We start from the raw sequence: 71931 nt of genomic DNA, 5'->3' as shown, positions 1-71931 counted from the left end.
CTTTGACTCGGGGAAAATGATTTTTGGAACCAAATTTCCCCATGCAAAAGTAACAAATGAGCACATGGTTATCACTTATAAATGCCCCATTACACCCAATAAGATATTATCTCATCGTGCATCATGTTATCACTTTGCTTAGAGAAAGTTGTTCATTCTAATTATGGTCTTATATTTTACTCACAAAAGCTACATAGAAAATTTAATTTAATTTATTTATGACAGTTTTTGAATACACGTTCAATTGCCTAATTTTTATCAATAGTTTGAGCTAAACTATATTTCAAAGTTGAAAATTAACTTTCAATCTAATTATCTAGTTTTTTTTTTTTTGTGACCTAGGAACCGCTGTACAACCGGTAACCGGCGGCGTAAACCTGGAACAACCCACCTCCCCCGGACTGCGTGTGAGTCACACAAACGACCGCGGGGATTCTTCCGGAAGAGGGATTGAGCGCAAACCACATGACCATCAATGGAGTGGGTTCTAATTATCTAGTTGATATTGATAAAAAAATGAAAAAAAAAAAAATAATGGATCAAAATATGGAAAATGTTAATATGTTAGAAACATGATCAAATGTTAAACATGTTTATATTTGGATCATATCTAGATATTAACAACAGATAAACGCAAAAAGGGAAAAAAAAGAGGGAACTTCTTATTGTACTTCTACCATGAAAAAGATAATTAATGTCAATTATTGATTTATTCTCACAGAAAGTGGATCAAAACTTTAAAATATGATTAAAAATTTCCTCTAAAAAATTTGTGAATTTGAAAATGAAAGAGATGTAACTAGATTTTCAATCCACAACTTGCAATTTCAATTAAAATGTGAAAAGTTAAAGAAATTACAAAATAACCAATATTAACTTTAAAAACGTACAAAATTAATAAGGAAAAATGCTCATAAGATCAAGATCGGCTAGATATAGATTGGAATTCAATTTTCAGCATTGAAGTATAGATTAGCTCAAACTATTTGAATTAAAAAAATAAGCAATTGATTGTGAATTCATGGGCTGTCATAAATAGAAATTTATAATCTTCTATATAGATTTAGCGATAAAAAATATGAGGTCATAAATTAAAATTAACAACCTTCTATAAGCAAAATGATAACAAAATGCAGGATAAGATGACATCTTGCTAGGTATAATGGAGTATTTATATTGTGAAACGAATGAAAGAAAAGATAGAAATAAAGTCAGTTCTATTGATTAGCCTAATAAAAAATAAATAATTTGGGGGGGAGGGTGGAGGGTGGAGGGAGTATTACGGTCAATTAACTAAATTAATAAGTGTCCTAGCCAAAATGGAGGTGGAAATGACATCGCCTCTGTCACATTGTGTAAATATTCAAAATACATATCAGTTTTCTCCACAACACTAATATAATTCCATTAAGCATTTTTTTTTTATCAAAAATTGATTTAGAAACTGTTCTTTTAAAAATTAGTTACTCTGATATGATTTTATATAAAGTTTATTCACATGTGATCACTAGGGTGGCAATTCGTGTCATTTGATCATTTTTTCCCTTCACGACATCTATTCGAATCAATAATCCCATAATTGCTTAAACAAGAGTCATTTAATTATTTCCATATATGGGCAGATATCCTGTTTGTCTTAATTTATAGGTAACTACATAAACATAAACCATAGTTTCCATAATTGTACCCGACGGTAAAGTTCCGATTCCAATGACCGTGGACGGTACAATAATTCTTTATGCTATATGAGAAGATTAGATTGACATTAAGGAAGAAAAGAAAAGTTAATCAAGTGGTTATTGATTGTTAAAGTTAATTATCTAATGATGTAATCGTGATATAAATAATGAGATAAAGGATATGTTCTCTGTAGTACACGATTGCACGAACTAACAAAACCAGAATAGACATTGTGAATATGCTTTACAAAGAGAGAATATTTCCTCTTCTGAGCATGAGGTTTGAGAATTTGATCGCTTCCTTAGAAAATGACCGAACGTATTATGATAAAGTCAAATCAATCGTTTGAGCTTATAGCGCTGACTCTTTAGATACAAATGCTTGAAAATTCAATTATAGTTAAGTATTCACAAGTAGAAGGCCTATAAAAATTCATTTTATCTATAAAAGTCTCAAACTCAGTCATATATTACTCTTTAGACAAAATTAAGTCAAAATTAATCAGCAATTGACTTTGTGCATGTCTCATAGTTTACACTTTGACAAAATAAAGTCAAAATCTATCAGGAAATAAAACCATTGTAAAGCGATTGACTTTATGCATGTCTTGTGCTTTGAGGGAATTAAAATGCTAATTAAACAGGCTAAAATTTTTTTTTTTTTTTTAAAAGGCTCATAATTTTGTGATCCATGGTATGGTGGGATTTGTCCTATTCTTGTGAAGGAGTATTCAAGAGAAACTGATTTTGATATTCTGGCTCTAGAAAGTCTCATAGGATCATTTGAAGAATATCCCAATACCGATTCAAGACACTTTTGCAGAGTATAGTCTTTGAATGACATCCTCTTTTTAGATTAAACACACTTCGTATGTATGCTATGCACGCAAGAACATGACCATGATGTAATATCCAGGTGGAAGTGACAGAAAAATAACTGCATCCATGGGTTCTTAATACTGAGATCGAGCAATTCAAGACTTGCAGAGATTGTGAAAAAGAATGCTTGTGAAAGAGGAATAGATATGGCCCACTTTACCAATATATGTTGTAACAGTCCTGGATGTCCTTTCGAAGTTCATGATGTTCATAGATGTGTCGAGATGCATCTTCTCTGTTTGTTCATGTTTGCGAATGCATTCAATCTAGATAACTTGTGAAAATGAAAGGCCACTGAAGCTGGTGGCTTCTGAAATCATGCTTCGTGCTTAACCAGAAGACTTGCAGAGATAGGGAAAAAGAATGCTTGTGAAAGAGGAGGAGTAGAGATGACCTTTTTTACCAATAATGCTGTAACAGTCCTGGATGTCCTTTCAAAGTTCATGGTGTTCACAGATGTGTCAAGATGCATCTATTATATTTTTGTTCATGTCTGCAAATGCATGCAATCTAGATAACTTGTGAAAATGGAGGACTACTGAAGCGGGTGGCTTCTGAAATCATGCTTCGTGGTTAGCCAGAATATAAAATCATCATTTTGTACTTTCACAGACAATACAAAGCAGTTCCATGCATTTATTGGCAGCTACTTCGCAAAATGTTTACAGTTTACAGCATTTGGTTACTTTTCCTAAACGCTTCGAGAATCGAGATGGTTTCTGAATCTCATTATGAGGAAAGAATCAATGATTGTCATGAGGATGTGCTTTCACTTGAAAACTTTTCAGTTTTCATTTAAGCACCCTTCAGTACACAAAGTGGTGGCTGTCAATTATCATGAGGATGTGCTGTCACTTGAAAACTTTTCAGTTTTCCTTCAAGCACCCTTCAATACACAAAGTGGTGGCGGTCGACATCGGTGGTTACAGAAGTTGTTGAACTTTGGCAGATGCCTTGATGATTAAATAAAGCTGTTCAAGGGAGAAAAACTACTTCATATGCAACTTTTCCTGTCACTGTGAGTCTGGTAAGAAGAGAGCTATTAATACAGATTGACACCGTGAGAGATCTTCAAGCTATCTATATGGACCTACTTTTTCTCATATTATTAGCTGAAAAATGTTGGAGACACTAATTAAATTTTCAATTCACGAACCAGGAAACTAGAAAACGGATAAAAATTGCAGAGCTTAAAAATTACTCAAGATCTTGGCTGTGGGTGAGATTGAACACTAAAATTGAATGGTTTCTCAACCATGCAAATGAACCCAAATTATAGTGTAAAATATGCAACATTGTCATGCAAATCGACACCAAGAAAAAACAGTAGAATTCTTTTATCCCAGCAGATTTGGAGAATTTAATAATCTCACCTTAATTTCATGTTGAGCTAATTCTGCATCAACAGCTTCCACCTAGGGTACTTATCACCATTCAAATAAATAAAAACAAATGTGTTACTAGGATCAGAGCTCGAAGAAGGAAAGAAAGGCGAATTTGGATGAACTAAAATGCCAGAAGCTCACCTTTTGCAAACATGGGATGAGTTGCTTCTTTTGTTTTCAAAGCCATTAGAAAGGTTGAATTAGAAGATAAAGCGAAGATGGAGACTCGTTGTTACTTGTTAGGCTAGAAAAGGATGATTTTAGGGAGTTTGAACCACCTTGGATCTCCGACAGAAAAAAAAAAAAAAAAAAAAAAAAAAACAAAAGACGATGCAGCTCCGATCCAATGGGAAATTTGAGAAAGTATATATAAGGAAACAAAAGACGTACTAGTTTCTTGTTTACACTCCAAGTTTTCAAGTCATCTACTAAGTGGAATGGAAATTGTTTTTACTCGAACCTTGAGTAGTCAAACCCTTATTTTAGATATGACAGATGACGTGCACATTGGTTATCCATTGGTGAAAAGTTATTGAATGAACTTGTGGATGGACCGATCTCCGTGATTTGTAGGGCTATGTCAAATCCAAGGTTCAGACATCAAACTATTAAAAAAGAAAGAATTTCTGTTATTGATATGTGATTTCATGACATAACAAATTGCTTGAGCTGAAGAATTAACTATCCAGCAATCGTAGTATCCATGTGTTCGAATGTGATCTGTGTTTTATACAGGTAAAATTCATCGATGGAAAAAACCAGAAGGAGTGCCTTTTCCTTCAACGTCTATCATTGAAAAGAAGGAAAAAAAAGAAACAAAACCCAATTGACATTGCACTCACCCTAACTTGGTCCAGAATTACTAACAACTTTGTTTATGTGTTGACTTGATTTAGCAAGCAAAATAGGCATAGAAAGCATAATATAATATGTAGTCTGCTGTTTTTTTCACAAAAGTTGTAAGCAGTTCCAAAAACTCACTTGGAGTACTGTACTCCAGAAGATGGTGGGAAGCTTGTTGGCCATGGAAGTATTGTTGAGGAAGCTGTAAACTTCTATAAGAAGCTTTTGGGATCTGCTGAGCCGGTCAACTTCGAGATGGCTGAGTTGCAGCAATTGCTTGATTTGAGGCTTAGAAAGGTGAATCCCCTAGTTATATTGGATTTCTTCCAATGATCTAAGCTGCCTAGAGTGTTACACTGGTGCCTGTAATCTTAAATGCCTCCATGATGACTCAATTTAGGCCAATTCCTGCTAGAACCTTACCTTATAAACTAGCAAAGATGCCCGTGTGTTGCATGGGTTTAAGACTATGTTTGCTAAGTTATTCCAAATGTTGTTATTGACGTTAATTTTCACAAGAAAAGAAATATGCAGAAATTATTCCTAAATAAAAATACACATCAATCAAATTCTCAACTAGAATTTGAGTAAAGCCTTATTTAGAGTGAATCCAAATCCCATCATGTTGGCGCATTCTCCAATGGGGAATTTTGGATCTTGTGGTGAATGGTATAATAATATTTATATTATACGAGAAGAATAGATCAATGATAGGCAAAGAAAGACAAATTGATGAAGTGGTTCTTGATTGTTTTAGATAGGGATGTCATTGTAATATTATAGTTTAAAGATAGAAGATTAGTTATCTGCAATACAGGAGAGCATGAACGAACAAAACTAGGGTTGTCACTTTCAATAAAGTGATGGTACTGCTCTGACCACACATCTCCAATTTAATTGATGACAAAATCTACTATTAGACCATACAAAATCTATTGCTTGACAACACACTTGAGAATGTGTGGTGAGGAGAGTATTGCCACTTTCCATAAGCATTTTTCTATTGTGAATATTTTCTTTACGAAAAGAAAAGGGTTTCCTCTTTTGAGCAGGAGGTTGAAGAATTTGATCACTTAATTAGATAATGCTTATCGCACTTATTCTTTCCAGGAAAAATGCTTGAAAAAGCAGCTATAATTTAAGTATGTACGATAAAATTTTCAAACTTACTAATATTTATCACTTTGGTGAAATTAAGTCAAATTTAATTAGGAAAAGGAATCGTTGTAGAGCGGAGATGTTAATTTTTAAAAGTACGTGACTATATGCATGGCATTTGCAATGAGAGAATTAAATTAAATGCTAATAAAACTGATAATATAGGAGGAAAAGGTCACAATATTTGGTTTATTGGTTTGGTGAGATTTGCCCTATTCTTTTGAAGTAGTATTCAAGAGAATCTGATTTCAACATTATATTTTAAGAAAGTCCTCTAGGATCATTTGTGGAATATCCGATTTAGGGTTTGCTCTATTCAACAATAATATTGGTCATTTAGGGTTTTATTTAATATTATAGGATCATTGAGTTGCCCTATTCTCTTTCATCACATATTAGTGATGAATAGTGTTGTTTGACCCCCCAAAAAGAAACAGAAAGGTGGAGTCATTGGTGAAAGTTTAGCTTTAGAATTTGGTCAATGTCAAGAAGAGTCTACAATAAGAGGGCCAATCTGCTGAAAGTTGTAGTTAGAATGGCATGAATTGGCCTCACTCACCATGATTTTCCTTTTCATGAAACTTGATCACTGGCGAAAAGAGAATGAGATTCCGCTAGACGATCTAATGTGTGAGATCAAGCCATGAAACATACATTTCAAGCTTGCTTAGTGCATTAATACAGTGTAATATGGGGGGCTACTTAGCGAAATGTTTTTAGGTTACAACTATTGCCTACTTTCGCTAAACACTTTCATACTTGAAAAAGTTGTTGAATCTCATTATAAGTAAAGATTCAATGATTGTCATGAGCATGTGCTTACACATGCGTAGTAAGTGTAACTGCACAATTTATCAAGTCCTTAGGCTCTTTTTTATTGCTTGAAAGCTTTTCAGTTTTCCCTCAAGTATGACCCTTCAGTCCAGAATGTGGTTGCAGATGAAATCGGTGATTAGAGCGGTTGTCGAACTCTGGCAGATGGGGAAATTGACATTTCTGGTGATGACCAAAGAAAAGCTGCTCAAGGGAGAAAAACTACTTCATATACAACTTTTCCCGTCACCTGTGAGTCTGAAGTGAAGATAGCTGTCAATGCAACTTGATACTACGAGAGATATTGAAGCCACTTATATCGTACCAACTTTTGCTCATACTTTCTGCTGAAAAATGTTGGAGAAACTGCTGAAATTTTAATTCATGAATCAAGAAACTGTAATAGTGCACAGAAGCTGCAAAGCTCAATAATTGCTCAAGATCGTGACAATGGGTGAGATCTAGCACCAAAGATCAACCAGTTTCTTAACGAAGTTGATGGTTGCGAAGTGGAAGTACTTGCCCTCCGAAAGATGATCATGCAGATGAACCCAAAGTACACGGGTTAAATTGACAGCTATAGCATTCAACTACCAAGAAACAACAGTAGAATTATTTTGCTCCATGCAGAAAAAATTTGGAGGATTCATACATCTCATCTTAATTTTGCGTTGAATCCACTCTGTATCAACAGCTAAAGAAAAACAACAAATAAGCGATTAGGATCAAAGCTCATAAGGAGGAAGGAAAGGCGAGCTTGGATGAACTACAATCCCAGAGTCTCACCTTTTGCAGACATGGGGTGGATTAATTGAGTTGATTCAATTGTGTTCAAAGCCAAAATAGAGGTTAAATTAGAAAATATGAAGACGGCGACTAGCTGTTGGGCTAGGAAAGGATGATTTTAGGAATTTGACGAAGCTCCAGGATGATGTGAAATTGAGAAATGTCTAATTTTCTCATAGAATGAACCACTATTACATATTACAAAATTTTTTACCACAAAATTGAGGCTAAACTATACAAAAAGGAAAAGATGTACAAATTTCCTATATGCTCTCTAATTACATTTTCTAGTGGTATACTAGGTGGAACGGGGAAATTGTCTTTGCTCAAAGATTGGGTGGTCAAACCCTTCGTACAGAAACGACAGATTACGTGCACGTTGACCCCCTCTTCGATGAAGTCTTCACGGACTGATCTCCGTGCTTTGCAGGACTTTGTCAAATTCAAGGTTCAGACACTCAAATTATTGAACAAGAAGGAATTTGTGTCATGGCTAGTTGATTCAATTACATAAAATATCGCTTGAGCTGAAGATTTGCCTATCTGGCTTTTCTAGCAGCTATATGTTTGAATGGGATCTAGGTTTTATATTGGTACGATTTATCAATGAATATAAAACCAGAAGGAGAAAAGGCGTCTATCATTGAAACGAAGGAAAAAAGAAACCCAATTGACATTGCACTCACCCTAACTAGAGCAACTGTTACTAGCAAAGTTTGTTCATTTGCTGACTTGATTTAGGAAAATCTAATATAGTATCAGGGAAAAATTTACGGAAAAAATAAGAAGCATAATATATAATATGTAGTCTGCAATTCCAAGAACTCACTGAGAATACTACTCCAAAGATGTTAGGAAGCTTGTTGGCAACAAAAGCATAGTTGAGGAAGCTTTGAACTTGTGTAAGAAGCTTTTGGGATCTGCTGAGCATGTTAATTCTGAGATGGCTGAGGTGCAGCAATTGCTTGATTTCAGGCTTACTGAAGAGAAGAGACGTGCCTTGGTTAAACCAGTTAATGCTCAGGAGATTAAAGCGAGGTCTTGTGGTCCATGGATGGAGATAAATCCCCGGGTCCAGATGGCTTTAGTTCAGGGTTTCAAAGGGCTACTTGGACTCCGGTGGGAGAGGATTTATCCAATGTCATTTTGCATATCTTTTAATCATCTAAGCTTCTTCGGAAAATCCAATACCCTGGTGCCTAAAGTTTAAAATTACCAAAATAATCCTAAATATGTTGTATTTGTGCAAATTTAATCTTAACTCTTTCAATTGTGCAAATTCAATCCTAAACTTTTTGAAAGTTTGCTAATATAATCCTTTTTGCCAATTTTGACCGAGAAACACTAATGTGGCAGTGCGGTCAATACCATTCATCCTATATGGTGTAGCGGTGTTAACGTAGATGATTTTTTTAATTTTTTTTCCTTTTCTTTTTGCTAGTGGCCAGCCCTAGGTGATGGCAAACCACGGCAAATTGCTAAAGAGGGCTGTGTGAGGGTAACCCTTGCCCTACTTTACCCAGCCCTATTTGAGCATTGTTGGTGGCTGGTCATCGCTTGAGACTAGCCATCAGCAAAAAAAGGAAAGAAAAATATAGAAAAAGGAAAAAAAAAATAATAATAATAATTTTTTTTTTAAAAAAAATTATCTACATCAATACCATAATGTCACATAGGACAACCAATAATTGAACCATCATATCAGCATTTTCTGATTAAAATTGATCGGAATGACTATATCAAATTATTAAAAGATTTAGAATTGAATTGACACAATGCAATCAACTTACGACTTTCTACAATTTTCCCTAAAAATCTAAAATGCCTCAATGATGACTCAATTTATCCCAATTTCTTGCCATGACATAACCGTATATACTAGTAAGATGCCCATGTATTGCACAGGTCGAAGACTATATTTTCGTAGCCGCCGAGATATGCGGCTACTTGTGAATTTATTTATTTATTTATATTCTTTTGTTAATTTTATATAAGACCCATCTTGTGTAATATTTATTAAAAGTATCGCGTCGCACGTACGTGGGGACCCTAAGCAGACACCATTGAAGGGTCGGTCCAGGGGAAAAAAAGAAAAAAGATGCAATTTTCTATTTCCTCTCATGGTTGGCCGAAAAAGGTTATTTTTCTCAAGGTTCTCCCAAAAGAAAATTCATAGTGTCTTGTGCAGGGAGGCCGACAACGTTGGAACGCGTTAAGGAATAATTGCTGAGTTAAAAACAGGAACATTTTATTCCATTTGTGAAATTAAGTTCAAAGGACTTACGAAACGATTTGGTATTCTGCTTTTGTACTTGATTGGGATGTTGCTGATTTGTTTGTCATTGCAGTCACCTGAAAGATTGAGGAGTTGTAAAGCAATAGTCAATGGGATCTCTAGTGCAGTTAGCATCGGAATCGACCTTTGAATTGATTTATCTTGTAGCGGCATGAAGAGTCCTTTCCAACTCGAGGGAATGGTCTAGTCTCAACGGGGACTTATCTACTAGCCAAATCTGATCAGGATATTATGGTTGGTTTCTTTTGAAGTGTCATTGCATAAGAATAATCAGAATTATTTCAAGGTATTGAGGGATCGATTTAGGGCCAAAAAAGTCAGCAAGCTAGTGAAGCTAGAAAAATCTAGATGAGGTAAACTTCTTGAAAAGTCGGGAGGGAACCGAGTGATCCAGCGATGACCAAACTCGCCACCACCATCACCTAAGGATGGCAAAAACATGCGATGACCGGTTGATCGCCGTCCTCGATTTAAGGGTGCTAGACCATCAAGAAAGGCTGAGGACCTAACCGATGATCAAGAAGGTAAACATACCCTTGACTAAGATATCAGCATCCATACATATCAGGACTGATCGGTTTTCGATCCGAGACTGAGAGGACTGATTCTCGGATTTTCGGATCGAGAACTAAATTAATCGATTAATCTGGTCTGGTATGATGAAATCGATAATTTGCTGTTTCGGGTCAAAAATAAACTAAAAAATGTTACAGCTAATCAATTGGAGTTTGAGAGGGGCGTGAGCTCTTCAGGCTCTCTCCATGCACGTTGTGCTTCTTGTATTTCCAATTTGATTTGCAGCTCCCTCTGTCGATATTTATGGCGAAAGATGGAAGAAAGGACGTTTCTTTGTCTGATCTGTCGGTTCATTTAATGGGTTGATCATTGATAGCAGTGACGCTACATGGGGTGGTGAACCCTCTTGAGCTTCACATCATATCACTGCTCAAAATGAAGTTTGCACCCTGTGTTCTTAAGTTGTTTGATCGTTACAGAGCATGCATTCCTTTCTTTGATATGAGTTTGAGGAAAGCTTGAGTCTTGACCAATGGCTCCTTGGGATGTTTTGCCAAAAACCCTATATTTCTTGCTCAAGTAAATTGTATATATATATATAAAATCAACGTTGATTGGTCCGGTTTGGTCGGTCCTATTCCCATCTTGGACCCGGGAACTAGACCGATCGGGCATCAATTTTAAGAATGGGAACTAGGAATCAAACCACCCTCTCTAAGAATCCACTTGTAATTGGTCAATTTGGTTTGACAATTTTCGATTTGGTCAGTTTGGTCCGGTCCAAGTGGTTTCGATTCGGACAGTTCTCTTTACACACCCATAATAGAAATAATGACACCTCATCCTACCCCCATTGCCCACCCGCCCCCACACACACGCGCACAAACGGCCTTAATCAATATCATGACATTTGTGCATAGCCTCGATCGGTACCTAATTACTTGACAGGGTCCCATGTATATGTGTATGCATAGTTTGATCTTTAATATACTTTTTATTTCCCCCTCTCTTTTTTTATTTGCAATATGTTGACGAGAATAATGAATATTTAAATATATTTTCCTTTTCAGTTGATGTCCCTTCCTGATTCTAGAAAGACTCAAGCATGCAGTGCTGCCAATGTCGCTCTTGCTGCACCAACCAATGAGGAAGCAGTCCAAACCTAAGATTCTGCCGGTTTTCTCGCTTCTCTCTTTCCGCGTAAAACTAAAACTAAAATTTTTCCCAAAGAAAATTCAAAATATAAATTATATATACATAAATATATATATATTTGGCCATTTCGCACGTATGACCATCATTCTCTAATGCAAGCAAGAACAAAATCTTCTCATTCTCAGCCTACGCATTTGTTGTAATATTTCTTTATACCAACTATGGCATGATTCGATAATTTGATACAAGAAAAATGATCCAAATCTTTGTGGATATCATCGATTAGTAGGAAGCTCGGTCGATGAGAGCAAAAATCATCAATGAACAAAACAATCAACAGACTCTAAGTTTGTGGACAGTGCAGGATGTCTATGCAGTAAGATGTTGATATAAATACTGAGTCTATTGATGAAATTCTTCACCAATCGACAACTTGAAGCAAATTAATTGACAAAATCATCGACACAGATTTTAACTCTATGTTAAAGCCCTCTTTAAATAAATAAATAAATAAACGACATAGATTTGTCAACACATCAGTCTAATATGCAAACAGTAGATAAAGATGAGCACATGATTCCGAGATGGTTATGCTTAGAATCTTGAGAACTGTAAACTTTATCATTGCAACACCTTTATTGTTCCGTGACCTTTAAATTACTAGAAGTTGCACTTCATTACCTATAACTACATTCATTCACTTTTTTTTTTCTTTTTTCTTTTTTTGTATAAAATCAACGACAAAAAAAAAAAACCATTTCCACAATATTAGTCGAGTTCAATTCTCGACATTCTCATAAGGATCGATTTCCATATCTTTGGTGAAACAACTATTCATTCCTTCAAATTAATGGCGCATAAAGTCATGCACCTTAAAAAAAAAATTACATGGCAAGAATATGCTATAGATACTATGAGAATAATAAGTGTCTTTCTGCTTCTTTTTCTTTTCATTTTTATATTATTTTTTCCATGCTGGTACTTGGCCGGCCTGCACGATCAAGATGTCCAAATGTTTTCACAAATAATTTCTCATGAAAGAGCTGGCACTAGTAGTTGACTTAAAGCAAAAGGCCTGTTTTGTCCATCAAGAGAAGCCATACAAGCAGCTTTCACTTTCAATGCCTTGGCTTGCATTTCATTTTCTCTTTCTTAAATGATTAGGGCTTTATAGCAACCATTACAGGACCAGTTTGGGAACTTGACCATCTGAGCATCTGAATCCCTGCTTTTTGTTTATTCTTTATTTGAAATATCACTTTAGAATTTATTTTCTTTATCTAAATGGAAATGACATAAAAACATTTTAATACTCCGTTTATGTACGTTTGGTAGTCGGGATAAAATTTAGGATATGATATAATTTATCATATTCTACGTTTGGCACTTCGCTCGGGACGAATAAAATCGGATATAAGGGGGATATAGACGGGATAAAATTATCTCATGGGGAGATTTGATAAATGTGGATAGGATTTCTAATGTCCATAATAGAAAAGTTATTTTTCTTGAATAAAAAATTATTAAATTAACAAAATTGAAATTATGTTTCAATATAAATAATATTTGAATTATAATTTAAGAAATTAAAAATAAAAAATAAAAAAATAATTTTTAATTAATCTTATTTTAATTTATATGTCCAACTTTAATTCTATCTTATAATAAACATTCAATTTATAAATTAAATATTTATATTTATTATATATTTTAGGTATTTTTATATTTTAGATATGTTAGTATAGTTTACTATTTGATAAAATTTTATTAAAGAATGATGAAAGGTAAAAAAAATAATAATAATGAAAATGATATAAAAAAAGAAGAAAATAAATAATATAATATAATATAATATAATATAATATGTATTTTTTGTTGGTCTTACTCTACTCCTATTCTAACTCTCACTATCAAACTTTTACCTTACCTCATTGCGGGGTGTAAGAGTCGAAACCCACTCCCGAAACGAATTCGTCACCACCCCAATCCTTCCGAGAATGTGGGGATTCCAACCCCCTACTTCCCCCTTCCATATTGGAAGGGTAGCCATTAAGGTAAACCCCAGTGGTTAAATAAAAATAAATTAAGGAATAGTGTTACGAGACATTTTCACCATCTCCATTTATAAACATTTAGATTCATTTATAATGATATGCCATTTATATATATATATATAAACCTGTACATAATATGATGTGAACATATCCGACTTAAATACTGCGATTCACCAAACAATTGACAGGATATAAAAAAATCCCAAGATTTCATATCCTATCCTATCCAGTCTTATTCTGATTAGAAATCCGGATGACCAAACGTAGCATTAAGTCTTAAGATCTATGTATAACTTTGATGTTCTTGTGTCCTTCAGGTAACTCCATAAGTTTTGGGAAAATGCTCCGAAAATTCTAAATCTTTAGGTGAAATACAATATAATCATAAACCTTTGATTAAATTAATGCAGTCTTAACCATTTGTAAGAAAAGATCAAGTACTCCGAGTCAATTTTACTGGGTTTTTCTTATGTGGTGGTTAAGTCACAGCAACTTGGGGAAATGTTCGCCATTTAATTGAATGAGACTAAGTTTTTCCACTGTTTGCCGTTTGTTAATAAAAGTTGAGGGTATTGCGGCGATGAAAACCTCAACTTTTGAAGTGGGGGTCTTAGCCGGGCTAGCCTCCCTTGAGGGATGACCTAGCTTTCGGTAACATCAGATTTGGGCTCGCAAGCTCAGATCCGACGTTGGGAGACCAAACTCGAGGCCAAATAGAATTTAAAACTCAAACAAATTAATTCTACTACCAATATCCATATCATCATTTCAAATTATTTGATTATGTATTTTTCGATAAATTTAATCTACTCAAATCCCTCCATATCAACACGGACTACTGTCGATTTATTGTTTCAAATTATTGTTTATTCAATGTTGCAGTTCAAAATAGTGAATGTACTTCTTTATCTAGTTCTCATTCTATGATGTTTTGGTATTCACATGCTATGTTAGAAATTCAAATTACGTTGTGTTAGGTTTTAATTAATTCAAGAAAGCCTTTTTTATTTAAATATTTCTCAGTTTTTTTAAAGAAGCTTAATTTAAATTTATCATATACAAAGAAAAGAATAATGCAAGGGGGTATGCAAGGGCCGCGACCCTCGCAGAAAAGCAAATAAAATAAAATAAAATAGTCAGAAAATTTGAAAAAAATAAATTGCAAATTTTTTTTATGTCAGCACTAGGCATGCAGTGTAGGATAATTGGCATTCATGTCAATGATTTCTAACCAATTTTAATTAGGATGACTAAATTGGTAAATTATTAAAAAATTTATAATTAATTTACACAATTAAAAAAGTTAGAGTTGAATCGGCTACCAACAATAAGTTTAAACTTTTATGACTATTTTCCCTAGTAAAAATGGCCCATCTACATCCTCTTTTTTTCATTTCCTTCTTTTCTTCAAATTCTTTTTCTGGCACATTGCTTCATAGTGATTCAATATACATCTTACATAGTTTTGTTGCTTTTGTTGTCATAGCATATGCTTCGAGATCCCAGTTGAATCTTCTCCAACTTAACCAAACCGCCTCTCTAGGTTATGTTCACCATGCTTATTATCTAAGTAACACCAACACCGACATGTGACATGTAACACGACACGACACGACATAGCATGCCGACATGTCGTTTTCAAAAAATAGAAAATTCCGACATATTGAGACACATTGTATATTTTTAACATATATTTTTATATATACATGATAAATGATCATTTTATGATTTTTTAATCAAATTAATTTGATTCAAATTCATAAATAAATAAATAAATAATAAAAGAGCTTAAATGAATTTATATTAAAAAAAATAATCATTTATTGTTTAAATTTGACGAATTCAAATTCAGTAATAATCCATAAAACTTGGAGGAAAAAAAAAAGCAATTCATATTATGGACTTGCATGTCAAAGCATGTTAAAAGAGAAGAGAAAAAAAAATAAACTTAGCGGGTAAATTGTATGTAATGGGAAGTGAGAGTCAGAAGATAATAAAAGGTTAGATGTTTCTTCTTTCCCCATTTATTATGTTTGTTATTTTTTTCTTAAATATTTATATTTTGATCCTTCATTTATTGATTTTTTTAAAAAAAAAAATTGACCCGTGCATATCAAAATACATGTCGAAATTCCAAACTCATATGTACTTGTGTGTCGAAGAGTGTCATGAGAGTTAACCAAGGGTTAGATTTTCTGTCACGTGTTCATTGAGTGTTGGAGAGTATCGAAGAATGTTGGAAAGTGTCGAACACATGTCTGAACGTTTGACACGACATGAAGGTCCTCAAAAGTGTTGATGCTTCCTAGCTTATTATTGGAAGAGTATTGGTTTTATGTTCTTTTTATTTTTCATTATTTGGTAAGATTTTTCTTTTTGTGCCAATTAATAAACAGTTTATATCACCAAAATCTCAAATAGTTATGCTTGTGACAAATATATCATTAACTAATTTTTTTACCATAAAAAACCCCAAATTGGTATACTTATGACAAATTTATTTTTTTATTAATTTTTTTCATTAAATTTTACTGTTAAAGTTTATTTAGTTTTCGTCTGGTATTATTGTCAATTACTCGAAGTTATATATAAAGTATTTTAATATATAGTCCCAAGCGAATGTTCGTTCAAAAATTGATTCCATCCGATACAAAAAGAGCAGTAACAATGATAATTTCAGTTTCATGGTTAGTACAGTATTTACAATGACTGTAATTTTTTTCTTTTTTTCTTTTGGATAAAAGGTTGAAAACTGCCTTCAGCATCATCTCTTCTTGCAAAGTGAGATGCTATGAGAAACAACACTTGAAAGATTATTGGAGAAGTTTGTATTTTGATCCTTGAAAATCTTTAACCTGTATTCATTTTGCTATCGAGTGTGATTCGCGTCAAATTGCTACCCGAAGCCTCATTTCGTGTTTTGAAATCACCTTATCGGTACTCCTTGATAAGCCAATTATTCGAAATGAAATTTAAAGTATTTGATTGTTCTATTTGTAAGAAAGTTTGAGACTATTCTAGCACTCAATTAATATTACTTGATGTACAAGACCCCTCGTTCTTCATGCGCATATAGAGACCCATGCAATGTTGCAGTAATTAGTTTGTTGTTGTTGCATTTTGAAATGTGAGGGAAAATGTCACATACATCATTGAAATAGGTGAAATTCAACCTCATGATTCGATGTGCGTAAAAATGGGGATTGCAATGGCTAAAAAAAAGTTTTTATGGAGTCTTGACACCACTAAATTTTTATTTGATGAACTGTAATAAAAATTCAGAAATCTAAAGTCTCAAGCTCAACAAGAAAAAAAAGATATATAGATGATAAAACCCAATTAGTCCTTGAACAATTATTTTTTGTGATTATAGTATCTAACTCTCATATTGATATCCTTATTTTTCCGAGTGATGCGAATTTTAAACATACTTTAAACAACTTTTAGATTATGTCAAGCTATATTACTGGATTAGGATGCAATTTAGTTACGTGCAAGAACTAGGACCTAAATTTGTGTGTGCCTACACTTTTGTGGCACTAATTTGCATTTAGTTTGAGTGCTTAAAATCATCACAAAAGTTCTAATTTTTCCTAGGATATCTTTCAAAAAGTGACCCACAAAACATGTATCTCTATTGGAAGTGATAGTTTTCGACGCTTTGAGATTAAGTTGGTCATAAAAAGGAAAAAATGTAGTCCATGTTCAAAGCAAGCCACAATTATGGATCGAAATCAACAAGTACGGTTTGAACTTCAAATGTTTGAAGATCAGTGGTTCGTTTAGAGAGTTGAGAAGCAAAGCGTGACTATACATGTCAACCAAAATGCACAAAGTTGAGCCTTTTAACTACAGAACAAAATTAATTTGAACTCCACTGCTGTCCCCGTTTTTATTTTGGCCTTCTGGACTCAGCTTACCACATAATTGAGAGGGGAGTAGGATTTCAAGTCATGAACAGGACATTCTCCCCATTACCACCTGGCTGCAGGCTCAAACCCTAGTTAGAGTTAAAAGGGTACATTGGAGGAGACAAGAATCCATCAAGCTGACAGCTTGTCTGGTTCTGAGCAGTTTAAAACACTTTCTTGAAGAATGTCAGAACTCAGAAATCATTTGGTGCTGTCCTTTTTGGAAAAAAATCTCCACTATCTCATTCCCACGTCATTTTTCTATAGTTTTTTAAGGACAGATCATTTAATATCTCAACCCTGACAGAAGAAGACCTCCCACGTCTTTGTGATCATCTGCCAGGTTAGATTCTTCCCCCTAACGAATCTCTCTCTCTCTCTCTCCTCCAAATCTGCTTAATCTTGATTAATGGACCCAGTTCTTGAAATTAACAAGTCTTAAACCAAATAATTGCAGTTATGTCGTTATCAGTTATCCCTGGTTTTGCCCATTTCTGCTGCTTGAAGGACCCTGAAACTCACATTGCTCTCCTCCCTAATTCCGTCTATGTTCGGGGCCTTTTAAGGGCTCCGAGGGGTTGAACTTTGTTTTATTTGCTGTCGTTGAACTATTAAACCAAGTCCCCAGCTGAGTTGTACCCGCCTCACGCGCAACTCGTGTGGATTGGGTTGAGAGGAGAATAGAGACTTCGCTTGAATTATCTAATTGGATGATTAAAAATTTTGGGATCTCAGGTATTACAAAATGTAGGTCAGATCTTGCAAAAACGGCCCAACCTGTTGCCTGCATGTATAAATACGTGTGCTGAAACTTGTTCCTGTTCAGGCATTTCAATAAGCTAACCCCCACCAAGCTTTCCTTCTTCTCCCTCTCCGGTTAACGCTAGAGGCTTCCAGAAAATCTTTCCCATTTTTGTAGTTGGAGAGGAAAAGAGAACCGAGTATGGAGCCTCTAGGGACTGTTTCTGAGGGAGAATGGAGCTCTTTGAGCGGGGTTTACACCACCGAGGAGGCCGATTTCATGGCCCAATTGCTTAACGATTGGCCTCTCCATGCCAATGCCAAGGGCGGGTCTAAGGTCAGTGCACAGCACGGGCATTGGCCGAGTCATGAGTCGAGCATTGATCTGCCGGGGGTTGAGGGGAGCTCATTTTGTTCCACTGATGTTGCTAATAATTCCAGTTTGCAATTTTTCCCGCAAGCGATTAGCTGTAACTGCGGCAGCTCTAGCATAGTTTTCCCTCCTTCAGGTCACGAGAACTACTATTTGAGTCATCCTAATGAAATTCTGGCGAATAGTACCGAACTGATGAATCCCGGATCGTTTAGCTTAGGATGGAGTAATGGGTTAAACCAAGAAATGAGTGATTGCAATGTAGAAGAGTCAGGAGGAGGAGCTCCGGCGGATGGTTCTCTCAAAATCAGCATTCAGCCGAAAGGAGAATCAGAAATTTCGAACGAGAGGTGGCTGAAGAAGAGAACAATCGTGACACCATCGCAAATGCGAGGAAAAGATCTCGGACGACCAGCAATGTAAGTTCAGAAAAAACATAAATAGAATTTTGATTTTCCTATTCGGTTTGCCAACTTATTGATGCTGAATGTCACATCTTTCTCCATATAAACATTTTAAAGGTCTGATGATTTCATTGGCTTGTGCAGGTTCAAAAGGTGAAGAGGAATGTCAAGTCAAAGAAGAGCGTGAATCTTGATCTTCCAGGCCAGGATGAAGAAGACGGCGATGCTCAAGGCAACAATCAGAGCTCAAGCACCTGCTGCTCGGAGGAGGAATCCAGTACTTCTCAAGAGCAGAATGTAGCGGCTGCGAATGCAAGCTCGAAGGAGCCGGCTGCAGTCAACCTCAGCAGCAAAACCCGAGCCAGCCGAGGTTCAGCCACCGATCCTCAGAGCCTTTACGCTAGAGTAAGAGCGAAAGCCACCTCATTGTACTGTTCTTTATCTGAATCATATTCAATTGCGTTGAATGACAGAACTTCTTTGTGTTGATCTACAGAAACGAAGAGAGAGGATTAACGAACGTTTGAGGACTCTGCAGACACTCATCCCGAATGGAACCAAGGTAGATACCTTCGTCAAATGACGCGCGATCGTTTTTTTTTTTTTTTTTTTTTTTTTAATCGATTAAAACACGGGTTTTACCAGTGAGAAACTGCTTCTCACAGCGAGTTGTGTTCTGTTTGGTAGGTTGACATCAGCACGATGCTTGAGGAAGCTGTTCAATATGTCAAGTTTTTGCAGCTCCAAATCAAGGTAAGATCTAAGCGACAGTCTCTCCAAAGACTAAAATCATGGTACCAAACCACGGCATGAACCTAAATCAGATTGTTTCTGATGTTGTCCAGCTCTTGAGCTCGGACGATCTGTGGATGTACGCGCCGATCGCTTACAACGGAATGGACATCGGACTCGACCTGAAGCTCAACATCTCGAGGTGATTGTTGCTGAGACGACAGGAAGAGCAATCGGAGAAGGGGTGGTTTTTTCATATCATAAATAGACATTAAAATGTTAAATCTCATCTGCATTCCTTGACAGATGACTTTATGAGGAATAATTGATCCTGAATCATCAGGTCAATCGGATGCTTCTTGAATGGGATTCTTCTAAATTTGCCAGCCATTTTGTTACTTTGAAGAGTTCTATTCTCAACAGGGAAATTGATTCTCGGTTCCATTGTCCCTTCGGTGGTCCTCCATTTTAGATTTGGCCAAAATAATGATATAATGCTTCCAGAACGAGCACAATGTTTCCTGAATATCGAAATCTTTTGAAGTCTATAAAAAAAACAATAATTTATTTTACCAACACGCTTTAGATCCAAGAAGTGAAGATCTACCTAATCTTGTTCATCCTACATCCAGTGTAGCTGGACACGAGCTGTTTTTTCTAAAAGACATCATGGTAAGATCGGAAATTGGACTTGCAAAGCGCCATGCAAGACGAGACACAATTTGCAAAGATGATGCAGATTTATCATGACCTGAGAAAGCCAGTACACTATAAAAGACCCGATGAATGTGAATTTAAGAATTGTATAAGAGCAACACGATAGAAAAATCCATACATCGATTAAAAGGAATGTCTATAGATCAAACTCATGACATTTGGTTCTAAGATCATCTTAGAGTTGAATACTAAACTCTACTTAAAGCCAGTACAAAATAATATTTTAATCTTATGAAACATTTGAAAGTAGACAATTTCCATGTTGTATTGTGGATGATCCATCCTTTACATCCTAGTAATGTTCCTGATCAAAATTTCACAATCCACGAGAACCGCTTCAATTGTTAATTCTTGTAGAACCTGCTCCAAGTAGTTAATACATTTTGTCCACAGAGACCCTCTTACTTTTGATTTTCTCTTTTGTTGTTCATCAAAAGTTACTGATAAAATCTTTTGCACACGAAATCACACCCTATTCCATGCATAGTTTGATATGCAGCAATTTTACTCCCTGAAAAGAGAATTGAGAGCTTGTGTTCCTTGCCCTGTTTTGCCTATGCCTCTCACCAAGAACTAAATTACCTCCACTATCTTCTCTACCTCTTTCCAATTATTAAATTCTTTCTCATCTATCTAGTCTCAATTCCACCTCCTTCCAGGATCTCAGGTTAATTTGATAATGCAAATCCATACGAATATCTCAGGTTAACTTGATATATGCACTTCCGTGCTACATCGACCAATTATGCAACTCTAGTTTAGATCAATATAAGGCAAGTTTGCAGGTTACTTCTTTCAGAAATTCATGTACAGACTACTTTTTATTTATCACCTAATGTAATCACTGAGAGTTTTCTAACCAGGAACCTAATCTCCATGAACCGATGTAACAATCCTAACCACCATGTTCTCCCTAGGACCTACTCACTCCATTTTTTTCCTTGTATCCATTTTAACCAGGGCAAGTTTCTCTTAAGCTACACAAGATGGAACACAACTAAAATAAGGTCACGTTGAGTACTCCACTCAAAATGCAAATACTAAAAAGCCAATTATGCATCAAGCAAAAGGAAGAATCCATTTCAGGCAAGAACCAAAACGTTGTCCTAAAACAAAGACAGTACGCAGCGAAGCACTTTAAACATATAGAATGTGGGAGCTCATTCTCGATGTAAATCAGAAAAACAATCTAATGAAAACTGAGAAAAGAGTCCTAGAAGCTACTGTCTCTAAGTCATATACACCCCATTCCTCATGAAGACTTTTTAATCTAGCACAAGATCAGGAAGCACTCTGAAATAATCCAATTGTTAAAATTATGTGACCTGTGACCCATTACTTTGTGCCACACCATAATTTACAGTGACACAATTCACGTTTAAAATATGTGAATGGATAAATTAAGGGCAGTCCGCTCAAACCAAATCCTTTTTGTCGCCTGCAACCTTCAAGAGACCAAACCGTGCATGGCCCCTCTCTCTCTATGCATGAACCTCGTTGACATGATTTGGGACTTCGGCTTGGCTATCGAGAGGCATATACTGTGCCATTATAGCCCTGATCTCTGAATCCATGTATGACTGCAATGATGACAACAGAAAAAAGGAGTATCAGCAAGTTCCCTCAACTAGCACTCATACAAAGCAGAGGCTGACAGTGAATTCCATGTCTACGTGTGAAAATAGATTATTACGAGAGAACCTGACTGCCAAAGTCAGCAATCATACATTCACTCGAGTATACTAAAACTACTATTCGCTATCATGGCAACTTTCACATTTTTTGGGGGGGTGGGTCATGGGCATCCTCATGCACATTTGGAAGATATACATGTTTCCCCGTATTCGTGTCTGTTTTAGCATGTTCTAGTAACTTTGAACATGTGTGGGCTTGTGCAGAATCCGTGCACGTGCACTGGCATGCATGAGCGCAGATGTGCATGTACATGCATGCACAGATATGCAATAAGTACACCACACCACAAGGACTGTAATTCTCCCCATAAATAGAGCAATATCTACCAATGGAAAGGTAAAAGTCCAAATAAAAAATTAAATCCCATTAACATGCAAGAGGTGTATACATCAGCTATTCTCAATTGCAAAACTAACAGGTTTCTAATGAAAAATATCAACCACTCAGAAAAATGCTAGACAGATTAGGAAATCAGAACAGTCAGAGATGGTAGCAACATCATTCAATTCTTAGGTGAAAAATAACTACAAAATTTTAATGCTAGACAAGTTGGTTTGATCCAATATCTCCCATTGAAGGAACTTAGTCAAAATGTAATTCATCATAGGCATTTAAAAGCCCATTTTCACCACCAAAGTCAATTCTAACAGTACTTGACTACGAAGTCACATATAACACAATAATATTCCAGTGCTACTTAATTATTTTAAACCTTGAAGACTCCGCTGACAGAAAGGATGAAAAGTCAAACAATGCCAGTACTCACGTTGAGGGGAAAGAGACAAACTAAACCTCTTTGTCTTTTCTTTCTTTTCCTTTTTTTTTTTTTTTTTTTTTTTTTGGGGGGGTTGCACTGTGATGCGGGTTTGTGGGGTGGTGGGGGAGAGAGGATACACAACTCAAGAATAAGAAGTATACCCTCAGTCTATATTTGTAGACAAGATATCCGCCGCCACCAGCCATGGCTAAACCTATCACAATGACCCAAACAGCAGCCCAGGCAGATTTTGTCTCTGTACTGCTCTTACCTGCAAACAACCAAAGCCAGCAGGCATGTATGCTTAACGTGCATCGTATATGAATCCACAGAGCAATCACATGAGAACCAAAAATAGAGGAAAAGCAAAAGAGCAAACAAAAGGTAGACACGCTTGTGAGCAAGATCAGCTGGGCTTACTTATGCAGGTGTCATGATCCCTAATGTACAGAAGATCTCCACTACATGTGCACTCATAACTTCCCCAGGTATTCTTACAGCTACATTCAGGGCATTGACAGGCTTTCTTCTCTTTGCATTCATCAATATCTGTGAAGAAGAAACATAACAGAAGGGAAAGTCATTTATAGTTAATCTGCACAGATCCAGGCAATAATAGGCCTTACTCTTGGATTCGTCAATTTCTAGGTAAAAGGAAAAAGTATGAAGGACCAAAACCCATGTAACAGATGTTTGTGATAAAAGTCCAAAGTGGCGGAGTGATCACAATCAGCCATTACTAACACAATTATAGAGGGGAGGAATTTAGTAGTCAGTCTAGGGGGCCAGTTCGAGATTTGTCACAGTATCAGACATAAACAAAATGGTAATGTTCCAAGCATCCAAGTATGCATTCACCATCACTGCCATTAACTTGAGTGCAAGAGAGCAATATAACCACTGAAATTAGATTAGTAACCGTGCAAAACATTGAGAAATGCATTTTGAAAATAGTTAAAGGAGGTAATATAGAAATTGGCACAGCTGGCATCAGTTAACAGGCTTATCTAGAAGGCTAGCATAGTGTTTCCAGAAGGCACTGAAGAAAACTGAGGACGCCAATATTAATTTTATGCTGAAGTTCAATGGACCAGATTACTTCATTTGAGTGGTAAAAAAATCCTTATATAGATTCTGGGAATAATAGAGTAAAACATGAGTGCATAACATCAATATTACCTTCACAAGTTTTGACACCGTCACCTTTAAACCCACGCGGACACTGGCATTTGCTGTTCCCGAAATCCTATTGAAAATCAAAAAAGTGATTAAACCTTCATTGCTTTCTTGCTTAAGTTACTATAAAAGATGTCTAGAAGATTCAGAAAGGAGACCCAGGAGAAAGCTTAAAAATCACTCACCAAACAAGCAGAGTATGACTGCCCATTCTGAGAATCATTCCAACAACCTCCATTGTTAATCTTGCACCTCCCAGGTCCGCTTGCTGCACATAAAATATGAGATGCATTAGACGCATAGAAAGATATTCAACAATTCACTGAATCAGAAAGTTGTGGTCAAAAAGTTGATTATCATGGTAAATGGTACTGAAAATTTTGGTACAGAGCCATTTCCAGAGCATTTTAATGAAGTTGCTCTCTTTTTATATCTGTCTGAGAAGGGGTAAAATATAGCTATTTGCTCAGGGAAGAGTACAGTCCCATTAAGAATGTCATTGTATACCCAACCCACAATTATACAACTAACCATGGTCTCGTCTGGACCTGAGTATGTCCTTAAACTGCTCTCATCCTCTTTAGGGGTTTCCGCCCGGCAGAGGATGGGAAACCTTCATTCTGGGGTGCGAAGCAAAATAAACCCCAGAAATTGGGCTAGGGGAGAGGGAGGCACACCCTCATTAATGAAAGGCTGCTCTGTACTTCCCAGGGAAAAATACCCTGGCAGAGGCAGGGGCAGAGGCAGGAGGGAGCAGTCAATTTATTCACAGTGCACATTTCAAGATCACTCATCTTTGCGCAGTCAAAACTAATGAGCTTATTTAATTGTCTCTGGCTGATTCAGATAATTTGGTACATATAGCAATGATCCCTACAAGTGCTGTCACATTCAAGTTCTTGAAAGCTTTCAAATTGCAGAGCCCTCCTGTTTTCTTTCAAAACCTACACTAGCCCCTTGTACAAAAGTTAGTTGATCAACCATTCATTTCCATGTTTGTATAGGTTGCCCACTACGATGAGGCAACATGTTCAAATTTGTCCAAGTCAACAGTAACAGAAACAAAGTACTACCTCCATATCCGTAACTATAGGTTATGAAGGGTTGTTTCTACATGAACTATCTATATGAACTAGCCCATAATCAGAAGGCTAGGTTACTGCCCTATAAAATTTCTAAGCTTAAGATTAAAATCTATGGATCTTAGAAATTCACCATGCACTCAAAAGGTTTTATTATACCAAGTCAAAAAGATAACCAATCAGCAAGCTAATCCTTCAATAAAATTAAAAAAGCACCAACCTTGCTATTTGAAAGGACCCCGGTGCAAAACTATCAACAGGAGAACTTCGAAAACACATTTATCAGTAAAGAGGAAAACTTATTCAAGAATAAAAAGCAACTTAGCACTTGCGACTCCAAGGAGTTAGCACCGCAGATGAATACTTCAGAATATTCTAAAGATGATTATTTTACACATCAGATTTTCAACCAAAACACCACTAAATATTTATCAGTTATTCAATGGAAAATCGTTGTGCACTCACATTGCACTCACATTAGGTGCAATTTATTTTCTCCTTGTGATCATTCAGAAACGAACTACAATGATTGCATACAAATGCACATGCCAGTTTTTATGGTACTCATGCAAACAAATGCAAAAAATATGAAAACGGAAAGACAAGGTCAGGTAGATATACATCCTCTATCCTGCTCCACATACACTTACTATGAGTTAGAGTCAGTTATGAATACTCTGATACCCATCCTGAAACTTATTAGGAAACCCCCACCATCCATGACACAAGCATTTTAGATAGAAATGCATTTCATCATGACTACATTACTAAATGCAAGTACATTTAATTTGAAAGAATCACATATGGAGTTTGCGGAAGCGAAAGAGGCCCCTAGAGACGTTCAGGAGCAGAAAAAGCTTTTTCTTTATCTCATTCGCCAAACAAAATATTCAAAACTAACCCATAGGACATGAACTTTTCAATAAAAAAGCAAACTATGTGCTCTATGTACCTTCACAGGTGGTGTAGCCATCTCCTTTGAATTGCACCCCATCAACCAAGGGGCACTCACACACCCTCCCACGAAATGTATCCTGAACAATGATAAGAGCATGGTCAATTGCAATGTACACAATCAATGAAATGCATAGGCAGTACACCTAGTACATACCTTGCAGGCAGTGACAGTGACGTTAGCTGTTTTGTCCTGCCAGCAGCCACCATTATTATCCAAGCACTCATTTGTCTCCACATCTGCCACAACGGATATCCCACCTTACTACTTAATATCCTCAAAGAAAATATATGAGAAAGATATGTGAAGAAAACCTACCATCACTTAGACAGACAGAAGGCTCAGTAGTTTCCTCAAAACCAGCACAAATTGCCTTTAAAACAGCACCTTTTGCCAGCTTACCTGGATGATGTTCCAGAAAATGTAACTAAAGCTTTTTCTGAGAAAAATTAGGACAAATAGGCAAGGAAAGGGTGAAACCTCGATATTGTCTATTATTGACAACAAGAGTTGGCAAGATGGTAACATCCCCTCTGGATCCTTTTCCAACCTACAAATATATGCTCTATGGTTAAACCACTGAAACATAATTTGCTTTAGAGGATCCTCTCAATGAGTTGAAGAAATATGCTGAAGAGCTCCTGTAATTATCAAGAAGCAAGGTACACATACTTGGGCATTTTGCTCTTCCTTCAAAACAGGATTATCAGAATCAGCATTTGGGTCTCCCATGCATTTCTCAATCTTTTTAAGGTCAAGGCCTGCAGAGAGTGAGTACTATAGGTTTATTCTTGATTGAAGGAATCACTAGGTATTAGACCAAATGTTTGAAATGTACTAATTTCTTTACCAAGAGATCTAATAACGCCGTCAGCACATTCCTGGTTGTATTTCTTTTGCTTCATGGGACATCTAATCTGGAAATCAGTAACGTAGTCCCACCACAGCCACGGCTTTTTAGATTCATTAGCCACTCGGAACAAACATAGTTGCCTTAAGTTTTCAAGCACAACATCCTTCCCATCATAACCAGAGCTGAAATCCTGCTCTGGATCAGGAGCACAATATCTTCCATGATTTATGCATTGGGATTTACACTGCTTGCTTAAGGTAAATGCCTGAGGACAATACCAAGTAATATAATGGGGGGTGAACAGAGTGTATCCGCCCTTCTCGAGTATCTGTGCCGCACCCTTAAAATCTTTCACAAACTCCATCAACATGTCACATTTAACTCCACATTCATCATTGCTGTTGGTCCATAGCTCATACTCAACACGATCATCAGGGTGGGGAACCGCTTCTCTCCAATCAAGATTCACATTGACCATATCTCCACTACTTATTGCTTTCTTTAATGTTTCACCAAAACTTTTCTCAATAAGTGCAGAAGGTATAGTAATATTTTCAATGTATTTTGCAGTCGAACCATCCTCTTCAGGAGAATCCATAGTTATTAATCTTTCCTCGATGTCATCCGCAACAAGTACTGCCGAAGCACCAGCTTTCTGGGCATTCCAAACCTTTAAAGCAAAGAAGCAATCTGGGAAACAGAAAAGACAGCTATTAAGCTCAAAAAGGGCAGATATCAAGAGAACTTATCGTCACAAACCATGTAGATTACAAATTTGTCTGGGTTACATATCAAGAAAAACAAGCAATCTTTTTTGCACATAAAACATCAAGATGCAAAAAAACCAAGTCTGACAGTATTCAAACTTCCAACACGGGATAAGGACTCTTGTCAATCTCAGAACAAAAACACAAAAGTCACTGTATATCAGCCACAATGAAATTTATATAATCTAGTTAAGCAAAGAACTTGACGTACCTATCTAATAAGGCATAGTAGAAGCATACCGAATCAAACTTACCAAAAGAGCACTTCCCTAATAAACGATAAGCATTTATTGTATCTCAAACTGTCTTTCAATTGCTCTGAGCTAAAATGAAATAAGTACAGCTGAAACGCAATACATGAGACCCCAAACAGCCAAGAGAACAGACAAAGCCTCACCACCTACCTTGAAAAATACTGACTGCAGCCATACAACAATCAAGCCCCTCCACGGAAAACTTGATTTATGAATGAACTCTAAGGGAAGTTATCATCACAAACCATGTAGATTTACAAGTTTGTCTGTGCTATTTATCAAGAATAACAAGCAACCTTTTCGCAACATAAAAGGTCAAGATGCTTACAAAACAAGTCCAACAGTATTCAAACTTCCAACCAAAGGGCAAGGACTCTTTGGCAATCTCAGAAAGAAAATGAAAAACTCACTGTACGTCAACCACAACGAAAGCAATATCATAAGGCTTGACGTACCTGTCTAATAAGACATAGTAGAAGTATACCGTATCAAAACTACCCAAAGAGCACGCTCATAATAAATAATGAGCATTTATCGTATCTCAAACCGACTCTCTCTTTCATCCGCTCTGAGCTAAAAAGAAATACCAACAGCTGAAACGCCATGCATTTGACCCAAACCAGCCAAGAGAACAGACAAAGTCTCAACATCTACCTCAGAAAATACTCACACTACCATAAAACAATCAAGCCCCCCACAAAAAAACTTGATTTAGGGGGAAAATCTATTAAGACAAGCATCTTTCCGATGGCAGCAAGCAATAAACCCAATCAGATCAACCCAAATTAACACAACCTCACTCTCCCCCAAAACAACCCGCTCAAACCTTAAAATTCACGAACGAGCAAAACTCGCACATGAGGGTTCCTAATTGCACTCGTCAAGAAACAGCTGAAAATAGGCCGATTGCTCAGAATCAAGAAAAGGGCACGACCGAAATCGACCAAGAGACAGAGAGGGTTACCTCCGCGATCAACCAAGACGAACTTGGGCAGCATGCCGGGCTTGGACTTGAACGAAATGTCGAACTCGCTGAACTCCTTGCACCCCTTCTGGTTCTTCTCCGGGTACGTGACCGCCCCGGCCATGCTCCCCCCGTACTGCGGGATCCCGAAGTTCCCGATCGCGCTGTCGTAATTGCCCTTGATCTTGTCCGGCGACGTCACCGCCAGGCTGTTCTTCTCCACCACGAACCTCGCCGCGGACGGCGGCGCCAGCGACGACACCACCACCAACAGCAGTACGAACCCTAGCAAGAACCTCGGCGGCTGCGGCGGCGGCGGCGGCGGCGCCGATCTCGGGAGCCCCATTTTCGCAAGGGACAGGCCAAGGAGCCAAGAAATCCAAAAGGGTCTAATGGGCAGTCCCCGGAAATCGATGGCGGATCGAGGATTTGTGGAAGAGGGAAGATTCGTCTCCAGTGGAAAGGCTGCAGCAGCGGAAAGTTCCGGGTCTTTTGATTCGCCTGGTGGGTTTCTTGCGGGGGGGGAGAGAACGACGGGGGTAAAAGGCGCGATCTCTTTCGGGTAAAAATCTCCCGAACCAAAGGGGGAGAGAGAGCAGATTGGAGAATGGTCAAGAACGGGAGTCGAAGGATGTTGTCGTGCGTGTCGGGCGTTGCTTGTCGTGTGAAGCCGGTGAATTTACTCGCGTCGCGTCTCGTCTGTCACGCAGAGAGAGAGAGAGAGAGGAGAGGGATTGGAGTCTCTGTAGAATATCTTTCTTGAATAAATTATTCATTGAATAGGTTGATTGATGTGTGGTGAAGAAGAAGAGCTTGATGTGCTTTGTTTTTTTTTTTCCTTTTACTTATTTAGATTGATTTTCATGGGAGAAAGATGAATTAGGTTTGGTTTCGAATTAGATGTGTTTTTATGGAACAAGGATCAGATGAGAGGGAGTGAATTGTCTCGCGATTTAAAGTCGAGGATTTCGAATCGGTTATATTTAGATCATCGTGTGTGATGTCATTAGATCATATCTCAAATGGATAAATGTGCCGTAATAGGGAAGTTACTTAAAATGAGATGATTTCATCGGATTTGGAGTATCTATCTTTCTTTCAAACTCAAAAAACGATATGAGATAATTAAAGATTTCTTTTATATTATTTTCGCTAAGTAGGAAACATTTTCTATGTACGCTTTTTTAATGTCAAAATAAAAGGGTTTCATCGGAAACAGATTCCAAACGTCCTGATGATCATCGGATAAAAGATAAAAAGCAAAGCAAATCTTATCCATTAATTGTAAAGTATTTAAGTTTTCGCGTGTCATTATATTTTTATATGAGAATTACCAAAAAACACGTTAGAAATTGTGACCGGGGTCCGAGCACATTTTACAATTGATTAGACTTTCAATAAAATAAAATTCAGCACAAGTCTTTCTTTCCCTTTTCAGTATTTGCTATATTATAATAAAAGGACCAAAGACTCTCAAGCCATCTGCCTAACTTTCTAGTTTTTTTTTCTCACCTAAATAGCGCAGCACTTGACGGTTGCCCTAGACCGAGCCCAACCGCACCATCTGTCGAATTCGTTACCACATTCCTAAAGGCACGTGCACATCATGCGTCATGCTTTCCATATGATTTTCCTTTGCCTTGTGTCCTTTTCCCCTTTTATCCAATTTCCCTTCTCGTTTCTTTTGGATCCAGTTCCGAGTCCGTCCTACAAGATATCTACTATCTACCATGCGAATATCAAACAACTTTTCAATATTATGTTGTAATGTTGTGTGATACGCTCGGTATATCATAAAAGTGTCCTTTTTAAATAACAATTTGAATAGTATACGTATAATCCAAATGTGTGTTAGCTTACACTATAACACACTTGAATTGAAAAAATTACTGAATTGGTCTTAAACATATTATACATATCTCAATTCAGTTTCAAACCTTTGATTTTTGCCAATTAGTCTTATATCTTTAGTCGAGATTTCAATATAATTTTTCCAACTAATTTTCATCAAAATTTTTGACTTGATTGTTTAGTCATATCTAGTTGTCCCATTAGCATATGGTTACATCAATAATTTCCGATGAAAAATTTATCAGAAAGACTATATTGAAATTCCATGCAAATAATTAAGACTGAAATTGAAAATTTTTAAATATTATGATTGAATTGGAATTTGTACAATAAATTTAAAATTTGATTGGACGATTCCCTTCGAATGTAATGCGAAAAGTCTCTTACTTTAAGCCAAAGATGGTGCAAAAGATTCTAGGAAAAAAAGAAAAGAAATAAGGGCTCCTTGAGAATGAGCACATATGATTGCTGCTCTTTCTTTAAACAAGGAGAATATTTTTCTTTTTTTCCAAATCCAAACGCGACTAGTACGGACACGAAGGATCCATTGATATAAAAACAAATCGAGAGCTAGGAAGACCTAGAAATAAAACAATGGGTTCCGAGGCCCAAAAGGCCCAATAAACAGGCCAACGGGGGAATATGATTAAGTGGGTATAATCACTATACCTTGACGCGGCTATTCAAAAAACCCCTTTCACTCAAAAGTATTTATATTTTTGCAAATACATTTCTCAAAAGCCGAACTAAACGGGCCCATTCTCTCCCTAAATCCTTGGTGGGGCAGTAGTGACAAGCTTGCTCATAACGAGCAACAACCATGGCTCAAATTGAATGTTTTTGTCGTGGGTATGGAACATCTGTGGTAGTGCTCGGGAGGAGTCGCCGATGTTGGTCGCCCATCCCCACCATTTTATGGATTGAAAAGCTAATACTGTAATAAAAGATGGAATTCCCACAAATAGAGTGTGCGATGGAGAAAATTAAATGAGGAGAGATAGGTGTGAGAAACACGACAATATACGCCCTGTTTTGCAAAAGAAATTGGTTTGAAATGTTTACAAAGATGGGTTTCAATACCTCGCATCCTGCAATGATACTTTTGTAAAGATTTCCGCCCTTTTCTAACGAATTATCTAAAGGATGATGCAAATTGCTAGTTCGTTATTTAAAAAAAAAAAAAAAAAAGCCACAAGATGAAAAGGAGTAAATTAGAACACGTAAATAGAGCAAATATGTGTCTATATACATATGTATGCAAATATATAACGTAGGACACGATTGCATAAATGTGCATGCTTATTGTCGAACAATATTAGGCTTCCGGCCGCATCGTGGTTCTAGTGATTTTGTCAGCGGTTAGCGTAGGGTTGTGCCCGGACCGCCGAAGCCCGATTTCCAGGCCCTTTTTCAGCCCCTGAACGGGCTGCACGTCTACCGTGCAGACCGCTTTCTTGATCCAATATATTCTAAAGCACGAGCAAACCTAATCATGTCGTTCACCTTTCTATCTCCTATTGGATTTACATGTCGGTTGAACATTTAATTTCAGCTATTCTGTCTCGTTACGAAATTGGCAAGCATTCATGCGCACCTGCTTCACTGGGAAAGAGCGTTATCTTCAGCCGGACTTTGTTAAGTAAAGTGTTTTGGATCCTTCCAACGTGAAGAGTAGACAAGCCGAATTGACTATTGAAAACCAACTATATTGGGAAGATCTGATGCGTGGCACTGAAGTGATTAGCTACCTACTCAATATTAATATTTACAAACCTTTATAGATTTGATTATTTTATTTTAGTGATGGTGTCCAAATTACTTTTCCTTTTATAAATATTATGGGCGTGCATGGGTCCATCATATCATTTAAACATCTTCAAGAGAGCCCCTAAAAACTTCACTGACCATCCATCTAATTATGGCGTCCATCTGGGTCGCATGCTTTCTCCAATACAGCAATCAACTGGTGGTCCACCAAGTTCTCACGTCAAAAGGCAACTTCGTCATGTTCCTTTTCATGTTGCTTGTAGAGCAACTCTATATGACGTTGTGATGATTCATCCATAGAGATTATATCAATTACTTAGAGAATAGTACCCAAAAAGTCCTAAACCTATTATATTGGCACTAAATTCAATCATAAACCACTCAATTAGATCAATTTAATTCCAAACATTTTTATATTGATACAAATTTAGTCCAATAAAATGCAATCATCGGTGGTAAATGCCATGGATCTCATAATCCACTTATAATATAGGTTAAGAAACATGGGTTACTGCAATTGTTGAGTAGTGGTATGAGGGGGTGATGCTGGCTAGAGAATAGCCATCGAGTAATGGGTGTGTCTAGGTGTTAGTTAACCAATTGTAAATATTATTGGTTGAATTTTAGGAGTCATATAAAATGCAATTGTGTTCTTTTTGACCATTATTAATCGTCAATAGTAGTTATGAATACTAGAATTACAATTTAAGCAAAAAACTACTAGTCAATCAATGGACACCAATTGTTCAATTTTACTTCCAGTTTATCTTTACGTTTCAATACCATTTTACATGGATGGACACAATTGTCTCTTGTCTTAGTACTATTCTTTTTTTTTGTCGATTGTGTTTCTTATCCAAGAATCAGCAAGTGACCCTACACATTTTTTTTGTTGATTTCCACATCAATCCATATTTAGAAAGGCATTTCGTCACTTTTTGACAAAACAATTCACAATGTAACCCCATTTTAAAAGTTATTTTCATAAATTGAGACGGGCATTTCGTTGGCACGCATATAGTTCTTTCCTGAGTTGGCAACTCATGTGGAAACTAGTCTATCTAGGTGAAGCCGTTAAGAGTTTCTAATGCATCGACTCGAGAATTTGACCGAAGCGACCTTTCGACCAAGCTAGTCCGCAAGGGTCATTACGGCACAATTAAAATCGATTAGAGATTAGAGATAGGTCGACTCGACAAAGGCTTGTAATCAGTGTGGGTGATTCCACCAGATTGCACAATTCTTGTCGATCGGCACTGGACCAACTTTTCTATCGATTGGGTACCCGTGTTCGTATTTGAAACCTTGAGATTATGCCGACAACCGAAAGTCGCCAATGTTTCAAAGATGTACATTGTGGCTTGAGATGATCAACCACAGTCAAATGCATGAAAGCTTCTAAAGGCTACCCTAGAGGTTGAGCCGCGCTAGTATCGTGCCAAAGTGAAATTAACCGTGGAATTGAGATCGAATTCGAAATTGGAAGTCCGGGTGTGTCACAAATCATTTCAAGATCATTGAATCATCTTTGGAAGAATTTTCATGCAAGCGAGCTTTTTAGCAAAATAATCAAGAAATTGCTAATTTGGCTCGAGAAATTAGTATGCCGATTTTGGTCGCGCTTTTGGGACTTAAGTTGGTTCTATGGACAAGTGAAAATGTAAATTGAAGTGTGGTGACATTGGGTTAATTTTATGGACTTCAATTGGACTCAATTGGGAGAGAATTGATTGGAATTGAAGAAATTGGATGTACAAGAATTGGACCGGCGGAAAAATAAAATGGACCCATTGGAGAAAGGTTATGGAAGATTTGGGATAGTGGAGTATGACGTCATGTGATGTCATGGTGGTTGGGCCATATTGAAGGAGAGCTTGACAAGTGGCAAATGCTAATTGGTCCTCAAAAAGTGAGGAGGTCCCACCACTTCATCTTCAACCTTGGGAAGAAAGAGAGAGAGAGAAAGAAAGGGGAAGGAAGGGAGCTGCTCGTGCGTGGCCAGCAACCCGCACGCCCCCTTTGCCGGCTCGACGCCGCTTCTCGCCGCCGTCGTGCTCACCGAAGCCGGAGGCCGTCGCTCGTTCAACCCGCACGCCTCCGTCTCCCGTCTCCCTTTTCCCGTCGCGCCTTTCTCCCCCCACCTCCTTGTTGCTCAAGGACCCAAAGAAATAAACCGAGAAGCCTCGTCCGTCGCCGTCCGCCGTCTTGTCCCCGGAGCGGCCGAAGTCGCCGTCGCAAACAAGCGAAGCCAGCAACCGTGCGTCTGCTCGTCCCTGCTGTTCCGCGAGTCCAAAGACTCTAGATCCGGGAAGCTCGGTCGGAGCCGTCCAGCTCACCTCCCCACCGTGCGCCCCGCTTTAGCCCCGCCGGAAGCTTCGCCTTGCCTCCGCGCCTTGGCCGCCTCAACCGCGCCGGATCCGCCCATTCTCGGCCTCAAACCGCCATGGACAGCGAACAGAAAATGGGTATGGCAGCCCCTTCTTGGCCCGTTTTGGCCGCTTCCCGAGCCCGGATGCTTGGCCCGCTTTGAGGAAAGTCGATCCTCGCGTCGTCCTCGTCGTTTTGGTTCGCTCGGCTCGCTAATCCGGTGAGTTTAGCTCACTAAACCTCGCTTAGAGGATTAATTATGCTTTAGGTGTGCTTAGCTTAAGTTGATTAAGCTTAGGTGGTTAATTTAGTTGATTTATTTATGATTTAGATTAAGATGTTTGTTTAATCTAAAGTATGTTTAATTAAATGCTAAGAGGATTTATTTAAAGTTAAGCCTTGATGTGACACAAAATGATTTTAGTTTTGAATTATTTAAATGCTTCGAAATTCTGGAAAATATTATTATAATCCGAAATTATTAAAATATTATATTTAAAAAAATCAGAAAAATTATTTTTGACCCCTATTGCTCGAAATTTCGTGCCGATCGCTTTGTGCATTTAGAATTTGATATTTATGATTGGTTATGGCGAATTGAATGTGATTTCGATTATGAGAATTCTTTATAAATTTCTAAGTGTGGAAATTGATGGGCCCGATGGGGCCGTTATATGCCACCTACTAGAGGTCGCGCCCGATGGGGCCGTTATATGCCACCTACTAGAGGTCGCGCCCGATGGGGCCGTTATATGCCACCCGATAAAGGTCGCGCCCGATGGGGCCGTTATATGCCACCTACTGGAGGTCGCGCCCGATGGGGCCGTTATATGCCACCTACTAGAGGTCGCGCCCGATGGGACCGTGATATGCCACCTATTAGAGGTCGCGCCCGATGGGGCCGTGATATGCCACCTGTTAAAGATCGCGCCGAGTGGGGCCGTGATGCCACTGATTCTAATGTTGGCCGAGTGGGCCGTGATTGTGAGCAATGATTGATTTGCTAGAATGACCTGTAATCAGCCGAGTCGATTGATCGCTGAGACGATCCAAGTGGTTGAATTGTTTTGATAATGTGATTGAGCCATGGTTGTTTGGTTATCATAATTGTACGTGTTTGAATTATATATATTGTGCTAACCTGCAGATGAAGGCTGAGACGAGGTAAGTCTTCGTGTGATGTGGCTAGGCCACCCGGCGTATTTTCTTTCTAATAAGGGTTTAGGGGTTGAACTTGCCGAGACGTTGTCTCAAAGGTTATTGAATAACCATTTCAGTCCCCGGTGGACGGAGCGGCGATAGCTTTGGTTGGCATTGAGGAGTTGCAGAGGTGAAGTCATAAGATTGGAGAACGTGTCCGACTTGTAGGTCGTAGGACAATTCATTTTTAAGAGCCGGTCTTTTGTAGACTTTTGGCCGTAGACCTCTGTTTGTAATTCTGTTGAATTATGGAAGTGTTATGTTGTGGTTTTGCTTTCTGCTATTCTATCCCGTAGTTTATTGTCAGGGGATTTGTTTCGCTTCCACATGCGTAATAAAATGGATGGGTCGGCGACGTATCCTGGGATGTCGCATATTTGATCGACCGCAGTGGGATGTGCGCGCGCTCAGGGTTCGGGGCGTGACACAATTCACAAGATAAACCCATTTTAAAAGTTAAAAGTAAAGTTTGGCAGGTATTAAAAACGGAGAAGCAAGAAATAGAAGAAGAGAAGCAAATTATTTTCCATCTTAAATTTTGGAAAGGCAAAGGCGGAGGCAAAAAATACGTAGATTTTCCTATAGGGGCACAAGAGCAGAAATCCCATTAGTAAGATTTAAATAGGTCACTTCAAGTTCCTCACTTGGACATCCCCTGATGCTCTAATTAATTGCGTTAAAAGGAAGGGTTAAAAAAACATAGGATTTTATCCACAAGTTTATAAACAACTAGTAATGATAAGGCAAAATCTAGAGAGAAGAAAGTCATGTTGTAGTATGGGAAATTGTGGGGGATAAGTACACTAATGGTGCCATAAGTTGTGTACGGCGCTCACTTTGGTGCCAAAAGTTTCCGTCGGATCACTTAAGTGCCAAAAATTTGAAAACGCTCACTTTGGTGCCAACGCTGACGAAATTGGCCGGAAATCCGACGTGGCCTTTTTTATTAATTTCTTATACCGATGTGGCTCGCCGGAGAGTCTAGTCAGCAAGTAAACCACCAAACGACGTCGTTTGGCACCCCAAGTCGAAACCCTAATCCCCAAATTGAGAGAGAGAGAGAGAGAGGCCATGGCGGCGGCGTTGTCTTCTTCCCCGAAGAACAACACCAGCACAGAGAGAGAAGCCATGACAGCATCATCTTCTTCTCCAAAGAACAACACCAGCAGAGAGAGAAGCCATGGCGATGTTGTCTTCTTCCCCGAAGAACAACGCCAACAGAGAGAGAGAAGCCATGGCGGCGGCGTCTTCTTCCTCGAAGAACAACACCAGCACCAGCGACTCTTTGAACAGAGCCCAATCTACCATCTCCATCTACACCCTCCTTGTTTCCCTCACACTCTCGTCTTCTCTCTCTCTCTCGCACCTTCAATCCCCCTTCTTTCTCCTCCTCCTCTGCCCTCGCCTCCTATTTTCCCATCACTTCTTGGCCGAGCGATGGTGGCCGAGCACGGTGGCCGAGCGATGGTGGCCGAGCGACTGTGGCCGAGCACAGTGGCCAAGCGACGGTGGCCGAGCACAGTGGCCGAGCAACGGTGGCCGAGCACGGTGGCCAAGCGACGGTGGCCGAGCAAGCTTGGTCCGCGATGATGAACAAAAAAAAAAAAACCTAATTTCAATCACAAATGAGCAATACGGCGTCGTTTTTCCTAAGCCATCCACATAGGACGGCAAAACGACGTCGTTTTCTTAAGTAGGACAGAAAACGACGTCGTTTAAAGGGTTTATCGAATTTTTTTTTAAATATAAAGCCACGTAATCATTTTGGCCGGAATTTCTTGCCGATGGCACCAAAGTGATCGTTTTTTCTCCGATTTGGCACTTAAGTGATCCGGCGGAAACTTTTGGCACCAAAGTGAGCGCCGTACACAACTTATGGCACCATTAGTGTACTTATCCCGAAATTGTGGAGAAGAGGTGTTGACTGTTTAACATGCAAAATTGCTCCTCTCAAAACCCTAGTCGCTTCATCTCTGACGCAGGTTCGACTGTCCCATCCTCGCTCCATGCCCCACGTGAGTATATTTATGACCTTATCCTCAATAGCTTCAATGTCAAAATTGTTAAACACAATTTATTTTATGCAATAATATTTGGTGAGAAAATGTAAAAGTTTAGAATAATTCATGCATGGGCAAAAAATATGAATTTGAAAATCTTAGATCTATTAACATAGAAATTAGTTTGAATACGTTAATATCGACACCTACGCTAGAAAAAAGAAACCTAATTCCCAAATTAATACATAATACATAGAGAAATTACAGTAATACAAGAAATTTCCAAACTTTAACATCGGATCTCGGGTAGAAGCAAGGAAGGTTTATGGGAACGGGGCCTATTATATCCATCCTCACTCTTTCCGGCATGCGAGGCAAGAAATATCGCTCCATCTCCATCCCAAAACTCATTGTTTGCTTGTTATATCTTGATGTGGATGCGGGGTAGGTAAATGTGCTGTGAGGGATAAGGGATAGATGATAAATGGATGCTCATAGATGTAGGATAGATTAGGATCGATACTAAGGTCTACAGGATGCACCACTATCCAAGGGTAAAGATTGTGATTGACAAAGTTCGCCATTAAGGCTTAAAGGACAAGCCACCCACAAAGGAAAGAATTTCAAGATAAAAGAAGCACACCACCAAAGCCTAGAAGAAAACCACAAGCCAAGGATAAATGTCTTCTTAGTTCTCCACCACGAAAAAATTCACCGACCAATGATAAATAACCGGAATAGAAAGTCACTCATATAGAGGAAAATCGCCTGTCTTACAATTTAGTTTTCATATCTATTATAGAGATAATGCTAAATATAAGAGAAGACTCTTGGAATTCTCATAAATTGAATAGACTCTTGAGGAATTCAAATTCTTGAAAGCAACACCACAATAAGGACTCATAAAAATCTATACATAAAGAGACTCAACAACTAGGACTAAATGCATTTTGCTAATACAAGATGCCTTGAAACTTGATAAAGCTCTCCAAATTCGTGCACCAGCTTTGGAAGCCAAATAGCCACCTTAGAAGAAGAACAACTGGGAAGGAATTCAATAATAACATCCACCAATTGCTAGGTAGTTGATCGGGAGCCTTGAAGTCGACAACGAATCTTATAATTCAATAACAATACCGCAAAATTGGAAACTTCATCTTTTAACCCACATAATTAAATTGTAGCCGAAGTTGGATTAGGCTTGCATGAATTGCTAATGGGTTGGTTTGATCAATGAAATATGAGTGGAGCTTGAGATCTTATCCATAGAGCCCGATGCTCCCACATCATATCTGCCCCATGACGGGGTATTATAGGTATCTAACAGAACATGTATAATTGCTATCCCTATACTTCATGGTGGAGGTGGAGCCGCGGTGACCTCTTGCTCAAAATGAGTACCATGGCTCTAATCGAATTCTTATTGTACTTGTGGAATTTTTATGGTAACGCTCATGAGGAGTCACCGAAGTCGTGGCCTCTTCCCACCAGTTCACTGATCAAAAACCTAACACCATTATATGCAATGAGAGGGATGAGATGAAAAGATGGAAAGCCAAGAAAATAGGAGTGTGCGATGGAGAAGATAAAATGAGTGGAGACAGACGTGAGAAGAACTAAAATAGATGGCCAATTTTGGGAGAAAAAGCGGTTCCCAATGTTTTACCAAGACGGTTTCCAATGCTTTGCATCTTGTAATGACACTTTTGTAAATTTAACCGCCCTTTCCTAACGGATGTCTAATTGAGGATGTAAGCTGCTAGTAATTTAACAAACCACAAGATGAAAAGAATAATTTTTAAAAAAAGTGAAATATGTAAATAGAACAAATATGGGTATATATAAATATGTATGTAGGTACATAACATAGGACACAAAAGAGATAAGAACGAATACGTTGCCAGATGTATTCAAATAATCGATATTTTATAAATATGGCGCTCAAGTGAACAAAATGAAAGGTTATGATATTAAAGTGAACTCCGTACGAAAAATATAACTTTTATAGTGTCTTTCTCCCAAAAAGGATTCTTGATTTATTCCGAGCACAAGCAACGATACTTCATTTACCTTTCAATACCCTATTGGCTTTACATGTCGGTCGAATTATGGGCTCAACTGGAATTCTCATTATAAGATCTGCAAGCATTGATGAGCACCTGCTTCATCATTAAAGTGCATTATCTTCAGTTGTCGAGAGAGTTAAATGCATAGCATTGAAGTGATTAGCTTCCTGCTCAATAAAATATTCACAAACTTCTTATCAATTTGACATTTTTATTCGACCGAGGGTGCCAAAATGGTTTTTTTTATTTATTTAATTATGGTACTTGATTCGAGATTTCCTTTTTAGGTACTTATTCTCACCCTTTTTCGGTACTTCGTTCCTAGTTTGAACCCCTTTTTTTTCCTTCATAAAGGCTTAAAGGACAAATCACCTACTGAGGAAATGATTTCAAGATAAAAGAAGCACACCACCAAAGCCTAAAAGAAAACCACCAGCCAAAGATAAATGTCTTCTTAGTTCACCACCAAGAAAAGATTCATCGACCAATGATAGAGAACCAGAATAGAAAATCACTCACATAGAGGAAAATCCCATATATACTTAATTCAAGTCTTGCCTGTCTTACAATTGAGACTTCATATCTATTATAGAGATAATGCTAAATAAAATAGAAGACTCTTGGAATTCTCTGAATAGACTCTTGGGGAATTCACATTCTTGAAAGCAACACCACAATAAAGACTCATAAAAATCTAAAAATAAAGAGACTAGACAACTAGGACTAAATGCATTTGACAATATTAGATGCCTTGAAACTTGATAAAGCTCTCCAAATTCGTGCACCAGCTTTGGAAGCCGAATAGCCACCTTAGAAGAAGAACAACTAGGGCAAGAACTCGATAAGAACATCCACCAATTGCTAGGTAGTTGATTGGGAGCCTTGAAGTCGACAATGAGTCTTATAATTCAATAACAATACTGCATAATTGAAAACTTGATCTTTTAATCCACATAATTAAATTAGAGCCGAAATCAGATTTTGCTTGCATGAATTGCTAATGGGTTGGTTCGATTGATGAAATATGAGTGGAGCCTGAGATCTTATCTATAGAGCCTAATGCTCCCGCATCATATCTGCTGCATAGCAGGTTATGATGGGTATTTGACAAAACATGTATAATTGCTATCCTAGACTAGGCTATACTCCCACTAACTTTGTAGTGGTGCTGCAGTGACCGGCTTGCTCAAAATGAGTACCATGGCTCATATTGAATTTTTATTTTACTTGAGGAATTTTTTTACGGTAACGCTCATCAGGAGTCACCAAAGTCGTGGCCTCTTCCCACCAGTTCACTTATCATAAACCTAACCCCATTATATGCAATGAGAGGGATGAGATAAAAAGATGGAAAGCCACAAAAATAGGAGCGTGTGATGGAGAGGATAAGATGAGTGGAGATAGGTGTGAGAAGCACTAAAATAGATGGCCAATTTTGTGAGAAAAAACGGTTCTTGTTGTAAAATATTGCGATGTGAACATATAATAGAGAGAATAGAGAGATTGAGTAGAGAAAGCTAAAACACAAAAGATCGTAGAGAAAGCTAGAGGAGAAAATTTTATTCAAATATCTCACCGTATCTCTATGACAAAAAGTAAGCTCCTATTTATAAGAAAATAATAATGTACTTATCATTAATATCAATATATCGAATAATGCATATATTGGATAGGAGATGAACATTCATTGTATAAGGAGATGTACTTAAAATGTATAATACAAATGTACTATAATAGTACATTAGATAAGATGAATATAATAAATATTCATTCATGTATTTCATAACAATTTTCAATATTTTACCAAGATAGTTTCAAATGCTTTGCATATTGTAATGACACTTTTGCAAATTTAACCGCCATTTCCTAACGGATGTCTAATTAAGAATGTCAACTGCTAGTAATTAAACAAACCACAAGATGAAAAGAGTAATTTTTGTAAAAGTGAAATATGTAAGTAGAAAAAATATGGGTATATACATATATGTATGTAGCTACATAACATAGGACACACATGGGATAAGAACAAATACGTTGTTGGAGATATTTAAATGATCGATGTTTTATTGATGTAACATTCAAGTGAACAAAATGAAATGTTATGATATTAAAGTGAATTCCGTACAAAAATTATAGCTTTTATACTGTCTTTCTCCCATTCTCGATTTACATGTTGGTCGAATTTTGGGCTCGACTGAAACTCTCATTATAAGATCTGCAAGCATTGATGAGCACATGCTTCATCATTAAAATGCATTATTTTCAGTTGGAGTTTTTTATGCGGATTTGACCAGTCTGCAAGATATTCATAGTGTTTTGTGATTGCTTCGACGTGGGGAGCACACGAGGGAAATTAACAATAGAGAATCATCACAAATGGAGAGAGTTAAATGCATGCATTGAAGTGATTAGCTACCTGCTCAATAAAATATTCACAGACTTCTTATCAGTTTGATATTTTCATTCGACTGAGGGTGCCAAAATGGTTTTTTTTTTTTTTTTTTCTAATTATGGTACTTGATTCAAGATTTCCTTTTCAGGTACTTATTCTCACCCTTTTTCGGTACTTCGTTCCTAGTTTGAACCCCTTTTTTTTTCCTTCATCGCACGAAAGTGAAAGCAGAGAGAGAGAGAGAGAGAGAGGCAATGGCAAGGCAAAAGGCAATGTTGAACTCAAGAAGGAAAGGTCTTGAGAAGAAATGGGCGTGCATTTTGCTGGTGCTAGCGTCTGCCTCAGCTGCTTCGTCTCAGCATCTTGTGGAGACGCTTCCTGGCTTTCCCGGAAGACTTCCTTTCAAGCTCGAGACCGGGTCAGTTTGTATTCTTTCATGCCATCTCTCTCTCCCTCGATGATGATTTGAACTAGACTTTCTTCACGTATTGCAACTTGCGACAACGATTAACAGTGGTCCACGACCAGAGGGCACGGTGACCCAAGTGGCACCATAGTTGGAATAGGTGAACATTTCTTTGCGGTTAATTTTTGGTGATGCATGATGATGCTGAGATTGCAGCATTTTACAAAGTGAAGACATAAGCTTGGGTGAACTTCGTAGTTGGTCCCAACAATTTTTTACTTATCTGTGTCCATCAGGTCCTTCCACAGTCCAAACTCCACACTTTCAGAAAGCTGTGCCATCAGTCCTTACGGTTCATCACATTCATTTCTTTCTACCTTGTAGTATAGAGTCGTAGAAGATTCCAGGACGATTCTGATCTCGCAGAAAATAAATGCTGAAAGTACATGTCTTTCTTTTCAACGATGTTGGTTCAATAAATAAGATCAACAGCATTAAAGAGAGACAAACAACAATGTGGAAGAACTAAAATGTGAAGAAAAAAATTGGATGATGTTGGGATTGAGGTAGAGTTTTAGATAGTAAGCGTGCACAAATCGACTATATACAACTAAATCAATTCGATACTTAATCACAACTCATTCATTCTTCTAGCACATACACACGTCAGAAATCATGTAAAGTTTTTCCTGCCAGCGAGTACAATTGTATCTTCTTAATGAGGAGGAAGCCCACCTAGATTCATATTGTGCAAGAGCATATAAATGAACTCATCCTAATGGACAGATCTATCGTATATTGGCTGCATTAAAATTTTCTCATCATAATACTTTAGTCATCGGGTAGACTTACTGCAAAATGACCAACCTTTCAAAATATTTCGCTAACAGAAGTTTGACTCCTTCCAGTGAGATTGGAATGCCAGCATGTGAACTCTCTAACAGTGACTTCCATCAGTCTAAGCAAAACAGCTCCACTTGCCTTTCTCACTTCCTCCCTGTTTCTGTACCTTTCTGGATCTACATTTTCTATCTGGAATGTCAAGGAAATACCGGGTTATCCCGGTTTGTTGACTGTACAACAAGTAAATGTGGTTTCCAAAGGCAGGGATGGATTTGACTTTTAAGGTGATCTTAAATTGGGTATTTTGGCTGATCCAGGTACATAAGTGTTGGCAAGGTTGAGTTCTTCTACTACTTCGTGCAGTCCACCGGGAATCCTGGAGCCGACCCTCTTCTGCTTTTCATGAATGGAGGTCCTGGGTGCTCGGGTTTGAATGCCTTCTTGTACCAGATTGGTCGGTTTTCTTCTTCTTCTTCTTCTTCAATTCCTCTTAGTAATGTTATCATTATTTCAATATGATGCTGCAAATGTCTTCAAGTAGGTGTTTATATATAGTATTTTGAGGTCTGCCATATGCAGGTCCCCTTAAATTCAATGTTACTGATTACACTGGGGGTTTGCCGTCATTACTCTATGAGCCAAATGCCTGGACTAAGGTAAAGCGAGGGGTGATGAATTTTCCCTTGATTTTGGAATATTTAACCAATTACTGAATCTCGTTGACTATAATTATTGTTCCCTTATTGAGTACATACTAACTTTTTCCCTCAAAAATACCAGACAGCCAACATTATATTCATAGATGCACCGATCGGCGCAGGTTTCTCCTATGCGACGACAACATCAGCTTACAATTCCACAGACACATTTAATTCTGTACAGATGCAGATATTTTTAAGAAACGTGAGTAAAATTCTTCACATATCATGGTGGTTGTATCATAATGTAAGAAAATAGTTGGGTGAGAAATGAATGCTAATTTATATATGCAACGCAGTGGCTAGCAGCTCATCCAAGTTTCCAAACTAATCCGGTGTTTGTTGGTAGCGATTCCTATGCCGGTATATATCCTCCCATGGTTGCTACGGCAATTCTACGCGGTAATAAATTCTTCTCCATAAGCCCGATTGAATGGGATAAACACAAACGTTGTCACCTGTCCACATCTATGGATGGATTATGAAATAAACATTTGTTTTTCTTTTGTTGGTGCAAACTTGCAGGGAATGAAGCTGGACTTAAACCATATGTCCACCTTAAGGTATGGAAAAAGCTTTCTCCTCATCTCAACTTTTCCTTCTTAAATTTGGCATAAACTGTATCTTGTGTTAATGTACGGTTCTTCTCCTCGTTAAATCATTTTCAGGGGATGATACTATCATGTCCCCACACGCACACAGATCTTGAAACTAACGCAAAAGTTCGATTCGCTCATAGGTTGGCCCTCATTTCAGATGCACTTTATGAGGTAAATGAACAACAAATCATATGTTAAACTCATCGACGCAAGATTAATTGAGCATTTGCAAATCTTCGGTATAATCGAATTATACATCCTTCGGTATTTGTCAGTCTTTAGAAGTAAATTGTGGTGGGAATTTTGCGGAGTCGACAAACGCGAACTGCACAGAGGATCTGGCAGCCTATGACCAGGTTAGAAAATGGGCATCCTTAACGGATGCATAAGAAATCATTTTCGGTTTGAGATTAAGTGAACATGAAGTTTGAGCAGAGACTTTTGGTTCTTCCCATCTTATTTGCAGCTAATTGAATTGATCAGCCAAACATATGTTCTTGACCCTGTTTGTACTTTCATTTCACCAAAATCGAAAGAAGCTTTCAAATTAGCAATGTCAAACCAAGAGAAGAACAGGAGGTCCATCCAAGAGTTCACCAAGGATCGTCGCCTGTCGCTCCCAAGACCTCGTGACTTTTGGTGCAAGGTCTCTCTCTCTCTCTCTCTCTCTCTCTCTCTCTCTCTATAAATCTGTCTTCTAATTTTTTCTGTGAATGTGACAGTACTTCGATTATTATCTTGTCGATGTATGGGGTAATTATCCAGGTGTACAGGAAGCTCTTCATGTTCGGCCGGTACGTACATGATTTGCCAATAATCATCACGTCAAAATTTATTCCCTCTTGAGAGAACTAAGCAAATAATTGTATCTCATCGTGTCAATTTGTAGGGGACAGTCAGCGAATTTTTCAGGTGTAATAATTCCTTAGCAGCCTACACTGAAGATGTCGACGATGTTCTCGATTATCATAAGAATCTCACCAGCCTGGGCATGCAAGTTCTAGTTTTCAGGTAAAAACTGCTAAAACCGACATATGCGATAGTTTAGGAACATTTTTGGCAAATGTGAAATTCAGCAGAAAAGAAGAATTACTTCGTTTGACCGTTGATGTGTAACACGTTCGTTGCAGTGGTGATCATGACATGTTTATACCACACAATGGTATCGAAGAGTGGATAAAATGGCTTAATTTAACGATCGATACAGATTGGAGACCGTGGTTTGTAGATGGCCAAGTAGCTGGGTAAGCTCACAAAGAGTTCGGTCTACCGCTAGCTTTCACTTGAACTTACTTCTCCCGCTTTTTAGTCCTCAATGATGTAAGAGCTTCCAATTTTACCATGTTTCCATAGGTACACAAGGAAGTATACAGATGATGGATACCGATTGACCTACGCAACATTAAAGGTAAGAGAACTCAAGACTTCAATGCCACCGTTCCTCCTCATTGAGTAGTTTTTGTTGTCATAATACTTTTGTCCCTCTCTTAACGCCATTGATACAGGGAGCTGGGCACTCGTCTCCAGAATACAAACGCAGAGAATGTTACGAGATGTTTCAAAGGTGGATTCATTACTATCCTCTGTAGATCCACTCGAGCTAGTGCAAGAATAAAATTTTGTTCGCTTGTTCATTGCCGTGGTTAATTCCTGTTGTGTTTTAATTAATAAAGACATGCAATTCCAATTCCAGTACGTTTTATTTCGTCCTTACATTTCATTCCGACTAATCCAAGAGGACTCCTTTTTCTTATCTTTGCAATAAAGGGGTTTTACTTTTAATTTATGACCATACTTCCATGTCATTGTAGTGGTGGAATACAGATATCCACATCCAGTTTCTTCGGGAAAAAAAAATGTAAATCCTACTCAATTACTTGCCTTGATGAATGTTACATGATTCAACACTTATCTCTCAGTTTGATTTGTGTGTGTATATATATATAATCCGTCGGTGAGATGCGACAGGAAGAATAGCAAGCGCAGATATAATCGGATTAGGTCATGAAGGTAAGTTTAGTGTTGTGTTCTTCCAGTTGCTCTATGTCATTGCTTTAGTGGGTTCATCTTGATGTTAATCCAAGAAGATATGGAAGCTTTTTTCTCAGCAGTCAAGCATTGGGGAAAAAAAAAAAAAAGAATGGGAAGAAAAGCTGTAGAAAGAAACAAAAACACAGAAAACAAGGAGTGTGAGCTGGTGCCGGATCCCCTCCCTTTGCTGTACAACTGTATAGCTTTTTGTGCTTATGTCTATATACCTATTACCTTTTACCAAAAAAAAAAAACACAGAAAACAAGGAAGGCTTTAGAAATCAGGACTCTCTCTGGTCTATCTGCAATTTTAAGGCACAGATACAACTACAGTACATGTCAAGAATCAAGATAGCTCCTAACAAGAAGTTCGCATTGCAGGAAAGTTCAAAACCTTGAGGTCTGAATGAACTCCCACTTGCCCCACTTGAACCCTAATAAAACCAAAGTTATCTTTGAGTGAAATGCCTAGGGTTCACATGATTTAGTGGAATGGAGACAAAACTAAGAAGTCTTCGGTTGGAAAATCTTCCTCCTTCCTATGAGCTTTATTTAATCATTAAATTCAGGAGAAATTCTTTAAAATCCAGCATTTTGCTAGTGACACTCGCTAATCAAGTTTAATTTATAGCTAAATAAACAAAACACGACAGCCGCTATCTAATTTTTGTAACATGGGATATTTGGCCCTTCGACTCGCTTAGATCCCATAAATGTGAGCGAGCCACCCCATCCATATGTGTACTGGGTGAGGCTCCATGTGTGACGTGGCGAGCGTGACTCCTCATGTTATTTTGACTAGTTGATTACTGTGATTCAGACAAGGAATCTTATCGCATCAGACCAAGCTCTCCAATCTTGGAGAAAATATTGGGTGGTCCGAGACCACCACGTCAGCGTGGTCCCGGATTACTCGCGCGACGCCACGTGTATGGGGAGGGGACAAAAGACCGAAACTAGGCCCACTTTTCTGACGCTCTCTCTCCTCTTTCTCTCTTTTGTCCCCTCTCCATACACGTGGCACCGCGTGAGTGGTCCGGGACCATGCTGACGTGGCGGTCCCGGACCACCCAATATTTTCTCCCAGTCTTGACCATTCAGCTGACACCTCGCTTCTCCAAGATAGTCACTCTCATTCCCAGCAGAACAGCCAAAGAAAATCTACCACTTGCCCCACTCCAACCCTAATAATTTTCAAAGTCACCTTCGCAGTCACCACGAAGCTCTGCCTTTTGTTTTCTTTCGTAATTGCAATGATGCGAAAGATGCATGTGTTTGTATGCGACTAAAAGATCTACATCTAATATACCATAAGCTAAGTTAGCTCTCTAAACCTCATCGAACAAGCATAGCGAAGAGAAATGGGTAGAACAAATCCAAGACGTCCTCGATCACGGGATCCATATTGAGACCCCTGTCTCCGTCTACCGTGTGCCCTTATCGTTTCAGCTCCACTAACCAGAGGCCTACATCCCGCACCATGTCGCGCTGGGACCGTACCACCACTTGTGGCCACAGCTCTACCAGACAGAGAACCCCAAGCTACCCGCGGCCCCACCGCACGCGTGGCACTGAAGCTCCTAGCACTTGATTGAAGAGCTGGTTTGATCAAAGGGCAGGAGTCGAAGATCTGCGCCAGCTGCACCTGGAAATTGGCACAGACACTCTGAAATGGAACATGACCATCGATAGCTTGCTCTTGCTCGACATACTTTACAGTTCCATGTACAAGCGAGAGAAAATGGCCCCAGGAAAGTGGACCAAGATTTAGAGCGAGGAAAATCCTATTGGGGACGATGATTGATGGGAATTGTACTGATGATCTGAATGAGAGACCGCTGTAATTTGAACAAGGAATCTTATCGCATCGGACCAAGCTTTCGATCATTCAGCCGACCCCTTTGACTCTTCAACACAGTCGCTCTCATTCCCAGGAGAGCAGCCCAAAAAAAAATCTACCACTTGCCCCACTTCAACGCTAATAATATTCAAAGTCATCTTCGCAATCACCACGAAGCTCAGCCTTGCTTTCTTTCATATTTGCAACGAGGCAAAAGATATATATGTTTGTATGCGACTAAAAGACATAAGTTAGCTCTCTAAACCTCGTCGAATAAGCATGTCCTCAGCATCGACCTCCATCATCAACCCAAGCCTTAGCGAGGAGCAATGGGTGAAGCACATCCGAGACGCCCTGGATCACGGGATCGATATTGAGACCCCGGTTTCCGTTCACTGCGTGCCTCAATCTATCAGCTCTGCGAAGCCAGAGGCCTACGTCCCGCACCATGTTGCTCTGGGACCGTACCACCACTTCCGGCCACAGCTCTACCAGACGGAGAACCCCAAGCTGGACACAGCCCGGCGGGCACAGGCAGAGCTGAAGCTCCCGGCATTCGATTGGATGGCTAATTTGCTCCAAGCGGAGGAGGCGAAGATTCGCGCAAGCTACCAGCTGCACCTGGAAGTCGGCACGGACACTCTGAAATGGATCATGACCATCGACAGCTTGTTCTTGCTCGACCTTCTGCACAGTTACAAGCACAAGCAAGAGAAATGGACCCAGATAAGCCGGCCAATATCGGGCAGGAAGACTCGATTGGGGAGGATGATCGAGGGGGGAGTCCACCGAAGACCCGACACTCCATCGTCAAAGACGTGATGATGGTGGAGAATCAAATTCCCACCTTTGTGCTGAGGAAAATAATGTTGCAGACCAAGAATTCGATGAATGAAGTGAGAGAAAATGAAGAAGATGAGTCGATAGATGAGGATCTTGGGATGATGTCGATGAGGTTCTGTGAAGCGATATCACCTCTCGAACTAAAAAGGTGCTCACCATCCGAAGCTGTTCGCCAGCATAAGCATTTGCTCGATCTCTTTTACAATCTCATATTGGGAAGAACAGTCCCAGAAGCAGCACTGACGGAGAAGAATGAGCTTAGAGGTTAGTTTTCATTCCCCAGGACATGCATGAATGAGATGATGCGTCTCTTCTCCTTTCTTTTGTTGTATGCAAGCATTAGAAAAGGGGATAAGTACACTAGAATAAATACACTAGAAATTCCAAAAATTATGTAGGACACTCATTTTAGTTCAAAAAGATTTTTCTGGATTATTTAAGTATCACTTTTAAAAAAAAAAATGATTACTTAAAGTGTCAACTCCATTTTAGGTCGCCAAAAATTTGATGTGACTATATTTTATTAACTTTTTAGTCCTACATGACTCACTGGCGTGCTTAGTAAGTATATAAACCCTAAACGATATCATGTAAAAGTTGTAAATAATAATCGTTTGAGTGTAAATTTTGTTAAAGTGATCACTTCAATGCCAACCATTATTAAAAAACGATTGCTTCAATATCAAGCATGTTAGTAGAAATGCCACATGGACTGGAGTTTTTGAAAAATATACCAAGTCATGTTATAAATGTCGCGTAATCAATTTGACTAGAATTTCTTGTTATTGCCACTTAAGTGATTGTTCTTTTATCTAATTTAGTATCTAAGTGAGATGGCGAAAACTTCTGGCACTTAAATGAGCGCTATATACAATTTTTGGTACTACTAGTATATTAATCCCATTAAAAAAGTGAATAAAAGTACCTATTTATCAACAGGTGCAACCTTTAGCTATCTGATCAAGATGGTACCCAATCCATCATCCAAAGTCACTGAGGCATGGAATGAGTTATCGAAATTCTCTTTCATGAAGAAGCTGAAAGTGCCGGTCGAACTTGTCTTCAAGTTAATTAAATTGGTAATGCAATTGATACCCGGATGCTCCGAGTGCCTTAAGAAAGACCCTTCTCAAGAAAGTGTTATGATCCCCACGGTGTCGAGGCTCCACAGCGTCGGGATCAAGCTACGTTTGGCTGTAGGAGGTATCAGAACCATCGCTTTTGATCCAAAAACCGCTACTCTGAAGCTCCCTCGGATCGTTCTGAATGCTCCCACCGAAGTCCTACTACGAAACCTCGTGGCCTACGAAATGATATCGCAACGTGGCTCCTCGGTTTTGACGCGATACACGGAGTTGATGTACGGCATTATCGACACCTCTGAGGACGTGAAGTTGCTGAGGGAAGCGTCCATCATCTCAAACCATCTGAACTGCGATGACAAGGTCGTGGAGCTCTTCAATGGAATGATCAAATCCATAGGTTCCAAAAGCACTGCGTCGGAGCTGGACAAGACGATTCAAGACGTCAACAGGTACTACAACAACACTCGAAAGGTCAAGGGTTATAATCTCATGAGGAAGTACGTCTACTCTTCTTGGAAGTTCCTCACTATGGTCACCACAGTCGTGCTCATTTTGCTCATGGTTCTGCAGACATTTTGCTCCGTGTGGAGTTGTCCTCAGTTATTCAACACAACATAAGCATTTGTATCGTACGCTTCCAAATGTATAAGGCCACGTGTAGGACTGTGTAACCAAATCGGTTCTACTTGATAACTGGACCGAACTACCCTGAAAACTTATCTAATTCCAGCTTCTAGTTGGAACTGGTCTGGTTCCCACTTTCAAATTTTGAACTGCTTCCCTATTTGAAGTGAAGAATGATTGGGGCAATGAATCGATTGGATCGAATTTGGGACCGGTTTCATAAAGTCTAAAAACCTTTTTTTTTTTTTTCTCTTTTTTTTGTTCTCTCTAACCTCCCTTTAGACTACATAACACTTCATGACTCTCCCTCTCTTGTTCGTGAATCACCCTCATCCTCTATTGCTCGTAGCTTGTTTGAGCCTCACTCTTTTGTTCCCAAATTGCCTTTGCTCGCTCATCCTCATTATCTTTTACTTTAAATCATTTTATTACTAATATTGTTTTACCACAAAAAATGAAGCCAAAATAAGGAACAAAAGAAAAATAGATTCTTAGGTAGATCTTGGAATCAGATAAAAAAAAAAAAGAAGAAGAAAAAGAATAGGTTCCAAGGCAAACATGATAAATTTTAGAATCCAAAAATTAAGAATGCGTTTGATTTGGCTTTCCCAAGGGTCTTTCGGCCTCTAATGCCCCTTGGGGAAAAATTGGATGTTTGGCAAGCTTGGCCAAATGTTGATCTTGGGAATGTTGAAGGCCCAAAACAAGTAGGGATCAGCCTTTCAAAATAGCATTTACAGAATGCTAAAAGTAGGGTTAAATAATTTTTTTCTTACAAAACTATTTTCACCAATTCTTTAATTTTTCAATTTTGCCCCTTGTTGTTACACTTCATCTTCTTTGCTAAGGTAGTTGACGAGAACCAACGAGGTCAAATTCAACTCGTGAAGGGCCAGCAAGAGACAAGGGAGGTCATGCGACCTATGTGATGGCCACCTGAAATCGCACAACCGCCCAAGTGATAGACACCTGAGTTGCGTGACCCTCGCCAAGGGTCGCTTGAGGTCATGTGACCTAGGTTGCCAACACCAAATCTAGCTAGTTGGCGGCTTGAACTCTTCACCAGAGCTAGCGAAGGGTTTGATTTCTATTTAATAAAAAAAGAAAAACTATTGTGAAAGGCCTTTGCAATCATATTTTTTACCAAACACTACGTCACCCAAAGTTGTTTTGCAAATGAGTTTTTACCAAACTCAATTTGCATTTCTTCTAAAGGACTTTGGCTTTAGCATGTGCATCGCACCTTAAATTCAACAAAACTCACCCTAGGACGGTTCTAAATTCCAAGTCTAGAACCTACTCACCTTGAAACCGATTGCCCTTACCTATATGTGTTCAAATATAATATGCGGAAATGACATGATCTTATAAATAAGTCAATATGAAAAATATTAGTTCAATCCGAATATTAATATCTACATCTATAGAGAAAGCTAGCAGCAAATAATATACTATAATTGAAGAATCAGAATTTACAATCACTTACATGTTGGGGTCTTTCCCACATCAAGATTTAAGCTTAAATTGAAAGTATTTATAAATAAATAACTCATTTAGGTGTAAACTCACGGCACAAAATATTTCAAGCGTTCAAGACTTAGAACTCAACGCATTCATCTTTTTTCTGGCGCACGATGGCTTCTTCTTGACCGTGTTCTTGGCTTGTGTAGCTCTTGTTTTCATGTGGTGCTCTCTCTGGACGTTTGATGCTTCTTTTCTTGAAGAAACCCACGTCTTTTTATATATTGTGCCTAGAGTCAACAACTTTAACGCTCGGCCCATCGTGTGCAACTTCAACCGGGATTTGGCAACATATATATTGTAAAGCTTTCATCTTTTACGCCACTTTTATAAAGAGACCAAGTACGGCCACACGAGAAATAAAAGAAAAACAAACCCTTGCTTTATTTCTTTCTCACACAATTACCCTTTTGCCCTCAAAGGCAATTATCCTTTTGCCCTCAAAAGCAAAATATAATAAAAGATGGTGTGCTCGTTTTTTGTCATTTAATGCAGAACTCTTCGGTTCAAATTTGAAGTCTTATCCGCAAGAATGCACTCTTGGACTATTATTGAAAACCAACACCCATGAATAAGAAACTAAATCTGATTTGGATGGGGAATAACAGATTTTGAACAAATCAAAATCTTCCAACGGATCCGTAATGACTCAAACCCGAGATATTAATTTAACAATTTTTCACATTGACTTGATGTTCAAAACCAAGTTGTAGCACTCATAATCCATGTTGCTCTCCTGATGCCCTGATGGCCGTTCACTTTACACATATGTCAATTGACCTCAAGCAGAGCTTGAGTTTTGCCAAAGAAACAAACTTAGTCATCATGTCCATTAGGTTATCTGCTGTAGCAATTTTTTTCACAATAACATTACCCCTTGCTAAAATATCTCGGATGAAGTGATACCTATTATTGATGTATCTCGTTCGCTCATAATAAACTAATTATATGCCAAAAATATCACACATTGGTTATTATAGTGTATATCAACACTTTTCTGTCTATCTACAGCTATAATGTGCTGTGGTTGTGCTGATTAGTCACTATCACCAACTTTAGGAATTACAACATCATTTGTAATATCAACTTCTGTTACTTTTAAGGTTTTCGAAATCTTCACCTGAAGCCCTACCTCACTAATGACACCATGATTTATCTATTCTGCTAGTTTTGTTACAATACTCCTCTGTTGAAGTACTACAGTCTTGTTTAAGATTACGTCTTTGCTGATTAAAAAACCAAGTGATCTAGGATCAGTGCACCATAGCCAGTAACATTTCACTCCATGTCCATAACTCAAAAGTATCACTCGCATGAGCATACACAAAATATTTGAATTTATGTAATCCATAATAATCAATAGTTTACTATTACGACTTACCCCTCGGGGTGAGAGAATAGATTTAGGGGTATTGCCTAAAGGACGGACCTAAGGCCCATGATTATGCACAGACTCTTCCAAGCTCATACCTCGAGCGACATTGGGGTATTCTTAAGAATTTCGCAATAAAGAGCCGCTACTAACATATTGGGGTTGGTTAAAAATCAAGTGAGGCGTGAGAGTGTACCTCACGCAACTAGATAATCTAGGGTCGAGAACTTGATTACACTAATTAACCAATTAGTGCTCTTTTGATACCTAATCTTGTTCATTTAAAAAAAAAAGATTTTTGTCAGACAATTTGGGTTAATTTTAGACCAATCTGCTAACATGTGAAGTGATCATGTGGATGTGCAATCATTAAAATAATAATTAGCAGCCAAGATAAGCATTTAAATAAATTGCATGGGAGAGCAAGTATTTAACATTAAGGAAAAGATAAATGTTAATCTTAACTGGACTAAAGGGTTAGAACATCACAAGCATGCAAGCAAGAATAATTGTCTTTGAAGACCATTGAAACCCTAAGGTAGAGCCCTAATGGCTTACTCAAATTTTTAGCATACTTTAGCATTAAAAAACTTCCATTTTTTAAGAAAATAGCTTGGAAAGTTTGTTTTTAAAATTTTTCAAACGAAATTCTGAATTTTCTGTTATTTTTTAATTTTTAATATGTAATATTATTATATTCAGAAAAACGGGTTCACACCGGTAAACCAAATCCAGTCCATTGGCTTGACACAAATCTGGATTAAAACTAAAATAGACAAAACCGATTTCTTAAAACCCTTTTTTTTTTTGTTTTTTATATTAATGTTAATATTTTTTAATCAATTTTGTTTTGTCTTTTGCCTATTTCGTCTTTTTTACTACATCTCTTCTCTGCGGCTTCTCTTTCCCAAAGCCAGCTTTTGTGTTTCACTTTTTCTGCAATTTTTTCCCTTTGGGTCTTCTTCTCCCCGTGCTTTCTTCTTCACCGACGGCTTCCATGGTACATCTTTTCTTCACAGTTGGCAATCCTTGGTCGCTGGTGGCTGTACAACCACCGACCCTTCACCACTCGCTTCCATCCTCACCGGCGTCGACCACCGCCCGCCACAAACTCCGGCGACCGCTAATCCACTTACCGGAACCAAGAAAAACCCTTCGCCAACTCAACAATACCCAACCATTTTGCAAAAATCACGTAGAAACACCACAAGCGATAAACAAAACAAGCGCGGTTCAGCGAGCACAGAGGCAAGGGCACGTCAATCTCGAGTTTAAGCATGAACCGACTCTCTATTCAGGGCTCGAAGTCATGTCCAGAATCAAAATCAAGCAACAAACGCAGTCCCTGAAGTCAGAGGTGACTCGCCCGAGAGACCCATACGTGCATAACCGAAGCAAACAAATCTCAGCCCTTAGGTCGATCGAGACGAAACAGAACAAAAGGGGGATCGAGCTCGGCTAACCTCGTCTTTGGAATAGAACATATCACGGTCACCAGTCAAGACTAAAACTTCCGGTTATCAAAGAATGATGGTCGGGCGAGGAACTCGTGAGAATACTTCACCGGAATGGTCGTTCATTTCCTTGCTCCTCGTTATGCTCGTTGTTCCTTGTCTCCCTGCATCCGCGTGTTGCTCAAAACGATGCCGAAAAACAAGAAAACGCCCCCCCCCCTCCCTCTTCGCTTGTTCCTCTCGCTTTTCAGCATTGACGCCCATGGTCTTCTCGGCCTTCCTTCCGTTCGCCAAACGGAGCATACCGTATCTCCTCCCTTTTGGCGGCGGCGACTCTCGTCTTCACGAGCTTGAGCCTGAACGGCGCGAAGCAAGAAGACGACGAAGTGGTCGTCTTCTCGCGCCCCTGACGGACTCGGTGTCCGAGAAATGGAAGAAATGGAAGTGGAGCTAAAGTATAGCTCGTCGCTGTCGTGGTCGGGTTCGTACTTGGGCTTCCTGAGCAGCTCCCGCGAAAACGGCTCCTCTTCGCGTCCGCCGCGGCATTGGTCCTGTCGCTGCCGCGCTGCTTCTCGACGGAGGAGGCAAACCGCGGCCCCCCTGCTTCTTGGCTCGCGCTTCGGCTCGCATTCGTCGATGGATCTGTTGATCTTGTCGAGGAGCGTGGACGAGAAGGACGGCATGTTGCTGCTCTTCTTCTTCATCTCCCGGAGATACCTTTCCTCTTTCAGTGCCCTCTGGAATCCAGAAGAAGGGCGTCGGGGAGCGGATGCCGTGTGCACGGTCGAGCCTCTCTTGGCTCTCCACTCTCTCTCTCTCAAGCACTTCTCTCTGATCTCCTCTCTTGAGCGGCTCTCCTCTTCTCCCACTCGCTCAAACTTTCCCCTAGCTCTCTGTCCTACGGCTCGTCTTCACTTGCTCCTCTCTCGCTTTTAAGCATAGACGCGCATGGCCTTCTGCCAAGCCAGCCGTTGCTACCGGTCTGCCCCCCCGACCACCAACTCCGGTGCGAGGCTCATGCTTGTCCCTTCAACCTCTGTCCTTCCTCTTGCTCGCGTACGTCCGCCTCCTTTCCGCAGAATGCGTGAAGGACGAAGAGAGAGGGGAAAAGAAGGCTGGGCTCATCTTGGGCAAAATAAAAGAAAAGTGGGCCGGCCCAAGCAAAAAGAAAGAAAAGGGAAAGAGAGAGGTCGGGCTAACCTGCCCCCGGCCCAGTCTCATATTTCCCATTTTCCTTTCTTTTTCTTTTCTCTCTCTCTCTCTCTCTCTCTCTCTCTCTTGTAATTAATTTATTTTGATAATTTTTAATCCTTTTTCTTTTTTATGACAATTCTTTTGGAAAAATTAAGAAAAGACCATTCAATATGCAGTGCAATAATGAAAACACAATACCTTTTAATGATTTTTTGTTTTTACTTTTCTTTTTTTTCTTTCCCTTTGCTAGGGTTTGAAAATTAACCCCTACTTTTTTATGCGATTAATTCTTAAATAAAATTTAAAATTTAGGTATCAATAGTTTCCCTGACCATACTTTCTCAAGAGTCTTAAACTCGATAGCAAATGATAGAAATCGAGTAACTAAGTAACATATCATGTTCACTACTTTGCCCGAAAATTCTTTGCCTAGTCCTTCATGCAAAAGCATGCATCAAGCTCCCTCAAGCAAAGTTTTGTTATTGCTATTCTACTATGGTGTCCCAAGTACCGGGCGGTGTTTCATAATTCCTTTATTCATATAGAATTCAGAAAATCTTTATCATTGAAATTCATGTCATTATTAGTTCTTAGGCACTTGATTTGTTTATCTAACTAATTATCAATTAATGCCTTAAATTTCTTGAACCGATTAAACACACCATATTTGTGCTTCAGAAAGTATAACTATTCATTCATTTAATAATTGTCGATAAATTTTAGCATATACCAGGCACCTCCTTTCAAAGGAACCTAGATGTTTGAATGAATGCATTTAACTAGTCACTTGGTCGAATGAACAACTGAAGTAAACTTTATCCAGTGTTACTTCTTAAAGATGCAATGCTCACCCTTCAACAACCCATTTTCACTTAGTTTCGTCATACCTGCCTCACTCATGTGCCATAAAAACATATGCTAGACTTGAGTTAAGTCAGAGATTAACTCACCTAGTGAAATTGCAATAATTCTAGTCATGGTCTTTCCTTGTAACTAATAAAGAGTATTCACTTTCTTCCCTTTCATCACTATCATGGCATGTCAACATGCTCGTACTCTACCTTCAGTGGTGTACTTGTCTTTAAGTGTCCATAGAGAAATAAGGTTCTTCTTGAGCTAGAGTATATACCTCACGTCTATCAATGTGTGTATGACTCCATTGTGCATCCGAATACCAATTGTCCCCATCCCCACAGCCTTACAAGATATGTTATTCCCCAAAATAACTCTACCACCATTTGTAGCCAGGTAATTAGTAAGACAGTTCTTATGAGGCATCATTTGATAATAATGCTCCAAATCTAGCACAAATTCGTCTCTTGATGAACTAGCAAACACACATAAAAGAACCTCTGTATCACTAGTACTCTACTTAGCAACGTTCGCTACATTGCTTGTGGCATTCTATCTATTGCATTTGTTTCTCCACTCTAGATAATCTTTCATAATATGCTCATCCTTGTGAAACTCAAAGTACTTCACGCGTACCTTGGACTTTTCTAGCATGATTTCGACCTACTTTTAACTCTATTTCCACTAGGCCTTTGATGTTATTCCCTACCCATAATCGTTAATGCTTGCATTACCTCTTGCATTAGACCATCATCTCGTAACTTTCTCTCGCTACTCCTTAAAGAATAGAATAGACTTTACCTCTTCCAAGGTAATTGTAGTAGGCCCCTACAACATGCCCCGTTCTTCATTATCAAGTATCTTACCAACATTCTTCAAATCCATTATGAGTTTATTGAATTCATCTAGATGGGATTTAATAGATGTACTTTTAGTATATTTAAATCGAAACATTCTCTTCAACATCTATAAGCAATTGTTCAAACCCTCTTTACATAGAATACCTAAAGTTTTGCCCATAACCTTGCAACATCCTTCTCCTCGACCACCTCTCTTAACACCTCTCTTAAGCCAGATTTGGCACCGACGACCTTCGGTGAGTCACTCGACCCAAGTAGCTTGCACCCACATGACCATCTCCTAAGTCTCGCGACCTCAGGCAGTGGTTGCTTGGATCACGCGACCCTTGATAGAGGTCGGCCGAGGTTGGGCAATCTCAACTGACGGTCATCAATGCTAGATTTGACTTGTTAGCAATTGTAGCCCTTCGCTGGATTGGCGAAGGGTTTGAGTCATTTTTTTAATTAAAAAAGTATATTGAGCAACAAAATCAAAAAATTGAAGAATTAGTAAGAGTAGTTTCGAAGAGAAAACTAATTTCAGCATTTCGCCAAATGTTAATAGTACTAGCATTGGACTTTTAGTTTTGCCAATGCTAGCATTCGGCCAATAGCTCCTTCAGAAAACTTACCAAATACCCCAATATTTCGCTAAGGGACTTTGGAGGCCGAAAGTTCCTTGGGAAAACTGTACCAAGAGCACCTTATATTGTAGAGTCCTCACCTTTCATGCCACTTTTACAAAGAGACCAAGTATGGCTGCAGGAGAAATAAAAGCAAAACAAACCCTTACTTTGTTTCTTTCTCGAATAATTACCTTTTGCCTTCAAAAGAAAAATATAATAAAAAAGATAGAGCGCCCATCTTTTGTCCTTTAGTGTAAAAACTTTTGGTTCAAACTTGAAGTCTTATCTGCAAGAATGCACTCTGACTATTATCGAAAACCAACGACCATGAATAAGAAACCAAAATCTAATTTGGACGAGGAATAAAATATTTTGAACAAGTCAAAATCTTCCAACCGATCAAATCCATAAAGACTCAAACTTGAGGCATTAATTTAACAACATGCATGTGCAAGATTAAATAAATATATAACTTAAATAAAGAGCTGGGAAAATTTCAATTAAGCGCCTAAAGTGGAATTGTTTTCTCAAAAAAGGATCCAAAATGGACATTGTCTCAAACAAGAACCTGAAGTGACCAACTTAGTTTCAAATAAGGGCCTCAACTTAAAAGCCAACCAAATCTTATTTGCATCTAGGGGTATTTTTGTCTAAATACTTTTTCCTTCTTTTTTAAATTTATTTTCTCCTTCTCTTTCTTTTATTCATCATCATCATGCCTTTGCCTTTTTCACTCTTTAGATCGCGTTCTTCAAAGTCCATCTTTATCTTCCTTGCCGAATTAGCTATCAACACCCTCAACCTCATTTGTCATTGCCCTCAACAACAATTCTAGTACCTTTGTTGAAAGATTTTTGGTCAATCCAAGCCCTAGATTGAGCACGAGTGGACCAAGATGTGACACTCAGCTCGATTCGATCCCCACATCTTGTGGTCGTGGTCAAGCACGAAGCATGATGAGGTGTAAGCCATTAGCTTGCTGCCCTTGTTGTCATCGATGCTTGAATTCAAATCGATGCTCACGTAGGCTATGATCGATCTTAGCGAGGAGAAGCCATATTGAAGTGCCTAAACCAAATTTATTAGAGGTTTTTTAGGATTCTTTATGATACTCATGTGCATTGATTTGTACAGTGAAATACGTGATTTTGGGAATTTCTATGCGATTTTGCACTTTTTTCATATTGTTATTCTCTCTCAAATTTGTGTAGATAATATTTCGAAGTTAGAGAGGCAAATTTGTTTGAACATGTGTAGACCAGAGTCATTCGTTTTTTAGGTTGAGTGCTGTCTAATTCGAATTGCTACCAAACGCGAGTATCTTCAATCACGGGTCACAATGATTCAACATCCTTTGAAAATAACCAGCATGCACGACACAATTGAACCCTATCAAGAAGCCACATATTCCACCTCAATGCAATTTGCGTCTATGAATGTTATGAATAATCCAACCCTGATCCAATAAAACATTCCCAAGAAGCTACGAGTGAAAGTTATCGTGCCATAGGCAATTTCATTGGCGGGGAGAGCATGCAACGATACTTTAATTGCCATAATAAGTTTTCACAATCAAATTGAATAAAACAAAACTCATTGATGGATATTTCTTGATTCTCAAGTTCATTATCATCATCGGAGAACGTGAGCAAAGGGCGAATAACTTAAAAATTGGCTTATGCTAAAATCAATGAGTTCTTGGGTGAGGATGTAAAATTGCATAATGTAGAGCATGCACTTTGAAGTTTGCTGATAGGGAGGCTACAAAATTGAAGTATGCAATTTGCAATTTTGCAAAACTACATAACTTCTCAAATATCTTTTCGTTTTCTCCTTTTCCTAAATTGTTCAAATTGTTTTGCACCTGCAAGCTCGTGCGTGAGGAGTCTGATGCATTTGTCAAGAAGGAGGTGAGCAAGATGAAAAAGAAAGAAAAAAAAAAAAAAAGGAAAGAAAAAAAAAGTCTTTAGATGAAAATACCCCTAGCTGCAAATAAGATTTGACTGGGTTTCAAGTTGAAACCCTTATTTGAGACTTAATCAGTCATTTCGGGCCCTTATTTGATACAATGTCCACTTTAGGCTCTTTTTTGAGAAAAACGGTTCTACTTTAGGCCCTTAATTGAAATTTTCCCTAAAGAGCTAGTGAGAATTCTTTTTTAAAAATAAAGAAAGGAAAAGAAGTAGGCGTTATTTGATGAGAGGAGGGAATTGGTGTTGGAATATAACTACCATAAAAATAATAATAATAATAATCAGGATCACCTACTTATTTGTCAACTTAAGTGAGGTAATTTTGAAAATAGTAAAAAGTAAGGCGACATGGTGTTTTGGTTTCGTAGCATACTAGCTTTCATGCACGCGCTACTCACTTTCCTGATTAATTTTCATTCCAAGTGAAAATTATAACCTAACAATTAATGAAACTCACAACTTTATTAGCACAGAGAAATAAAAAAAATAAAAAACTCGTCATTATATTGATCTACATAGAGAACATTGAATGAATATTATGCTATCCTTTCAATAACTGGAAAAAAAAACATTTTTCAACCAAAAAACATTTACTAAATTCAAAAGTTAAAAAGAAAATTAAAAGAGCATTATAAGTTTGGGCAAGAATGAGGTTTATTGCATTAAAAGGACAATTAAGTTATTTTAGCAAGTGCACTTTCCTAACAGAATGCAAATAGTCAATTTCTTTGTTTTACCTTTTTGTCATCTTTTTAGGTCAATTTTACCTTTTTTTCTTCCTCTTTGTTTATTTATTTATTATTACTTCCAACAACGTCACCTTAGCAGCTCACCGCCAACAACGGAGCCCTCTCAGCCAGAGCTTGCCACCAGCCCCATCAAAGCATGACATTCTTCTAGCTGGTGCGAATTAGCGTTGCTGAGTCAACGCCGCACCGCTTGAAGGAGAGGGGAATGGCTTTACACGCCAGTAGCTGCTCCTTCCTTCCGCTACATTCCTTCGTGCGACACCGCACCAGGCCATTCAGCCCCTTCAATGAGTGACACACCGTCCCCAGCTGCACATTTCCTGGCAGCCAAAGTCAACGACGACGACCACGAGTGGGAGGGACGACCGCGACATAAATGAAGCAACACCCCCCGTCCCTCTTCAGTTCACGGAAATTTGCTCTCTGCTCTTCAACATCTCTCATCATCTCTCTGTAATTCTCTTCTGTTTTACGTGCGTGACGCACTGCATGCAGCGCCGCGACTTCCCCGGCAACCCGTGTGCTGCTTGCCGTCTCGCCTCAGCCGGACCTCAAACCACTTAAGGCTAGTCACGACCTCAGACATCCGAGACCCTTCGAGCCGCGACGCGACTTGCTTTGGACTAGAGGGAAATAAACTGCTCCGTATATGCTACATAGGTTGATGATTGCGCATCGAGGTTGAATTCCTAGAATTATTGTTGCCTCGGTTGATTTCGTGCTTACTTGTGTTCATCGACAGTTTCGGAAAAGGTGCATTGCAAGTACTGTTGAAATTTAGCTCATTGAGTCTAAGGATGTGTTGTTGGAATGCTGGATGTTGAAATGTGTGCTAATTTGAGCTTAAATGACATGAGTCATGGACGAATTTGAGGTTACAACTATTTTCGGATAGGTTCACTGTAGGCAAGAAATCTGTCCATTTTGTATTGGCTTTTGTGGTACAAATTTGGTGAGACTTTCTTCACGAAAGTTGTGTGTTATACCTGGTTTTAGAACATACTTTAATTCGGATTTATTGAACTTCGTACATGCAAAATATATTTGAAAAGCTACAGGGTCCGAATCTGTCTTCATAAACAATTATCGGACCTTTACTTAGTTTCCATTTTCTACAGAATTTTCAACACAAGATTTGAAATCGCGAGGTTCATGAAAGTTTTAGACTATTTGTAATTTTCCCGTGATTTTTGGAACTCATTTAAGCTTTTGAAACGTCCAATTTCAGATATGCTTTTTCGTGGAAATTCACCTTGTTTTGACCTGAAGTATATAAAAACCATATAAGCTGAACCGGATTTTGAGTTCTTCATGAAAATATTCCCCGGAGCCTCGTCCATATCGTGTTAAAGTCTCGTGATTTCGGAGCTGATTTGCTTGGCGAATGCCTTTGATTTCTGCAGACGAGCGAGCTACCCATTTTCCGTCAATTTTGGGTAAACTCCTTTTTGTAAACCATCCTTTTGAACTAGTGCTACCAACTAAATGTTTGTATCATTTCTTTGGCTTATAAAGTATAGTTTATGGTAGACACTAAACTGTTCTTGTACATTAACTTAGTGGATGGCATGTTTAAATTGAATTATTAAATAGCCGCACCATCAGATGAGTGCGTGATTTGGGAATGCCTTCGGTCTTTGGGGGTGACAATGCTCTGGTTGTAGTAGGGATGCCTAGGGGGTGTAACACGGTTTTCTGAGATGTCCTCGCGATGCTAAATGAGTGCGAGATGCCTAGGGGTAACAGAGTTCCCCAGAGGATTGACAATTAATTCATAGTAAATATGATCATTGGCATTTTCAGATTTCATTCGAGCTTTACTAGTTTCAAAGAAAATATTTTTCACTTGTTATCCTAATTTTGACAAAGGTTTTCAGGCAAGTTGATTTTAAAACGATCTTCTATATATATGTCTGAACTTCCTTGTGTGTGTTGTTATTGAGATATGTAGTATATATTAGTTGGTAGTTTGCTTGCTAAGTTTTATACTCACTTTTGACGGATAATTATTTTTCATATGAGTAGACATGCCTATGCTATTTGTGCCCCCAATGACCCTCTATGATGCCTTGATAGATTTCGCGTGACGCTAGATTGAGCTACACGACCTCAACTTTCCTTATGCCACCTTCATCTAGGTCATCGCAATACTAACAATTGATGTTGGCCTCTCATTGGGCCTGGTGTTGATCAGGTTTGTTGTCGTCTACACCCGGATCGGTGGGCATCTAGTGGGACCACTCCCACTCCTAGACGGTGATGATGATGGAGATAGCTGGGTTGAGTAGGACGAGGGCCGTGGGCATCTAGTGGGACCACTCCCACTCCCAGATGGTGATGATGATGGAGATAGCTAGGTTGAGTAGGACGAGGGCCGAAGGACGAGGATACCACTTTTGGAAAGACCAGACAGTGGGGTTTGGGACATGTAGGTAACCTTGTAGATAGATGGTATCGTGGTTGGAGCGATACAGTTAGTGAAATTTGGTACAGTCTGAAGTACGAGCATTTTTGGTTGATCCCTAGTGTACTCAACTTAGGTCGCGAAAAGTATATAAATAAAAAGGAAATGAAGTTGTTTGGTTTTATCTTTTGCGTGCATTCTTTTAATTTCATATGTCCTGGATTATTATTGGTCTAAATACGCCTCCGCTTGCTTAAAAGTTGGAAAGAATTGGAAAACCACATTAGCCGTAGTGTACCGGGGCGTCACATATAGATATCCAAATTCTAATCTAAAAGGAAAACAATCATCGACTAATTCACTACTTTTTAACAACTAAAACCAAACATTTATTTAAAAAAGGATAGAAGCATTTATTATGTATTTAGACTAGTTCTCATGTGTGCATGCAACTTCATTTTAAATGGTATGGTAAATTTTAATTGTAATTCATTTAGTAAAGATCATTTAGGATTAAGATGAGAACCATCATATACATAAAAATATAGGTTGAAAGTGTACATTATGATGAAAGCATTCCTAAATCAGTCTGAATCATATTGCCAATTAAGAAAAATGAGACAGAAGGTAGTTATACATGCGTGAAAAAAAAAAGGAAAGAAAAGTAGAAGGTTACTCAATGAATGATATTGCTCATAGCGAAAATAATTTTAAAAAGCAAAAAGTGTAGTCAATAGTGCTTTTGGCTTAAAAACGTTAACTTCGCATGACATCTAATGTAACCTTATCATCAACTCAATCCTCGTGTTCACGTAGTGGAGAAGATAAGGTCAAGTTCATTTAAAATATGTACATGCATTATAGGCCATATATGTACTAAATTTTCAGAAGGACCTACAGAATTGGCAACAATATACATTATATTTTTTGTACATAGCGATGGATATGGATATAGATATAAGATTTCATGAACTAGATATAGCAAATAGCTACGGTTGTAAATGAAATAATTGGATAATTGTTACTAATCTACCTTAGTTATCGAACTTGAATTCAAATCTTCCTCGTATCATCTTCATTCAAAATGCATGATTGATTCCAATCAATGAACATTGTTGCCGCTGGCAAAATGTGAGGTTACTACCATGTGTGCATTAAAATGTTGTTATAGCAGGCCATCAATAAGTCTCAATTCCTAGAGAGAAATTTATAACATCAAAGGAAATTTACAAATTTAATATCTTCCTTTTGTTGTGTACGGGTATTGAATTTTTTGCCCATTGCCAAAAAGAGATATTAGCAGTAAGTAATTCTATGTGGTAATTTTCATCAAATAAGCATAACGGTAATACTTGTCCTTAGGGAAAATTATCAAAAAAATTTATAATCTATTACACTTTTGTCAATTTGATCTAACCCTTTTAATTATACTAATTGAATTCTTAATTTTTTCACGCTTTGTCAATTGAATTCATCCAGTCAATTTTGGACGGAAATCGATGATATGGATGCCGACCTTTTATTTTTCATTTTCTTCTCTTCTTATGTTTTCCTTCTTTTCTTTTCTTTTTTAGTGGCCAGCAAGGGTTGTGGAGAATTCTTAATAATATTTTATTGTTTTTCAAAATTTTTATGTTATTGTGCCCAACCACCCCGGCCGCCACAATAAAAAAAAAAAAAGAAAATAAAAAAGGAAAAGAGAAGAAAAGAAAAAGGTTAATACCTATATTAGTGATTTCTGGCCAAAATTGACCGAATAAACTCAAGTGGTAAAAGCTTGAAAAGGTTGAAGACTCAATTAATAAATTGAAAGATTTATAACCGAATTAATAAATTTTAATCGTTTAAAGACTTTTTTGATGAATTTTCCCATCCTTATAATTTTTCGATAGATCGGATTAGGATTGGAAAAAGAAACACATTTTTTTTTTTGTAATATTCGTCAACGTATCAACATCCTTCAAGTTTTTTCGAAAATGGGGAGATTTTGGAAAATTAGCACTTTTAATGAACTCATTTTCTTCTTTGCTACAAATACCGTTATATTACTTTGAGTTTTTGGAAAGATAGACTACTAAGATATAAGTCCCATTAAAACCCCATAGATAAGCGATATAATATATTTGAATATGCACTCTCTGATGTAGAGAATACTGAGAGTCACTTACAGACACTACTAAGAGTGAGAGTAACACGTGAATTGCCAAACTAGGAACTGCAAATTCAAAATGAATGTGGGGGCGAGGGGGAAGGAAAAGAAGAGAGGGAGAGAGGGAGAAAGAGAGACAGAAGGAAAGAAAAAAGGGGAGGAGCTGCAGGGGATGGGAGGAGAGAAAAGAAAGAGAAGAAGTGGGGGTAGGTGGGGACTTGGCAGAAGAGGGGGAAAGGAAACGTAAGGGAGAGAAAAAATAAGACAAAAAAGGATGCCACATTGATTGATGGGAATTGTACGAATGATCTGAAATGGGAATTGTACGAATGATCTGAAAGGGAGACCGCTATGATTTGAACAAGAATCTTATCACATCGGATCAAGCTATTGACCATATTCAACCGACCCCTTGATTCTTCACGACAGGTTGCTCTCATTCCCAGGAGAACAGCCCAAACAAAAAAACAAAAAAATCTACCACTTGCCCTACTTCAACCTAATAATATTCAAAGTCATCTTCGCAATCACCACGAAGCTCAGCCTTGTTTTCTTTCTTATTTGAAACGAGGCGAAAGATACATGTGTTTGTGTGCGACTAAAAGATATAAGTTAGCTCTCTAAACCTCGTCGAACAAGCATGTCCTCATCGTCGACCTCCATCATCAACCCAAGCCTCAGTGAGGAGCAATGGGTGAAGCACATCCGAGACGCCCTACATCACGGGATCGATATTGAGACCCCGGTTTCCGTCCATTGCGTGCCTGAATCTATCAGCTCTGCAAAGCCGGAGGCCTACGTCCCGCACCATGTTGCGCTGGGACCATACCACCACCTCCGGCCACAGCTCTACCAGACGGAGCACCCCAAGCTGGCCGCAGCCCGGCGGGCACAGGCAGCGCTGAAGCTCCCGGCATTCGATCGGACGGCTGGTTTGCTCCAAGCAGAGGAGGCGAAGATTCGCGCAAGCTACCAGCTGCACCTGGAAGTCGGCACGGACACTCTGAAATGGATCATGACCATCGACAGCTTGTTCTTGCTCGACCTACTGCACAGATACAAGTCACCCCACATCGGAATCAAGGAAGACTCAATTTGGGATGATGACCCAGACTCCGCCGTCAAAGACGTGATGATGGTGGAGAATCAAATTCCGACCTTTGTGCTCAGGAAAATAATGTTGCAGACCGAGAATTCGATGAACGAAGTGAGAGAAAATGAAGAAGATGAGTCCATAGATGGGAAGCTTGGGGAGATGTTGACGAGGTTCTGCGAAGGGATATCACCTCTCCGGCTGGAAATGTGCTTGCCGTCTGAAGCCATTCAGCGTAAGCATTTGCTCGATCTCCTTTACAATCTCATCTTGGGAACAACAGGCCCAGAAGCAGCACAGACGAAGAAGAATGAGCTTAGAAGTTAGTTCTCATTCCCCATGCCATGCGTTAGATGATATGACCTCTTTCCTTCTTCTTTTGTTGTATCCAAACATTAGAAAAGTGAATAAATGTACCTTTCTTATCAACAGGTGCAAGCTTTTTCCGTCTGATAGACATGGCATCGACACAAACATCAAAAGTCACTAAGGCATGGAACAAGTTATCGAAATGCTCTTTCATGAAGAAGCTGAAAGTGCTGATCAAGCTCTTCTTCAACATGGTATCGACACCAGCATCAATAGTCACTGCAGCATGGAACGAGTTATCAAAATGCTCTTTCATGAAGAAGCTGAAAGTGCTGATCAAGCTCTTCTTCAACATGGTATCGATACCAGCATCAAAAGTCACTGCAGCATGGAAGGAGTTATCGAAATTCTCTTTCATGAAGAAGCCGAAAGTGCCAATCGAGCTCATCTTCAAGATAATTCAAGTGGCAATGCAATTGATTCCCATATGCTCCGAGTACCTTTCAAATGACCCTTTTCAAGAAATCGTTATGATCCCCACAGCGTCAAAGCTCTGCAGCGTCGGGATCAAACTAAGCTTGGCCACAGGAGGTATCAAAACCATTGCGTTTGATAAGAAAACCGCTACCTTGAAGCTCCCTCATATCGATCTGGATGCTACCACCGAAGTCCTGCTGCGAAACCTCGTGGCCTACGAAATGATATCGCAGAGGGCTCCTTAATTCTGACACGATACACTGAGTTAATGTACGGCATTATCGACACCTCCGAGGATTTGAAGTTGCTGAGGGAAGCGTCCATTGTCTTGAACCGCCTGAACAGCGACAACAAGGTCGTGGAGCTCTTCAATGGAGTGATCAAATCCATAGGTTCCAAAAGCACTGCGTCGGAGCTGGACGAGACGATTCGAGACGTCAACGAGTACTACAACAGCACTCGAAAGGTCAAGGTTTATAATCTCATGAGGAAGTACGTCTACTCTTCTTGGAAGTTTCTCACTGTGGTCGCCACCGTCGTGCTCATTCTGCTCATGGCTCTGCAGACATTTTGCTCTGTATTGAGTTGTCCTCACTCAACACAGCATGAGCATTTCTATCGTTCATTGTGATATCCCGAAATTTGGCCCTATTTTGAAATATATGAAGTATTATTTCATCGACGCACTTATTGTTTTTTTATTTTGAATTGATCACTCATGAATTAACTAATTTATTGGGTGATACTGTATAGGGTTAAAACGTGAAAAGACTAGAAAATTCAATTAAGGATAAATTGTTTGACTATAAAGATTGACTAGGGTCAATACTACGCTGTTATAAATCAATTAACGAACGAATATAAATCGATTCAACGGAAGTACGTAGTCAGTTTGCGGGTGATTATACATGATTACGATATTCGTGCAATGAACCGATTTTCTATTGATATTATATTTATGGTACGTAATTGAACTCTCACGATTACATGACACCGAAGGTCGTCCACGATTTGAAGAGGTACAAATGTGGATTGAGAATTATCAACCACGAGTCAAACGCGCGAGAACCCCTAAAAGCCACCCATTAATTTATGTCGTACCCAAGGTCGCGTTCGATTGATTTTTAACCATGAAATTTAATTCGATTTCTCATATCAAACTTTCGAGGGTTTCGAGGATAAATTATTGGATGTTGCATCATCGTTTGTCAAATTCATGGCAAGTTCGAAATTTTCGGAAAAATGAATTATCGGATGGAAAATTGGAAGTCGAAAAGGAAAATCGAACCCAATGGCAAGGTTGATATTTTTGGACCAAAAAGCTTGTATTCAAGAAATTGGAAATAAAATGAAATTGACAAATTGGAAATAAAAAGTAATTGAGGGGACAAATTGTTAGGTTGAGAGGAAATTGTGGAGAGTGAGTGAAGGGGAAATCATGAAGATTTTAGAGAAAATTCTTCTTATTTTCTCTCTCTCACTTCCCCACTTCCTATCCCCTTGCTCAGCCGAACTCATCCCCCACACTTTCTCCATTTGTTTTTATTTTTTTCAACTTCTCATTCTTGTTTTTCTTCCCTCATTTGCCGCAAGTCACGCCATTCCTCACCACCATGTGTTGCCGCCATTGTCCACCGCTTGACCACCCCACCGCCATCACCGAACCACCACCACCACCATCCTTGCCACGGCCCGCTCCCCACCGCAAGCCACCATCGCTGGTTCACCACCGCCCAAGCCAAGCTTGGCCGTGGGTTTTGAGGAGCCACCGCCACCGTTGAGTTTTTGTTCAAGTCGCAAGCCTCATGTTTTCGTCACCGTTGCACCACCGTCACCGTGAGCTCGCCATCATTGAAAGAAGTAGGGTGTTAATTACGTTTGGGGTGGTTAGTTTAATATTAATGACGTTTAATATTAGCTAATGTTGGTTTAAACTTAATTGTGATTAAAGATGGTTTAGATTAAATTGAAGTGCGATTAATTTAAATAATTACAATTATATTAATTAATCGTGGTTAGATTAATTAATTGAGTTTAGTTTAATTAATCATGATTTATTTAAAGAATCATAATTTATTTATTTAATCGTTATTTATTTAATTAATGTAATTATTTTATTTAACAATGATTAATTTTAATTAAGTATAGTTAGGTTAATTAATTGGGATTAGCCTAATTAATCGCAATTAGCTTAATTAATTGTGATTAGTGTAACTAATGACAGATTAGCCGTTAACTAAAATTTTATGCCCGTTTTTCTGGATGAAATTGTGCTTAATTTTGATCGTTTGAGCATTATGATGCTATGTTATTGATTGTCCAATTATAGATTTTATTTATTACAAAATGGCTCCTCTTCGCGTCCGCCGCGGCATTGGCCCTTTCGCTGCCGCGCTGCTTCTCGACGATAGCCATGTTGTAGCACTCATAATCCATGTTGCTCTCCTAATGCTCCGATAGCCACTCACTCTACACAGACACCAATTGACCTCAAACAAATCTTGAGCTTTGCCAAAGAAATAGATTTAGTCATTATGTCCATTGGGTTATCTGTTGTAGCAATTTTTTCCATAATAACATACCCTTTGCTAAAATATCTCAGATGAAGTGATACCTATTATTGATGTATCTCGTTCGCTCATAATAAACTGAATTATATGCCAAAAATATCACACATTGGTTATTATAGTGTATATCAACACTTTTCTGTCTATCTACAGCTATAATGTGCTGTGGTTGTGCTGATTAGTCACTATCACCAACTTTAGGAATTACAACATCATTTGTAATATCAACTTCTGTTACTTTTAAGGTTTTCGAAATCTTCACCTGAAGCCCTACCTCACTAATGACACCATGATTTATCTATTATGCTAGTTTTGTTACAATACTCCTCTGTGAAGTACTACGCCTTGTTTAAGATTACGTCTTTGCTGATTAAAAAACCAAGTGATCTAGGATCAGTGCACCATAGCCGCAACATTTCACTCCATGTCCATAACTCAAAAGTATCACTCGCATGAGCATACACAAAATATTTGAATTTATGTAATCCATAATAATCAATAGTTTACTATTACGACTTACCCCTCGGGGTAAGAGAATAGATTTAGGGTATTGCTTAAAGGACGGACCTAAGGCCCATGATTATGCACGTACTCTTCCAAGCTCATACCTCGAGCGACATTGGGGTATTCTTAAGAATTTCGCAATAAAGAGCCGCTACTAACATATTGGGGTTGGTTAAAAATCAAGTGAGGCGTGAGAGTGTACCTCACGCAACTAGATAATCTAGGGTCGAGAACTTGATTACACTAATTAACCAATTAGTGCTCTTTTGATACCTAATCTTGTTCATTTAA

General features: G+C 38.5%; 5 protein-coding genes across 6 annotated transcripts; 4 read left to right on the top strand and 1 right to left on the bottom strand.

Annotated features, from left to right (window-relative positions):
- Positions 1 to 18318: 18318 nt before the first annotated feature.
- Positions 18319 to 20142, top strand: LOC104453087 (transcription factor RSL2). The gene is given in 6 exon segments (XM_010067598.3): positions 18319 to 18859; positions 18862 to 19008; positions 19138 to 19398; positions 19490 to 19555; positions 19681 to 19746; positions 19839 to 20142. Coding segments are annotated over 6 exon segments (1074 nt in total). The 5' UTR covers positions 18319 to 18418; the 3' UTR covers positions 19932 to 20142.
- Positions 20143 to 21563: 1421 nt separating this feature from the next.
- On the bottom strand, positions 21564 to 29635 carry LOC104453086 (vacuolar-sorting receptor 1). The gene is made up of 12 exons (XM_010067597.3): positions 28946 to 29635; positions 26958 to 27650; positions 26780 to 26868; positions 26588 to 26657; positions 26426 to 26509; positions 26264 to 26346; positions 26105 to 26186; positions 24256 to 24338; positions 24074 to 24140; positions 23315 to 23443; positions 23056 to 23165; positions 21564 to 22022 (listed from the first exon to the last, which is right to left on the bottom strand). Exons 1-12 carry the CDS (start codon positions 29289 to 29291, stop codon positions 21924 to 21926), a joined length of 1935 nt encoding a protein of 644 aa, XP_010065899.2. The 5' UTR covers positions 29292 to 29635; the 3' UTR covers positions 21564 to 21923.
- Positions 29636 to 42809: 13174 nt separating this feature from the next.
- Positions 42810 to 46919, top strand: LOC104453085 (serine carboxypeptidase-like 18). 2 transcript variants are annotated; one of them, XM_018876891.2, is made up of 14 exons: positions 42810 to 43006; positions 44155 to 44291; positions 44417 to 44493; positions 44618 to 44740; positions 44835 to 44937; positions 45061 to 45098; positions 45204 to 45305; positions 45410 to 45490; positions 45601 to 45780; positions 45857 to 45928; positions 46024 to 46145; positions 46265 to 46378; positions 46488 to 46542; positions 46640 to 46914. In XM_018876891.2, the coding sequence occupies exons 1-14, from the start codon at positions 42843 to 42845 to the stop codon at positions 46721 to 46723; spliced, it is 1452 nt and encodes a 483-aa protein (XP_018732436.2). In that variant the 5' UTR covers positions 42810 to 42842; the 3' UTR covers positions 46724 to 46914. The 2 variants fall into 2 exon arrangements, with proteins under 2 accessions (XP_018732436.2, XP_039174194.1); XM_039318260.1 differs by lacking the exon at positions 46265 to 46378 and having other exon boundaries at positions 46640 to 46919.
- A 2229-nt stretch (positions 46920 to 49148) lies between these two features.
- LOC104455246 (putative UPF0481 protein At3g02645) lies at positions 49149 to 51781 on the top strand. The gene is made up of 2 exons (XM_010070064.3): positions 49149 to 50112; positions 50788 to 51781. Exons 1-2 carry the CDS (start codon positions 49653 to 49655, stop codon positions 51549 to 51551), a joined length of 1224 nt encoding a protein of 407 aa, XP_010068366.2. The 5' UTR covers positions 49149 to 49652; the 3' UTR covers positions 51552 to 51781.
- Positions 51782 to 67330: 15549 nt separating this feature from the next.
- LOC120295989 (putative UPF0481 protein At3g02645) lies at positions 67331 to 68814 on the top strand. Its single transcript, XM_039317631.1, has 2 exons — positions 67331 to 68105; positions 68216 to 68814. The coding sequence occupies exons 1-2, from the start codon at positions 67331 to 67333 to the stop codon at positions 68812 to 68814; spliced, it is 1374 nt and encodes a 457-aa protein (XP_039173565.1).
- Positions 68815 to 71931: the final 3117 nt, after the last annotated feature.

The sequence above is a fragment of the Eucalyptus grandis genome, chromosome 7, assembly GCF_016545825.1.
Source record: "Eucalyptus grandis isolate ANBG69807.140 chromosome 7, ASM1654582v1, whole genome shotgun sequence".
Taxonomy (NCBI): domain Eukaryota; kingdom Viridiplantae; phylum Streptophyta; class Magnoliopsida; order Myrtales; family Myrtaceae; genus Eucalyptus; species Eucalyptus grandis.
This window is presented reverse-complemented; position numbering and strand designations above follow the sequence as displayed.

Bases quoted from the DNA above. Each gene is read 5' to 3' on its own strand.
- LOC104453086 (XM_010067597.3), bottom strand. From the start codon at position 29,291: ATGGGGCTCCCGAGATCGGCGCCGCCGCCGCCGCCGCCGCAGCCGCCG. The intron at 27,651-28,945 runs GTAACCCTCTCT...TCTGTTTCCCAG, and splicing joins CGTCTTGGTTGATCGCGGAG to ATTGCTTCTTTGCTTTAAAG. The intron at 22,023-23,055 runs GTATACTTCTTA...TCATCATTGCAG, and splicing joins TCTACAAATATAGACTGAGG to TCATACATGGATTCAGAGAT.
- LOC104453085 (XM_018876891.2), top strand. From the start codon at position 42,843: ATGGCAAGGCAAAAGGCAATGTTGAACTCAAGAAGGAAAGGTCTTGAG. The intron at 43,007-44,154 runs GTCAGTTTGTAT...TGGCTGATCCAG, and splicing joins CCTTTCAAGCTCGAGACCGG to GTACATAAGTGTTGGCAAGG. The intron at 46,379-46,487 runs GTAAGCTCACAA...ATGTTTCCATAG, and splicing joins GTAGATGGCCAAGTAGCTGG to GTACACAAGGAAGTATACAG.
- LOC104455246 (XM_010070064.3), top strand. From the start codon at position 49,653: ATGGATCATGACCATCGACAGCTTGTTCTTGCTCGACCTTCTGCACAG. The intron at 50,113-50,787 runs GTTAGTTTTCAT...ATTTATCAACAG, and splicing joins GGAGAAGAATGAGCTTAGAG to GTGCAACCTTTAGCTATCTG.
- LOC120295989 (XM_039317631.1), top strand. From the start codon at position 67,331: ATGTCCTCATCGTCGACCTCCATCATCAACCCAAGCCTCAGTGAGGAG. The intron at 68,106-68,215 runs GTTAGTTCTCAT...TCTTATCAACAG, and splicing joins GAAGAAGAATGAGCTTAGAA to GTGCAAGCTTTTTCCGTCTG.